This window comes from Pinus tabuliformis, chromosome X, assembly GCF_031772625.1.
Source record: "Pinus tabuliformis cultivar Carrire ecotype Pingquan chromosome X, CPIR1, whole genome shotgun sequence".
NCBI lineage: Eukaryota > Viridiplantae > Streptophyta > Pinopsida > Pinales > Pinaceae > Pinus > Pinus tabuliformis.
The window spans coordinates 829,675,089-829,747,177 of NC_142308.1; positions in this window are offsets into that span (position 1 = coordinate 829,675,089).

The window sequence follows — 72,089 nt, forward strand, 5'->3', positions numbered from 1 at the left end:
ACGATCGTCCTTCGCGCAACCCTAACCTGTTGCTCAGGTTCTTTCGCCCTGCTATGGCAATGTGTCGTGCAGATTCCCCAATTAATCTAAGTGACTTTCCTATCTTATCAAAGAATTATAGTTAACACTGTGTAAATAGATATTCGTAAATGCATTCAGTTATTCAATGTAATTTCATTCCTTCGCACATCATATAAACACAATAAAGGAAATTCATACATAACATATCAAGATTCATCAACAGGAAAAAGACACAGAAATTGCAAAATATCTTTCTTTATTAATATCTTCCAAGTGTTTACAACTTTTGTCCACCTTGTGCACGCAACTGCAGGGGTCTGTGCACTCAACTATGAACTTCTACCTTAGGCCTCTGTGCACTCAGCTGCAGAGCCTCTACCTACGCTACGACCCAAGACTTATACTTGTTTCTTCAGAGCTACGACTCTCTTACATGATTCATCATTGTCTCTCCTTAGAACTACTTAGACCTTAGTTCTTTTTATACAATCCCATGGTCTGCAGACCATGGGTAGATCTCTTATAGCCGCCTTTACTTTACAAAATTAAGGGTGGACTACCCTTTTTGACACATGACACCTTCGTGCTTCGCGACCACAAAATGCAGAGTCTTTACAATCTTATTACAAAATTTGACTCAAACATGGGCTTTTAGCCCCAAAACTACCCTTGGGGGATCCTGCTCCCAACAATATGTTATTGGTGAAAAATTCTATTGGCTTAACTATAATAACCTAAGTCTACTCTCCTTTAGCATTTGACCCAACCAAGTTTGTTTGTATCACTTTTACCTATATCATCTATGATTTTTTTTTCCATCAACATAATAACGTTTTGTATAATAAACAATTAATTACTAGCCTAGTGTAGTAGCATCATTGAGGTTAAGTTCCATTTTTATTTAATGAAATGTATTTATGATAAGCACCTTTGAAAACATTGTTTTCATTTGATTATGGAAATGGATAATGTATCTTATGGCCATAAAATTCCTATACATTCATGTTTCTTAAAATTCTAGTTTATCTAACTCGTAAAGGTTGCCATTCATATCCTCATGGGTGCTCCACCAAAAAAAAAACCTTAATAATTTCTTAGAAATATTGTGCTCAAACTCTGTGAGGTCGTGATGGGAATCATCAATAATATTGTCAACTAGTCATTCTCACAAGCATTGAAGAATGGATATGTTTGCAAAGAGTTGGAATAATGGCCATCATTTTTCCACACGCTTTCATACCTCAATATAGGCCTCCTTTTAACAAAATCCTTTCTTTGAGAGCCACTTTTATATCATTCACATACAATGAATTGGAGCTTAATATAAGTGGTTGTCATCCATCTTCACCATCATTTTTTACGGGGACATTTGGAAACTTACTTTGCTTAAGTTTGGGTCTATGAAATTCAAAGTGAAAGTTTAAATTTTTCGTGGGTTCTCCTTACTGTCATGCCATAATTTCTTATTTTTATGACACTTCCATATGATATTATGTTGTTCTGGAGAAAGGCATGGCATAACAATCATCTTTAATTCATTCACCTTCTTTTTGCCCCAACTATAATTATACAAGCAATATACATGTTGTATGTTTAGTTATAAGGCTATTGATTGTGCAATAAAACCCACCTCCACTTGTATGTATTCCAACAATTTTTTCAATTATAGTTATTGAGAATACCCGTAGTATTCTTCTTCATGTTGCATAAACATGTTTTTTTTTTTTTAATTTTTATTAATAAATAGGCCATGATGAGAACCAAGATTATCTTCTTATAGGTTCTCAATGCAATTTACATCTTACCAATGAAATTTTATCAATTTCTTATTTGCGTAGCATGCATGCTTTGTTACCAAAATGCATTGAAATGTATTTTAAACACGAGTAGTTATAGTCCAAAGTGACTAGAGAATGAAGAAAAACTAAACCACTATAATATACCTCTCACAACACATCCAATTTTTATTTAGATACAATATTTTATATAATATTCTCTTTTTCTAAACTTCAATAATTTACTATTGTTTTTCTTTTCACTATCCACTATTCTTTTAGAGTACAAAATTATAAATCAAATCTGGACTTATAAACACATGGCTCTCCTTCTCTTTCACTTATATTTTTCATTTTCTCTTATTAATTCTTCATTATGCTCTTGTACTAATAACAAACTAAGTTTATCTTTAATATTAGACTCATTGTAGAGTACGTCTAATCCACTTAATCTATATCTTTTCTATGAAAACCTATTTAATTCATTAAGCTTAAAATCCTCTTAATCCTTTAAATACCAATTATATCTATATATTCCAAGAAATGTTTCCACATTAGTTTATTAATACAACATATTTTAATTGTAGCATTTATGGCCATAACATGACATTATGGTTTTTACCCTTATATCCTTTACATTTTTAAACTAAGGTCTACCTTAACATTTGTTGTTACTATCCTATCAGATTTTATGGTTCCTTTTGCATGCTAAATGTATCCATACATATAGTCTATATATTTTTTTATTATCACGTCAAACTCCCAACACCTTAAGGGATTTTATTGACCCCTTACAACTGCCGTGCCCGCGACATAGTTGCATTATTTGCACCTTACGCTTAAATTCTTGGTATGTAAGGTATCAAACTATTGATATAATGTTTTATACGTGGCTATGTGTTTGAGGTGACATATAAATGAATTCATAACATGGCCCCTTCTGTATTTGTGGCACGTTTCTATTAAGCCACGACAATGGTTCCACTTGCCTTGACATGGAGTAATATGGAAGATCTGACGGTGACATGGCGTAATGTGGAAGATCTGACGGTGGGGGATCGAGGGTAAATATTGGTAGCTTTTTTTTTAGTTTCAACGACGATGGATTCATTTATCCTTGTTTCTCTTTTGGGTTTGCTGACAGAGCGCTGCTATTATTCTAACTTCATCCGTCTCTGATATTATTCTAAATTCGTAACCCTACCCTCTCAACACTCCTTTTGAGTGGAAATGCATTACGGCTGAATTGGCGTATGAATCTTATCTTCATTTACAATTCTTAAGATTTTATGTTTATTTCCTTTAACCAATTCTTCTCCTTCCTTTCCTTGTGCAAATACATGAGAAGTATTTCCCTTAGGGCTGTCGAGATTTCTCCACGGTTTTATCGCATGCAAATGAAAACTTTGGAATACCTCTCATACTTGTTTATTCTGGTTATAAAGAATACTTCTTGTGTCTTTTCTCTAGGTGAATTATCATTTAAATACGTGTAAGTGTTTCCTTTTTATTTCTCTCTTCGAGTTTCTTTGTATTTTACTAAGAAATGGTTTTAATCTTTGCCTTTTGTTCGTCGTGTGCATAACTTTGTTTGTGGAGAAATGTTGTAATTTTTGTCCTTTCCTTCACCAAAATGACTCTCCGCAGTGGTGAGCTTCTGGGAAAGCCTTGCACTTCATTTGGTGAGTTGATATTCTCGTAAAAATATACCATTCCTTGTAATTTGTATTATTGTTGGTTGATTATATATTAGGGTTAGATGATTAAAATCCTAAATAGAAAAATTTGGTTTTATTTCACTTGGAATGAAGTTTTAACTTTGTTATTGCTTTATCTGCTCATGCTCAGACCAAGTCGTAGTAGATTTTTAACTTTTACAGGGCTTATTAACCTACAAGATAATAAACCTACTTAATTCCTTTCTGTAATTGGTATTGATTGAGTTTTAGGGTCATTATTAGGTAATAAGAGATCTCTGGTAACAATCTGTAATCTACCGTAAAATTAATGTAACAGTAAAAAAAAAAAAATGTGTTACAACTTTAATCCCGTCTACAAACATTATAGCATGCCACCTATTCGTAATATTCACATTTACGATTATCATGGGAAATATCTCGTCTTATGTAAGCAATAAGCATGTTTCCGGGGTGGCAGACTATTAACTGTTGGATTTATTGCTGACTGCATTGGTTTCATACACTTGGCTCTGGCAATTACTCCCGACGGCTCTGTCACGTGATGGAGGCAGGGTTTTGGTACCCTCTATCTCCACGCCCTCGGGCATTTCCCTGCATTGGCGGTGGGTAGAGGGAATTCTCATTCGAGGTGGAGTTACTTGGGGTGTTCACCTTACTCAACGAAACCATTTCATCGATGGTTCCAGAAATGTCTCCTTCCGGCCCTGTTGCAGTTCCCTCCGCTCTTGGGCACCGAACACCTACTCAAACTTCTCTAGTTGATGTAAGGTCATGGTTTCTCCTGCCTGCTACTGGTTCAATGCGGTTTGAGCTATGCCCTTTTCTAGTGGCTTCCTTACAGTAAAGTTCAGTGAGTCGTCTATCAGATTTATTTTTATTATTTTCTTACACTCTGCGCCTTTTAGTTGTAGAATTAATCAATCTAACGTTCCTAACTTACTCCAGCGTTTTTTTGTTAATGGTGGTAAGGTATGAGGAGCCCTCCCCGCTTCAGGGCCCGGCTTCCTCAAGCTGCGGCGAACAAGTGAGCTCGTCCCACACAAATTCCACATGTATTTTCTCTAATACATGCATTCTATTACAGGGAAATGATGAATTTTATTGCACAGAGTGTAGGGTTTGATTTATTTTACTTTTCTTGTGTTTGATTGCCTTCTCGCCAAACCCCCCTTACGGTATCTCTCTCTTGGTTACTACTCAGGGGCTTCAGCAGAGGTTAAGCCTAACAGATCCACCCAAACTACCACAAGGATTGGAAGTCCTTCGCACAATATGGGTTGAGAACTGATATTCTTTGTTTTTCTTTGGTTAAAATTAATCGAGCCTTCAAGCTCACTGTTGCATGTGTGATGTCATTAAATTTTACAGTTATCAAATTCCACGGGTTATATCTCGGAACTGTTATGTTGCCTTACTACAGCTTCCAAGACAGAACATTTGCTTGTTTATGATTTTGCTTTTCTATTGATGGTCGAGGTCCTTGCGACCCGGTTGGGAAGGTGTGCGCTTCCTTGCGGTGCCTGGTTGTATAGTTGATTATTCCTTTTTGCACCAGCCCTTGCTAGGGTCTAAGAACTATGGAGGAATCATTTCCAATCATGACAGTATATTTTCTTGTAGTTCTGTTGAGATATATATATATATATATATATATATATATATGAGTTGCACACTTCTCAGTTTATCTGTTCATTCGTATTACCTTTATACTGTGTATTTGCCTACCATATAATTCAATACAGTTCTATGCTTCCTATTTCGTGTGTTTGGGCAAAGATTACTCGACTGGTAGATTTTTGCTTATACATGTCACAGAGGTCATATGTGAAATTGTTTCGGTTCTGAACTTCTATAATCTCGTTGTTTACTTGTTTCTCTTGGAAAGCATCGACTTTCGCATGTCTGGCCGGCTATATTATATGCATGTGTTGTGATTACAGTACCGACTTTACAGTTTCTTTGCCCATGCATGATATTAAAATGTTAACCCTAGTCTCGAAGCCGACATACCCTAGCGGTTCTCGGCTTTATGCCTGAGGGTTTTCTTGGGATTGAATATAACTTGATTCTGCACTTGCATACGGGTTTGAGTTACCAGAAATGAAATTTTCCTTGCTTTCCGTGTTTTTCGAGGCTTATATAAGGACTGGACAAATAACAAATAACTATCGTACTCTCTGATAATTTATGCAATATATATACCTGTTTTTCGGTGCAATGGCATGTTATTTCGAGTACCCTGCAATTAAAATATGTCTTTGTATTGACTGCTTTCCTTTTCTGTAATTTCTCAAAAAGGGCTTCCTAACGGCCTTGCTCTTATTGACTCCCTGAACTATATGTATTTTCTTTATAAATAAAAGAACAGGAAAAGAAAGACTTGTATAAATTCTGCCCTCCTGGTTATACTCTAGCGCAATTTCCCTGTAAGAATTTCTTTCACCCTCCTCCATAAGATAACAGGAATAGGAATTAAGAATTAACCTTATAAAGTTACCAATTAATATCAGTTCTAGGGATTGCCTCGTACCTAAAGTTCTTCCAGTTGAAATGTCGTTTTCTGGAAATCTCCTAGAAGAATGGTGTCTGGAATTCCTTAGATAGAATATAGTTTTCAAATCAGTCACCCGAAACTGGGTCTGTCTTCTGTTAAACCGTCTGACCACGAGATTCGTCCTTCAGGACCAAAATCTCCCCCCTTGCTTCTTGCTAGACCTCTGTCTCTGCAAGCTGCTCGTACCGTGAGCACGGCTATCTGATCATCACCAGACGTAGCCACCTCCTTTTCTTTGGAGTCTTTTTCTTTCTTTTTTTTCTTTTCTGCCTGTCCTTACATCACATAATTTTTCTTCCCCCTTCCCTTTTTCTAGAAAATCCTCCAGTTAGGGGAGGTAGTTAGGGTTGCCTCCTCAGCAACCATTTTTCCCACCTTAAGAGGACAACTTCCTCCTTGAGGATTTTTCATTCAAGAAACATTTTTCACATTTTACAATCAACCAAAATTGTCAACCAAAATTATATTTAACTTTTAATCAAATACAAATAACCAGTTCAGTTTGTTTCTACTATAGTAAATCAAATATTTACATTGTTTTTTTCGGGGCATTACATCTTCCCCCCCGAGATTGGACATCATCCCAATGTCTATCAGCCACGAACAATCTTGGATAGGTCCTTCTCATAAGTTCCTCATCTTCCCAAGTGGCCTCTTCAGGCCCAAAGTGCTGCCACTGCACTTTAACTTGGGTAATATCCCGCTTCCGCAGTGTTACCTCTCTCCGATCGAGGATGCTCAGCGGTTCGACCCGGATTTCTCCTTCCGGTTCTACCTGCAACATGCAACATTCTAAGTCAGTTTTTCGTTAAAAAGGGAAACATTGAAATTGATCTATCAGGTGATAACTCTCACCTGAACATCCTGCCAATTAATCACATGTTTAGGATCATAAACATATTTTTTTAGCACAGAAACATGAAAGACATTGTGAACCCGTATGTGACTTGGCAGAGCGAGCTGGTAGGCCACCGGCCCAATTCTTGCCAAGATCTGAAATGGGCCACAGTATTGAGGTGCCAACTTAGCACACCCGCTCCACTGTAATGTGCTCCTTTTTGCTCGGATCCTCACATATACATGGTCACCGACCTGATACTCCTTAAACCTTCTTTTTCTGTCAGCGAAGTTCTTTTGTCTATCCTGAGCTGCCTTCAAATTGGATCGTACCTTTTTCACCAGTTCTTCCATTTCCTTAAGCATCTCAGGCCCCAACATCAATCTATCCTCCAGTCCACTCCAACTCGAGTGGGTGCGGCATTTCCGCCCATACAATACTTCAAAAGGGCTCATCAGCAATGATGTGTGGTAGCCATTATTATAAGCAAATTCGACCAAGTGCAAATAATCTCTCACTTGGTTGGTTGCTGCATCTCTTAACATATCCTCTACCACCTGGTTCACCCGTTCAGTTTGCCCGTCCGTTTGAGGGTGATAAGCTGTGCTAAAATTCAGCCGAGTTCCCAATTATTTAAACAGTGTCCTCCAGAAAACTGATGTAAATTTTACATCTCAATCTGAAATCATTGTCTTTGGTAACCCATACAATTTAAATATATTCTGCATGAACACATGGGCGATTTGTGCAGCCCTATAGGTAGATTGCACCGGTATAAAATGCGTTGACTTGCTCAGCTTGTCCACCACTACCATGATGGAGTCGTTGTTTTTCTTCGACTTAGGCAGCCCCGTTATAAAATCCATAGAAATGGTTTCCCATTTCCATTCTGGTATGGGTAACGGTTGTAGTAGTCCTGCAGGATGCTGGTGTTCTGCTTTGATTTGCTGACACTCTAAACATCGTGCCAAATAACCAGCCACATCTTTCTTCATTCCCGGCCAAAAATATTCTTTTCGGAGTGCAGTAATCATCTTTTGATACCCGGGGTGCCCAGCATAATGACTCTTATGAAACTCGTCCAATATCAGATTTTTAACATTGTTCTGATTGGGCACATACAACCTCTCTTTATAGTACAACATTCCGGCAGCATCCAAGGCATAATCCGGCTGTTTTTCCTTGCTGGCTGGTTGTTGTATTTGTTGTTTTATTTGCTGGTAAATAGCATCCTGTTCAACTGCTTTTGTAATCATTTCCCTGAAGGGGCTTTTCCCTTCACTGTAGGAAATTTCATATAGGCATTGCAACTTTCTGCTTAGAGCGTCCGCCACCCGATTTTCCTTCCCTTTTAAATGCTTGATTTCAAAATCGAAACCGCTTAGGAAATCTGCCCACCGCGCTTGCCTTGCATTCAGAGTGGGTTGACTAAAATAATTGGTCAGGCTGTGGTGATCTGTCAATAACAGAAATTTTCTTCCCATAAGGTAATGTCGCCACATTTTCAGGGCGTGAATCACAGCTGCCAGTTCTAGATCATAAGCAGAATATTTCTGCTCATGTTCTTTCAATTTCCTTGATTCATATGCTATTACCTTACCTTCCTGCATCAACACACCCCCTACCCCTTCTTTGCTTGCATCCGTGCACACCACATAGTTCTTGTTGGGATCAGCTATGCTTAAAACGGGTGCTGAGGTGAGCAGGTATTTGAGTTGCTCGAAGTTTTTTTGACATTTCGGAGTCCACCTAAAGGCCCTTCCCTTTTTCTGTAGGGAAGTAATGGGATGCGCTACCCTCGAGAAGCCTTCCACAAATTGTCTATAATAGCCTGTTAACCCTATAAAGGAGCAGATGTCCACCACATATTTAGGTACCAACCATTCCACTATTGTTCTAATCTTTTCAGGATCAACTACAATTCCTTCCTTAGTGATTATATGCTCCAAATATTGTATTTTTTCTTTGTAAAATTCACATTTGCTAAACTTAGTGTATAGTTGATGTTCTTGGAGAGTTTGCAGTACTAATATGAGGTGCTCTTGGTGCTCCTCCATAGTCCAAGAATAGATCAAGATATCATCAATAAAGATCAACACGAACTTGTCCAAGTACTGGTGAAAGACGTTGTTCATTAGACACATGAAAGTTGCAGGGGCATTGGTCAACCCAAAGGGTAACACCACAAATTCATAATGGCCATATCGTGTTCTAAAAGCAATCTTAGCTATATCCTCTTCTCTAATCCTGACTTGGTGATACCCTGATCGCAAGTCAATCTTCGAGAAAATTGTTGCTCCCTTTACTTGATCAAACAATTCATCGATACGGGGCAGCGGATATTTATTTTTGATTGTTAACTTATCTAGTTGATGATAATCTATGCACATGCGGAGGGTTCCGTCTTTCTTCTTAACAAACAGCACCAGGCCCCCCCAGGGTGACACATTGGGGCGGATATAGTTTTTGTCCAACAAATCTTGTAATTGCATTTTTAGTTCGGTCAATTCTGATATACTCGTTCTATAGGGTGCCCAGGATACGAGGGATGCTCCTAGCACTAACTCAATGGTAAAGTCTATGTCCCTTTTAGGTGGTAGTCCAGGAATTTCCTCTGGAAATACGTCAGCAAACTCCTGTACCACAGGGATATTCTCCATTGTGGCTATTTTATCTTTCGAATTGGCATAGCCCACTTGGACAGCGTAAATCTGACATCCCTTCCTAATGCATTTTGCTAACTGTGAGGCGGTTATGGGCCAAATTTACACTGGCCGCTTGATTCCCTGCATTTCTTGCTTTATTCCCAGCTCATCCTTATAACTGATAGTCTTGGTTTTACAATTAATTATGGACCAGTGTTTCTCTAACCAGTCCATACCAATTAATATATCGTACGAGCCAAGGGGAAGCACATTTAAGTCTGCTGTAACTAGCTGTCCTGCTATTTTTAAAGGGCAGTTTTTGACCTTGGCATTTACCCGTCTTTTTGCCCCTGTTGCCAACTGGACTAACCAAGGGTCCTTAAATTTAACAGGCTACAACCTACACTGCTCCACAATTCTAGGACTAATATAACTTAATGTTGCACCAGGGTCAATTAAAACAGTGACAGCAAGGTCTAGGAGTGTACCTTCGAATTCCACCATGGTCGGTTGGTACTCTGCCTGACGATCTTCCAGAGCAGCATTAATTTTCGGTAGACTCCGTCCTACATCGCCAACCGTAGAAGCTTCGTAGACCTAGGAAACCTGCTCAGTCCCTTTTCATTGGGGATAGTTCTTCACATAATGGGGGCCACCACAGCCCCAACATTGCACTGGAGGCCTTGTTGTCCCTTCATTGTCATTTTTTCCAAATTGGTCATTGGTTTTGGACTCATTGGGGGGCTTTAGTCGCAGCGAATTCTTCTGTGAATTTTTGCTGATTTGCCCCTTGGCCAATCCTCTATTACTACTACCACGGTTACCCTTGGTACTTCCAATCAGTTTGCTGCCTTTTTTATCGACCCATCTCTTTCCTAGGATTTCTCCCTTCTACTTGCTTTGCTGGTAACAAATTCGGGCCTTGCGCATGGCCTCATCCATTGTCTTTGGATTGTCAAATTCGATTCTTTCCCTCATATGCAAGGGTAAAATGCTAACAAACCTCTGTACTTTAGCCTTTTCTTCCCGAATATAAGGCACATAATGGAGTAGTGAAGTAAAATGAGTGATGAACTCGTCCATAGTCTGTTGTCACAGTTGTAGGTCATGGAATTCTCATGCCTTTTCATCATAGAAGCATTCTGTCAAGTATCTTTCTTTAAAGTACCTTTGGAATTTTTCCCAGGTGATAGTCTCTTCACTCACTCGCTTTACCATCTTCACTTCCTCCCACCACAAAGTGGCTTTCCCCTGCAACTGAAAAATGGCCAATCTCGCCTTAAGATTGTGGTCATATTCATACAGCTGGAAATATTTGTTCATATTGATCAACCATGCCTCAGCTGCCTCCTCTTGTTCTCCGTCAAAATGTGGCAGTTTGATCTTGTGGAATTCCCCTTGCAACTCTATCTGTTGCCTCTTTGATGTCTGTTGTTCGGAGGCATTATCAAATCGTTCCTCCTCCCTTCCTTCCGATTCTTCAGGTTCTGTATTTTGATTCTGTTCCCCTAATACCCCTTGTTGCTTAGTACTGGGATGCGGTGGTTGCTGGTTTTGTTTATCAGATAGGCTCTTTAGAATTCTCTCCTGTTCCATTGTTAACCTAGCATTATCCTCTCGCAATCGGCCATTTCATTCTTCAGTTCCTACACTGTCTCCAAAATTGCACGGTTTGTACTGTGAGTCTCCTCTCTAAGCTGTACCCATAACTCAGGATTGTTCCCTGCAGGTCCTTGTCCCGCCACAAATCCCTGGGGTGCACTGTCTGCTCTCCTCATACTATCGAACTTGCTCTTGAACTTAAACATGAAATAACAGGTGTATAGTCAAAAACAATTTGCTGAAAAAAATTGCTCAATAGAGATGGAGGTAAGTTATTTTTCCAGTCTGTATATCCACACCACTTTCCCAGAGGCCACAGTTTTGGAAAACTTGGCTCTGATACCACTTGTAATGTACCCATGGTAAAATTAATGTAACAATAATTTTTATTATTATTATTTGTGTTACAACTTTAATCTCGCCTACAAACATTATAGCATGCCACCTATACGTAATATTCACATTTACGATTATGATGGGAAATATCTCCTCTTAAGTAAGCAATAAGCATGTTTCCGGGGTGCAGAGTATTAACTGTTGGATTTATTGCTGACTGCATTGGTTTCATACACCTGGCTCTGGCAATTACTCCCGACGGCTCTGTCACGTGATGGAGGCAGGGTTTTGGTACCCTCTATCTCCATGCCCTCGGGCGTTTCCCTGCATTGGCGGTGGGTAGAGGGAATGCTCATTCGAGGCGGAGTTACTTGGGGTGTTCACCTTACTCAACGAAACCATTTCATCGATGGTTCCAGAAATGTCTCCTTTCGGCCCTGTTGCAGTTCCCTCCGCTCTTGGGCACCGAACACATACTCAAACTTCTCTGATTGATGTAAGGTCGTGGTTTCTCCTACCTGCTACTGGTTCGGTGCAGTTTGAGCTATGCCTTTTCTAGCGGCTTCCTTACGGTAAAGTTCAGTGAGCTGTCTATCAGATTTTTCTTTTTATTATTTTCTTACGCTCTACGCCTTTCAGTTGTAGAATTAATCAATCTAACGTTCCTAACTTACTCCGACGTGTTTTTGTTAATGGTGGTAAGGTATGAAGAGCCCTCCCCACAACACAGTATGCGCAGGCGCAGATGAGGCTGCCTGGCTTCAGGGTCCGGCTTCCTCAAGCTGCGGTGAACAAGTGAGCTTGTCCCACACGAATTCCACATGTATTTCTTCTAATACAAGCATTCTATTACAAGGAAATGATGAATTTTACTGCACAGAGTGTAGGGTTTGATTTATTTTACTTTTCCTGTGTTTGATTTCCCTCTGGCCAAACTCCCCTTACGGTATCTCTCTCTTGGTTACTACTCAAGGGTTTCGGCAGAGGTTAAGCCTAACAGATCCACCCAAACTACTGCAAGGATTGGAATTCCTTCGCGCGATATGGGTTGAGAACTGATATTCTCTGTTTTTCTTTGGTTAAAATTAATCGAACCTTCAAGCTCACTGTTGCATGTGTGATGTAATTAAATTTTACAGTTATCAAATTCCACAGGTTATATCCCAGAACTGTTATATTGCCTTACTACAACTTCCAAGATTGTCTGAGAACATTTGCTTGTTTATGATTTTGATTTTCTATGGATGGTCGAGGTCCTTGCGACCCGAGTTCGACTGGTTGGGAAGGTGTGCGCTTCCTTGCGGTGCCTGGTTGTATAGTTGATTATTCCTTTTTGCACCAACCCTTGCTAGGGTCTAAGAACTGTGGAGGAATCATTTCCAATCATGACAATATATTTTCTTGTAGTTCTGTTGAGATATATATATATATATATAGTTGCACACTTCTTAGTTTATCTGTTCATTCGTATTACCTTTATACTGTGTATTTGCCTACCATATAATTCAATAAAGTTCTATGCTTCCTATTTCGTTTGTTTAGGCAAAGATTACTCGATTGGTTTCTTGCTACAGATTTTTGCCTATACATGTCACAGAGGTCCTATGTGAACTTGTTCTTGTTTCGCACTTCTATAATCTCGTTGTTTACTTGTTTCTCTTGGAAAGCATCGACTTTCGCATGTCTGGCCGACTATATTATATCCATGCGTTGTGATTACAGTACCAACTTTATAGTTTCTTTGCCCATGCATGATATTAAAATTTTAACCCTAGTCCCGAAGCCGACATACCCTCGCGGTTCTCGGCTTTATGCCTGAGGGTTTTCTTGGGATTGAATATAGCTTGATTCTGCACTTGCATACGGGTTTGAGTTACCAGAAATGAATTTTTCCTTGCTTTACGTGTTTTTCGAGACTTATATAAGGACTGGACTGATAAAAAATAACTATCGTACTCTCTGATAATTTATGCAATATATATACCTGTTTTTCGGTGCAATGGCATGTTATTTCGAGTACCCTGCAATTAAAATGTGTCTCTGTATTGACCGCTTTCCTTTTCTATAATTTCTCAAAAAGGGCTTCCTAACGGACTTGCTCATATTGACTCCCTAAACTATATGTATTTTCTTTATAAATAAAAGAACAGGAAAAGAAAGACTTGTATAAATTCTGCCCTCCTGGTTATACTCTAGCACAGTTTCCCTGTAAGAATTTCTTTCACCCTCCTCCATAAGATAACAGGAACAAGAATTAAGAATTAACCTTATAAAGTTACCAATTAATATCAGTTCTAGGGATTGCCTCGTACCTGATGTTCTTCCAGTTGAAATGTCGTTTTCTGGCAATCTCTTGGAAGAAATGCTGTCTGGAATTCCTTAGATCGAATATAGTTTTCAAATCAGTCACCCGAAACTGGGTCTATCTTCTGTCAAACCGCTCGACCACGAGATTCGTCCTTCAGGACCAGAATCTCCCCCCTTGCTTCTTGCCAGACCTCTGTCTCTACAAGCTGCTTGTACCACGAGCACAACTATCTGATCATCACCAGACGTAGCCACCTCCTTTTCTTTGGAGTCTTTTTCTTTTTCTTTTTTGCTTGTCCTTACAGCACAGAATTTTTCTTCCCCCTTCCCTTTTTCTGGAAAATCCTCCAATTAGGGGAGGTAGTTAGGGTTGCCTCCTCAGCAACCGTTTTTCCCACCTCAAGAGGACAACTTCCTCCTTGAGGATTTTTCATTCAAGAAACATTTTTCACATTTTAAAATCAGCCAAAATTGTCAACCAAAATTATATTTAACTTTTAATCAAATACAAATAACAAGTTCAGTTTGTTTCTATCACGGTAAATCAAATATTTACATTGTTTTTTTTCGGGGAATTACACAATCCTTTCTCATGTAAGATATCCTTCCAGGGTTATTTATTTATTTTTCTATAAAAAATATTTTCTTTTATGAAGCTCCCTCTTATGGTTTTTTCTCTTTAATATTTCCCTGGTACGCTCTAACTCAATGTTTATCTTTCAAATTCTCTTTTATAATTTCGAGTAAGGAACTAGAAGTCCTCAATTTATTCACGAGGTTGGCCTCCTTCCTATACAAGTCACCGAAATTAGGTCTCTCGTCTCCCATGTTGAGACATGGAAGCTACTCTATAGCATTTACCCTGAGGGGAATTTAATGTCAAAAGGTAAAATGTTCGTTATTTATTTGGTGACATGGAAGCCACTTTATAGCATTTACCCTAAGGGGAATTTAATGTCAAAAGGTAAAATGTTCCTTATTTATTTTGTTACATGACTAAGGCCGAAAGCCTTCAGTCCACATGTAGTTCCATTTGTAATATATTTTGGGTCTTTTAGAGGACATTAATTAACTTCTTCTTCCCAAAATTGATATTTTACTTTGGACAATGGATATTAATTTCCAAAAAATTAAAAACTACTTTTTTTTGTTTGTTATTTGGATGACCTCATTAATTTTCTTCATAACTTTTGTGGTTACTTCATGTATCATGAAAATATAATTGGTATAATTGGTATACTTTCCATGTATGTAGTCTTTTATAATAATGTATCACATAGAAGTTATAAAGGATTTAAACCCATGGTTGGGTTTTTCTTCCTTTTTAATTTGAACCATAAAAAATTTGGTTTTTGCTTATTCACATGCTCTCTTTTGGTTGTTTCCTTATTCATATGCTCTTTTTTATATGATAATTATTTTCCTATCATTCTCTAAAAATTCCATTATGTTCTTTGAAGTTTAATTTTTGGCCTGAAAATACAACTCTGCTTCTCCTTACTATTATTCTTTTAAAAAATGTATTCTATCCTTTAAGGATTAAATTATGGTCTAAGATTACTAGTGAAATTTTCCTTAGTTTACTATTAAAATAGACTTCCTTTGGTCATTACTTACGATTTTTCCAATATGTTGAGGTTATAATGTTGTATAACTTTTCATAAATTTAATAATTTAATCCTCATATTAGATGCCTAGGTCTTATTCCATCAATGGTAATGAAATTCAATCAACCCATAGTTTTTGTTCAGCCAATTGTAGCTTCAAAATTTTTTTCCATATATTTCTAACAACTTAACAAAACAAATTTACATCAAATATTTATGAGTGACATAATACTGAAGAACTAGTTTTCAAATAAGTCTTAAAGTCATAACATCAAACAAACTTGACATACAATATTCACAAATAAACTCTAAGTGAAGGGATATCATAAACACCATAAATGAACTACATGCTAATCTAATGGAGTATTATAGCATTCTGGGCCCCAGTCAGGAAACAATACTCACAACCATGACCATAATTTCTTTTCTTTTTCTAAAGCTCATAATTATCAATATCATTTATGAGGGTCTCACTCACTATTGGAATGTGTGAATCCCTACTAACCCATTACTAGCCAAATTAGGTTTCTAGATTGGTATAATTATGCCAAGTGACCCTTTGAGATCAATAACTATACAATTTTCCTCCTCTAACTAATTAATCCAACAATACCACATCTTGTACCAATACAACAATACCACATCCTTACCAATACTGGAGAATTTTACCCTTTGATTATTTTTCCGTGTAATGAAATTTGCATAGTTAGATGCATAATTGATGCAAAATTTAGCCACAAACCACAAATATTCACACAATAAATAAAGTTTATACACATTGGAAACAATTAAAAACAAAAACCCTGAACAAGGGTTTACAAAATGTGGCACATAAATAAAACAAATACACATGAACACATATCTAGAAAGGCCAACTAGTAGTGGGCCTTTCACGTTCCACTTAGCCATACATAGGCCAACTAGTTGTGGGCCTTTCATGTTCCACTTAGTCATACATTCCATGGTTAACAAATCTCAACCATGGGTGACCCCTGACTTAGGGTCTTGGCTCCATGGGAAACAATTAAACCAAGTCACACACATACACAACCACACACTGGGCCAAGGTACCAACCCCAACAACCCTAGTCTCCAACCTATAGACTCACATCCCCATCAGCCTACACCCACATGGGCTTCATTGGGGAAGCAATATCATACCACGTGCATTTATATTGGGGAATATATATTTAGGAAAAAATGACATAATATATTGTGCATATAATAGGGGTTAAAGGGTTTGTATATTGGCACGTATAAAAAATGGAGTTGAATGTTAATGAAAAAATGTAAACGCGTATTAAAAATGTTAATGGAAAAATGGATACCTACAATATCTAGCGAAAGTAGGGGTTTTTGAATTGGGAAGGTGTATTGGGTTCGTATTGGTAGTGGGTTAAATAATGTGATTTTTAGAGATATTTTCCAATATTTAGTCAAATTAGGGGTATTGTTTAGTATGTCATAAACGCATGTGCTATGCCAAAGGTTCATTGAGTGAATCTCCCATTCCTACACCCAAGTGGTGAAACCCTTCTCTGCACCTAGCAGATCCTCAGTTGTGCAACCACCTCCAAGGCATCTTAGTTTTGGCCAAGGATGGTCTCAACTCTATGGATCCAATATCTATTATTTCTCTTTGGGGCTCTAAGTATTCTCCATACCCAAACTGAAACAACTCCTTGTCAATTACAGAGCCCAAGCATAAGGATCATTGACTAGTCACCCAAACCAAGCAACTCTAATTAGTTCCATAGTCCATGCGTAGGACTCACCGATTGGTCCGTAACCAAATAATCCACAACATCCAATAACTTCCTTTCTAGGAAACATTTACCACTTTATATATGCATGGATTTATTTTACCATGTGACACCCTTCAAAGCCAATTAGGCCTTAGTGCCTTTTTCATCACCTCATCACATTAAAGTTGTTGCCCCTTCTTCCTAGAGTTGAGTGGCCCCCATAATCGTTTCTATGGAGTTGGTATATAGCTAGCCTATCTTATTAATATATGTACAATATTTGCATTATGCTTACAATTCCAAGCTCTCCGACCTCACAAATTCTAAAGGAATATATATACATGAGCACACTGGCCCCAAAAATATATAAACATGTATACATGGACATTAGGTTCCCCAAAATAACCTTGACTTACTAACCTATTAGTCACATGTACATATATTTACATTACACGGGTTGGGAAGGGGTATTACAAGTATAGTCCCATCTTACAATAGACAAAGGAATGGGAGGTATATTTTAAGAAAGAGAGCAACAAAGTTAGTTGAATAAGAAGAAGTACAATCACAATTGACCCTAAACAATGAATAAAATTAAGGCACATGAATATTAGATCTATAGGAACAATTTAACCAACTTTAGATCAAGAAATATACCTTAATATGCACGATTGCAATAGTTTCACAAATCCTTTTATTTACACAACATTAATCATAGTGACATAGAATGCTGATATAGCTTTGATTAGATTCCTATGTATCCACTTTCTATCACTAGTTGTGACAATGTTTTCCTATACAAATAAGTCTACAAGCCTTTGATCTCTTGGTTATGTCTATGTAATTATTCACTACCATAATGCTAGTCTACATCATTCAACATTTAACCCAACTAAGGTTGTTTATGACCCAAGTATCAATAGCAAGTTAGTTGTTGATGCATTGAAAAATATTATCTTTTATTGGTTCATATTTGTATTAGCTTAATTACCATAGCCCAATTCTACTCTCCTTTAGCATTTGACCCAACTAAACTTGTTTCTAATACAAGCATAAATGACAAGCTTGCTTGTTACATTGAATAAGATTACACTATCAAAATATTGGAAAAAGGTTATTTTCAACTACATATGTTTAATATGAATAAATTTTATAGGTTTCTCCTAAAATCCATGATACATTTTTGAAATTTTGGCTATGAAAACATTGTTTTCATTTGCTTTTGGAAGTTGCAATTTACATCTTATGGTCATAGAATTCCTAGTTAATCATGTTATTTAAAATCTTGTGCACAAATTGAACTTTTCAAAACCCTAGTGAAATTTATGTAAAACCCTAATGTTGTGGCAATTTTCTTTCTAAAATTACTCTTCCTATGTCACATGCCATTTGAGGGAGCGATAATCCATCCTACAACCAGATTATCATAGATGGTCATGCATCTGACCAACATAAGGCTCCTAATTTGAATTCCTTTGGACTAACTCTGAATCTTGATCAATGGGATTTGCAACAACAAACCAACCATGTTAAAGGACAAATACGAAGTAGTTTCCTGCCAAAAACATTCGTCAACCCTAAAGATGAACTCTAGTCTAATCAGATCCAACAATATACCCAATACATGCATGACCATGCACTCACAAGGAAATTTTTAGGGACATGGCCTATAGAGAAAGCCCTAACCCGGTGGATCCAACTCAAATGGAAGTCAAAGGGTCAAATTAAGCTAAATCTTGGTGTGAGGGGTTTTTTCACCATCATATTTGATAGTTTGGAATATCATGACAAAGTGTTTGAGAATGGTCCATTTTTTTAAATTTCCCTAGTTTTACCTCCATTAGTGGACTAAGCGTTTTAACCCAGATAAGGAATATTTCATGGTGGCCCTAGTGTTGATCTAGATGCACTCACTACCAAGGGATTTTTGGGATGAGTATACCTTGGCTGGAATAGGAAATACTCTTCCATTATACCAAAACATCATAGGAAACCAAGTAGGACCACTATATCAGATATACCCGCATATGCGGTTATATAAGTATATCCAAGCCCCTACCAAAATCTATTGATATGTACTTTTAGAACAAGCTATGGAAGAAAATGCTCAACTATGAGCACATTCCCTTTAGGTGAAAAATGTGTCAAGGATATGGGAATTTATAACGAGACTTCCAATTGGTTAAGTAGAATGAAACCTTAGAATCAACACTGGCTCAACCCAATAATGGGTTTATAGTAGTAGTAGAGGAAGTCATAACCCTAAGCAACCTCCCCCGCATCAGAACACAATAGAGAAGAAGGAAGGTTATGTAAATTAATTCAATCCACTGGAATTGTTGAGTATTATTGATGCCCTTTCCCTAAATCAATCGACATATGAAGAAATGAGAAAGTCTACGAGAACCTCCTTAGCTTCAGTTTACCAAAATCATGTAACAAATTTATTTGTGCCAAATCATGTAGTGACTACTCCATCGTAGCCACTCGTAAACCCAACACCTTCTAATGCACCACGTCCTTGTTCCTCTTCCCTATCACTTTTTCACCCCAATTGTACTTCATGTAATGCCTAAACTGGCTAACACGCTACTAGATTAGGTGGAAGACATGGAATTAGACCTATATGCATTGAATCTATTAGAAATAGCGAAATCTTAGAAATGTAAGGACGCATTCACTCTCTCTGAGCAACAAATTTGTTTGTTAGGAAGAACATATCTGAAGTATAAACATATAGATTCCAAGTTGGGTTTGGCCCATTGGGGGTCCAAGTACAATCCCTGAAGGAATTACAAAAACCACATAAAGAGGAGAAAATGCAAGGTTGGAAGAGAAATGTATAAATTTTGGATGAATTAGGTGGAAATTTAGTCAACTTTGGATGTGTTAGGCTTATAATGGAGGCATTTCATTACACCAATAAACCTCAATTGTGAAGATTACATCATGGAATATGAGAGGCCTTAACAGCTGCAACAAAGAAAGGCTCCTAAAAGACAAATGGTCAAAATAAAAACCCGCTATTATGATGATCCAGGAAACTAAAATATCGGGGGAGGCTCTATCCATCCTCACTAACAACTAGAGAAGGAAATTCCAAACAATTGCAATAGACACTCAAGGACACTCAAGAGGGTTGTGATATTGTGGTACAATTAAGAAATCATAGTGACCAACATTTTTTCTACATTATGTATCTTGATAGTGTAATTCTAAGTTGTCAGATCAAGATAACAATGTCACTTATCCAATGTGTATGACTTGAATATCGCTTATGATAAAGAATTTTTTATTAAGTCAATCAATGAAATTGACAATATTATCTCCCCCTATAAGTGGATTATTGGGGGTGACTTCAATTTAATTAAGTAATTATGCGAGAAGAAGCGGGGAATTTGAATATTGGAGGAAGAAGAATTTTTTTTCCTAGGATACTACTGATTCCCTTAGCCTCATAAAGATAGACATAATCAATGGGGTGTTCAGTTGGAATAATTAGGGACAGGGTTAGCAACAAATTGCATCAATATTGGACCACTTTCTTATTTCAAAGAATATTATGGCATGGGATGTGTTTATTGAAGCACCCATCATCCCTATCCATGGATCATATCATTGGGTGATATGCCTTAATCTCGATCTAAAGGTGCACCCTTGAAATTGTCCATTTAGATTTGAGAAGTTTTGACTCCGACACTCAAAGTTTCTTTCAAAAATTTTAGAAATGTAGGAAACATTGAAGGCTTAGAAATGTCTTTGTTATATAAAAATTTAAAAACATCAAATGGAAACTAAAGGGATGAATAAGGGGTGGTTTAGAGACATTTTAGAAGAAAAACGGAAGCTAGAGGTTAAAATGGTGGAGATACAATAGGAATCAATTATGTATGGACGCTCAAAGATCCTAATTAAGATAGATGTGGAAACTTTTCAGGCACTAGAAGAGCAGAGGAAGCTGGAAGAAATTATGTGGAGGAAAAGATCCTGAATTCAATGGCTGAAGGAAGGGAAAAACGCACAGTTTGTTTCCACAAATCTATGTTACAATGCAAACACCATACTAGAATCTCTTCCCTTAGAGACTTCGATGACCAAAAGTTGGAAACCCAATAAGAGATATCTCAAGAGATGATCTAGTTCTTTCAAAATATTCTTTATGAAGTTGTTGTGCATATACAATGTGAAATCATGTAGATTACCAAATATATTCCTCAATTATAATTGAAGAGAAAAACACAATACTTATGTGGGAAATTTCCTTTGATGAAGTTTAGTCTACAATTAAGGTGATGGCCCATAATAAGGCCCCTAGGAAAAATAGGTTCACCATTGAATTATTTCAATCTTGCTAGTCAATAATTTTGGAGGAGGTTTGGAGGATAATAGAGGAGTCTCAAAGATCAAAGTCTATTATTAGAGCGTTGGATGCCATATTCATAACGATGGTCCCAAAAAGGGAGAAGGAGGAAGACCCTAGTGAGTATAGGATGATTGCATTATGTATTGTGATATTCAAATTTATTACAAATATCATAGCAAACAAGCTCAAATTGCTTCTTCCCAAGCTCATCTCATTAGAATAGACAAGATTTTTTGAAGGGAGACAAATTCTATGAGGCCATCCACCCTAAAAATTATTAAGAAGTTAGTTATGATCCTTAAGTTGGATTTTGTTAAAGCTTATGATAAATTGAAGTAGGGTTTTTTATGTCATACTTTAAGTGAATTTGGATTTGCAAATGAATGGATCACCTGGATCTTTAACCTAGTCTCCTCTACTTCCTTTTCTATTATGGTCAATGGATCACCATATATCCCATTTCAGGCAGCTCAAGGGATTATTCAAGGGGGACCAATTTTTGCATTCCTCTTTATTATGGTTGTGGAAGGTTTGGATTTCCTTTTCAAGGCAGCAGCTATTGAGCACAGGCTCAAAGGACTCTGTCTTTATATAAATGACTTTCCCCTCACCCATCAACAATTTGTTAATGACATGATGGGTCTTGACACACTAACAGTTCAAGAAGCATGGGATTTCAGTAAAATCCTAGACCTGTTATTTATGGCCTCAAGCATGGAAATTAATAAAACCATATCCTAGTTCTCTTTCTTCAACACTCCTATGATTGTACAATAACATGTAGCAACATATTGGAGATCTAGACTAATATTCTACCATCAAAATATCTAGGTGCCCCCCTTATGGACAATTCTCTTAAATGAATTGTCTTGGAGGAAATTCTTACAAAACTGAAAAAAAGACTCTCAAGATAGAATTTTAAGTCTCTAAACATGGAAGGACAATTAGTTCTCCCTAAAGTTGTGCTACAATAAATGCATGTATATATTTGTTCTGCAATGATGGCTAGTTTGACCATTATTCAAGAATTACGATGAATCCAATGCTCTTTCCTATGAAAATTCTCAATATTGGAGAAGAAATGGTCCCTAGTAGCTTAGGACAAGATGTGCAAGCCAAATTTGATAGGAGGAACTGGCTTACAGGACCGTTCTATAATGGCCATGGTGTTGGGTGCTAAAATTTGGTGGTAGTGCCTCCAAGGAGGGTTAGATCTCTAGAAAAACAATTAGACTCACAAATATTCTCCTACAACCCCTGTCAAAAACTGATACAGTTGAATTCCACTAGCCCTGGATCATTGGTTTGGGCCCTGGCAAAGAAGGGAAAGGTATTGATTTAGAAGCACTACTTTTTGGAAGCTAAGAATGGGAGCACAACCTTGTTTCAAGTATACTCTTGAAAACGACTCCCAAAGCTGGAGGACAAGGTGGAGATAGCATAACTTATATTGAAAATGATTATCCGAGGCAAGGTCACAATATAATATTAATAGGCAGAGGAGGCCAATTATCAATGATGGCGAAAATGGATTCCCCTGGAGAACTAGCACTCTAAACCTCTTAGAGAGATATGTAAAAACTTTTGGAATAACTTGCAACTCCAAAGGATCTCAATCTCACCTCAAGAGGACAAGCTTGGGTGGGGTTATATCTCCAAGGGAATCTTCTTTGTCAAGGAAGCATATCACTTGGAAGCAAGATATTATGATCAACCTATTGAAGGGGTTTGGCTCAAAATATGGAATTAATACTTATGACCCAAAGTCTTAATCTTCTTTCAGTTTCTTTTACATAATAACCCTTTAACATAGGAAAATATTTAGAAGAGAAACTTTCAGGGGCATTCTGATGCACTTTATGTTTATTGAATGTTGAGACTCTGGATCATCTGTCCATGCTATGCACATTCACTAGGGAAATATGGAACAAGCTCAAGGATTGCTTCTTTAAATAAGTCTGGATTTCTGATAGCATATATAACACTATCAGCTGTTGGAAGATAAGAGAATTTGAAAATCCTATCCTTAATTGCATTTGGAATATTTCTCATAGTTATCTCCTTTGGAGTATATGGAAAGAGAGAAACATGAGGATACTTAAAGGCAGAGGAATGTTAATGGAAGCCACATGGAACACCTTTGTTAAAAATGTGAAAGAAATGGTCCCTGCATTAAATTGGTCAACCCAGGATTAACATACATTAGGTATCGAATCGCAAGTTTTGAAGGGATGGTTCCCTTTCTTGCCTATGAGTATTCTCATAGTTAACACCCCCCACACCCACCCACTATTATTTCCGCTAGTCCATCTAGTTTGAAACCCCCTCAGACCCTTTTTATGAAGTTAAATATTGATGAGGATGCTCAGGAAAATCTAGGACCCTGAAGGGAATGAAGGCATCACCAAATATCACACAGGGATGACAGTCGATATTCATATATATAGGGGCAATAGGGATCAACACTAATAATGAAGCATAGTTAACATGCTTGAGGAAGGGGTTAGAGTACCCTTAGAATCAAGGTTACAATAATATCTTTATGGAATGGGACTTCCAACTCATCATTAACATGGCCCGAAAACTACAAGCAAGATCCAATATCCACAAGGTATCCAAAAGTTGGAGATTGGAATCACTGCTATAATAAGTAGTGCTTCTGATATAAAATACCTCAACTCTACTTCAAATCCAAGTACGGCGAATAAGGAACAAATTTGTTGATCTATTGGCTAACTATGGATGCCTGGATTCCACCTAGCCTATGGCATTGACATGGAGTTTCCTACCTACCTCTCCTATGAAGACGACTTGTTGGCAGATGGTTCAGGAAGATTTCCCAACCCCGGATGGGGTGACTAAAATGAGGGGCGAGGGAAGGTTACCAGTGCCTCACCAAACCAATAGGATGGGGGATGTAGCACTAAGCCCACATCAAGTGTAATACAACTGTGAAGGGAAATTACTCTTCCTCTGTGATGCAATTGAGAAATTGATGAGATTATGTTTGTGGATGCATCAAAAATATGAAGAGGAAGGTGTTAATTATGGTTAACATGCTTCTATTCATTCAATTGCATGGTTTAAAGCTTAAGCACAACAATGTGCTATAAGGGCTTGCAGGGTGGCGTGAGAATCAAAGCTATAGGGAGGTGATTTGCTGATAATCCATGATTCAAGTGAAGGATCTCTCCACTTTGTTATCAGTGGAACGAGGGGAGGAATGATGCAGTTTTAAGTTCTAGATTACAATTTAGAGAATTGCTAATTCAGGGTGGTGGAGAAAAAGTGGTAATGACAACTATCATTGGTTGAAGAGGAAATTGTTGAGCTGTCAAGAAACATAGGTGCAATTATTTCTAATTTATATTGTCCAACATCGGTTCCTTAGGTGGCACACACCAATTTATTTTCAAGTAATTGATCTCCTTTTTATTAGTGATATTAGCTACTACTTACTTTGTCTGGAAGTTGTATTGTGTGTATTTTATTGTTTCAATTGGATCATGGGGGTGGATGGCCTTTGCATTCCTGTTTCTCAGACTTAGATGGCTGAAAAGTGTAAAATTTGAAGAGATCTAAGGGATCCCCAAACCTATGTGTGCTTCGCATACCATGTTATGTTAGAGAAAATTTCTTGGTATATTAGGTATGAATTTTATCTAGACTCTATCTCTTTTTTCCACTAGTTCTCCTTAGTCTATCTTGACTATTTTATTATTTGTTAGAGGCACTAGGCGAGGCCTTTGTGGGTCTTTGTTTGCTGGTGGTGGTTACACTCTCAGGAACTTCTAGGCTTTAGTTGGTTCATTGGCCACCACATATTAACACATGTTGGGTGGTGGAAATATTATGCTTTTAGGCTATTGGATTGGCTCTAGCTCAACTTGAGAGGTGGTGGTGCGAGTTTGCGGGTGGTTGTGGATACAAAGTTGATGGGGGTTGGAATTTTATAGTGTTGTTGGGGGGTAGCACCTTGCTGGAAAAGGTGACCAACTGACGAAGCATAAAACTTCTTATATCAAATCTTTTCACAGAGTGAGGTGGCTTTGGGGGGGAGAAGAAATATATGTTTAGTACCGTGTGTTGTTTGTTGTCCACAATCCATGCGGTGCCCCCAAAATTCCTAGAATGAGAGCTAGAGTCAAAGTAGGAGATGCCTATGATGAAAAGTGTTCTTATAGAGTCAATACCCATTTTCATCAACATATATTAAATGGTTTTGTATCCAAATACAAGGAGAAAATCCTATCTCATGTGCAGGTGGAAGTGGCCAGGTCTAAGGGTGAAGCATCGATCCCACAAAACTTCCCTCTTAAACTCTCAAATTATGGAAGAATTGACATATTGGATCCCCGAAAAGGGACATACTCGAGGAAATATCAACCAATATATACTAACAATAGACTTATATTGGAAAATGAAATTCTTGTTGGGATACACTCTGCTTGATTAGCATGAGTCTCGGATGGACCCGCTTTATTCATTGGACTACATGCATGGGCACCTAAATGGCTATGATGGAAAATTGGGTATAATTCGATGTGGAATAGCAAGGATCAAACATCATCTTGACATCCCACTGGAGATAGAAAGACCTTTGGTAGATTCAGTAGACCTTATCCCAATAACAGGCTCTGATTCAAACCCCTTTACTTGACTATGTGTATGACTTTGGTTTATGGCTCTACTCTTGTAGTTTTGTTTAATCGAAGCTATCTAAGCCAATATCTAACTTAGGTATTCCTTTTGTAAGATGTGTTAGTTTCCATATGTCTCTCTCATCTCTTTGGCGAGTACATTTTTGGTCATGGTCCAGTATTCCTTGTGACATATCGGTTGATGTTTTTTACCCCATGATATAATCTCTTTTTTGAAGTTAATAGAATTAGGTCCACAAGGAAAAAAAGCTTTAGCAAAAATTGTTATGATGTCATATCATTGTTGATTCATATTTCTATTCGCTTCACTACCATAGCCCAAGTCTCCAACCTTATCCCCATTAACTCCATATCCTTAGTGTCATTCTTGTTACACAAGAAAAATCACATTTTATATTTCAAATTCTAAACATATTTACATTGTTTGATTTTGATAACTTTATAAGAACTTTATACACATTTTCTATAGTTACTTTCATGGAGATATGACTTCATTTCCTTGTTTGTTAATTTTTTCTATAAATACACTATTAGAAAATAATATGTCTTTTCTTGATCATGAAATGCTAAAAATAACTATGAAGTAAGGATAGAATGATTATCAGTCTAGCCCTCATGTCAGTGAATTATTGTAAGCAAAAAAAATGGAAAACTTTGTTTATTATGTTTGTCTATTTATAAAGATTTGAAATTTTATACTATGCTTTTAAAATGTTACTAGTCAACCACAATTTTGAAATTTTATAAGATATTTTTTTGGAACTTCTAAGTTAGAAAACATTTCCTGGAATTGACTTACATATAGACTTAAAATATATGGCATCGAAATTTTATTTGTTTCATGAATATGATAAATCATGTATTGTTCTTCATGGTCTCTTTTTCAAACAATATTTGTACATTAAATGTTCTTTTCAACATTATTTGATATTTATGGCATGTTTTTGTTATAGAAAAATAATTGATAATTAGATTTTTTATTTCCCTGTATTATCTAATCATGCATAATATAGTTAGCTTAAAGAGTCAATTTTTTTTTTTTTTTTTGTGTTACTTAATAATAGATGCCATTACTTTTTTTTCTAACTATTTGTATTATAAAAAAAAAAAATGTTGATCCTATTACTTTCAATTTTTCTGGTTATTTGTATTGTCAACAAAATATTATGTCCATGTTGAAACTTCTTACAAATGAAATACAATTAAAGGAATCAAATGAAAATTATGTTGCAAAGAATAACTAATACAAACTCCCCCAAAAAATGTGTAAGAAAATAGTTAAAAGAGTTATTTTACTTATATGCAAGGTATTTAAGTAGCGTATTTCCTACCCATTATTGTTCACTCCAAAGCTAGTTTGCTAGATTTAGTTTCTTTATGTGCTAGATGCTTCAAGGTCTTCATGTTCAACAATGGCATATTTAGCGATTCAGGTATCGTAGGTGTTAGGCATGCTCTCTTTTAGGCGAGTTTTGAAAGTTTTCCTAGTTTGTCCTATGTAGGACATTCCATAGGAGTAAGGGATCTCGTGGAGACTAGAGCCAAGCATATGGTCATTCTTGTTCTTAATTGTTCTAAAGAGTTGGCTAACGGTTGCCTAAGATTTGAACATGGTTTTGATGTTCCTTTTGGAAAGGATTTTGGAAATATGATCAATAACTCCTTGAATCTAGGGACATGAGACTTTGGCTAAGGGCAGATTGTTGGAAAGGTTTATGGGCTTGGGGTGAAGAGTGGAATGGAAATCCTTTTTCATTAGGGCAAAGGAATACCCATAGGCTTTGAGGGATTTGATGAGATGGGCTTTTTCATTGAGAAAAGATTGAGAGGAAGAGATTCAAATGGCTTGGTTAACAAGGGTTTTAAACACAACAAAATTTTGAGAAGGATGATGGTGAGAGTAGGCATGGAGGTATCTATTGGTATGATTCTTCTTTCGATAGACTTGGTGGGTAAGAGAGCCATCATGGAGGCAAGAGACAATGGCATATACAAATGGGAGGGCTTGTTTTCTTCTTGCTCCATAGTGAATTGGATGTGAGGAGAAATGTGATTGAGATTGGAAAGAAAGGCTTGGAGTCCAATCATGCCATGAGACCAAATAACAAACGTATCATTGACAAAACACTACTAGAATTTAGGCTTTAAGTGGAAGCTCTCAATAGCTAAGGTTTCAAAATGCTCCATAAAAATGTTGACAACAAAAGGGGAAAGGGGGAAGCCCATGATGGTGCCTCGTTTTGCTAAATTGTAGCTTATTTATTATTATTAATAATATAAGTTAAACATATATACATTTGAAAAAACATTGAATGAAATTCTTATCCATGGAGATTTACCATTACTTCATCATGTCGATTCTTAATTTATAAATAGGCTTTGTTACAATACCATGGCTTATCAATACCACATGCCCACAAAACCATAACTCATTTCATATGACACTTGTTTAGGTAACATTCTTTTTAATTAATCAATTTAATTAAAAGAACAAAAGGGGCAGAACTACTTTAGAGATAAATCTCAACCTTTGGTTTGTGTATACTACTAAGAATATTATGGAATATACCATAGGGTTTAAATCCCTACCATCCATATAATAATTATTGAAAATTAATTAAAATTATGGAAGCTCTATTCCAAAATAGACATGCCTATCGGCATGATTATGAGTAATTATTAGGTGGATGGTAGAGATTTAACCTCAATAGAATATGTCAGAATATTCATAATAGTATTCACAAATTAAGGGTTAAGAATGATCTCCAAGTTAATTATGCTCTTTTAATTAATTTATCTCAAATTAATTAATTAAATAAAATGTCATATCAACACATGTTATATTGTGCATGTGGTATTGATAAGCCATAATGTTTGGCCATAGTATTGGAACAAAAGTTATATGCAAGTTAAGAATAGCGTCATGGTAATGTGAGGGTGAAGCCCATGGTTAAGAATATTGTTATATGCTTTTTTATATATATATATATATATATATATATATATATATATATATATATATATATATATATATATATATATATATATATATATATATATATATATATATATATATATATATATATATAACTTATATGTTAATTCTTTTTATAATTAATAATAATAATAATAATTTTGAAAGAAAATTATAATTTAGTTAATTTTTATTATTTCTTTAAAATTTGGCAATGTGAGATGTATTATGAGATAAGTGCTTTGATACTTATCATGGATTGATGCCTCCCGTGTTTTTCCACCATTTAATTCATATGATTGCACCAATTATAACTATTAGACTAGTTATAGCTATTACACAACCAACAAACTAAAAAGAAAACATAATAATTTTACATAAAACTCAATAAAAAAAATATAAAATTAAATATCTAATTATCACTAATATATCTGATGTAGGAGCATCTAGCTGACGGGTCAAGATGAAAGGAAAGGTTGTTTGGTCTCTGAAGAGGACATAAGAGAAATTTGTTGATGAACAATGTATTTGTTTTTTTTTCCTTTTTGTTTATGTTGTTTAATTTAATAAAGAATAGTACGTAGGAAGGTAGAGGATTAATTAGGTAAATTGTTGCAAGTAATTAGTTTCATTTTCATGTTAATAACATAGGACAATTGTTGGCCCTCAATTTTGGTCTATTTTTTCTGAAGGAAACTTACTTAATCCATCCATTTTCCATCACATCCATCTCATTTTGATGTATTTTATGCATATTCAGGTGTTTAATTTTAATTTTGCAATTTCTAGAAGTTTTTATGAAAATTGAATTTTAAGTGCAATTTTGGACTGAATCATAAATTCCCATAATAGCTATGTGGATGACATATTACAGGACACTTAGGCTCGAGCTGGATGCATGAATGGAAATCTTGGGAACTAGGACTGAGATAACTCCACTTGGTTCGGTCAGAGCAAGCTTTATTAGGCCCATTCAAGGCTGGTCAAACATGACTAGTCACCAGAAAATCCCTAGGAAATAGGGCAGTTTTGAGATTTTATGGGATTGAACACATTTCTTGGGATGAATTGGATGAGTTCGACCTAGATAGGTGGATATGAGTATATATAAGTGTTAGAGATAATATAGATCAGTTTGTTTCACAAAACCTCTATTTAAAAGCCAAGACTTTGATGGCTTATATATGTAACTTTTGTATAATTTTATGTTGAGACACTTTGGAGTTGGAAGCTAATTTGAAGAAGCTATTTCATTTCAATTTGTTGTTCATGCTTGGTTGATTTATTGAAGTTGTTGTAGTTGAGATTTCTTCAAGTGTGCAAGGCAAGGGTGGAAGGCTCCCACACCAAGCTAAGTGCACTTCTTGGTTCAATTTTCATAGTTTTCATAGATCAGTTCTTGTTTCAAATGTATTTAGACGTGTCATGATTGCTGAATGAATATTGGTTTAGTTCTAATCTACATATGAAGGGACACACAGGAATTTAAGTTAAATTCCCCTTCTATTTGATCTTTAACTAAAACTAAATTTCATTCTCCATTTCTTATTTGAAGTTATTTCTACATTTCTGGTTTGAAGCAATGGTGATTGTGATATATTAGGATTGTGAAGAAGGACAATCTAGACCTCCTTAGTTAGAAGCCTCTTCTTTTACATCTTCTGCATCATAAACCATTGTTAATTAGTGCTCTTAGATTTATCTTCATGAAAGTAGTATTGTAGGGAAGGACAACCTGGTTCTCCTAAGTTAGGAGCCTCTTCCCTCATATATTACATAAATGAATTAGAAATTGTTAAAATAGGTTTATATTTGTAATATGTACTTCTTTAAATCTTCAAATTTTATCTTCTAAACTTGATTATATCTGATGTCCATATACTGTGGATTTGCCTCCAAGTTTTACAAACCCGGATTGATAATTAAATACTTGTGTTAATTTATGTTAATAAATTAGCCCAACAACAATAACAATTCCTAGAACTAAAAATCTGTAACCAACAGCAGTTGGAAGAAAACAGTTCATACAGTCATTAAAAAAAGGAACAGAACACAATTGAAACTTTTTGGAGAGTAAGTGAAAAAACCAATGAAATATATCTTTGAGCACAAAGACATTTCTTTCCAGCATCTTGTGACTGTTTAACTATCTACATGTCATTCTGTTGATTTCCAGTAACAGTGAAAGTCTAGTCATTGTTTTATTCTACAAGCATATACACATACATGCGTTTCGAATTGCATTGATTCAAGTAGGTCTACAAAACCAAATGAATTTGTAGACATAACTCAAGAATGTGTTGCAAAAACAGGGACATACAAAGCCTGAACCTAACAAGTATACAAATGCATAGGAGTCTAGGACGAGTTGTATAATTCGAGCATTAATGTACAGATAAGGCACAAGAATTACCGAACAACAAACCAAGCAAAATATCTAGGTATGCCTGAAGAGTAAACCCATTGTTTCATTTATAAAATAAGCACGAGAAATCTCTGTTCAACCATACACAGTTTCAAAACCTTGTTCAAAAGATTATACAGTCCATACAATAACATCTTACAAATTCAAGGGTAACATAGCGTGCGGGCCTAGAGACCCTAAGGCCAGTCCTACAGCAATTAACCAACAGAACAACTGTGCAAGCCAATGGCTTGTGACTTCATACAGTCGACGGCTCAAGAAATCTTTGAAACAAGAATTACATAACCCTAGGCTACGACAATGAATACAAGTGACAAGAAAAATAGGGAATGACCCTACCGGGTCTAGCCGGAGTCTCAAAGAGCCGAATTCTGAAACCCTCCAAGTCATTATACCTGCAATGACAAACATTAATCAAAGCTCATGAGTATTGAGTGGCAGAGTAAGTCAAGAACAGAAGGAAGAACAAAACTTGGGTTCAAAATTACCTGACAGAGACAAGCTGCGGTCATGGCAGTCCATTAGGGTTACCCTGCTCGCAGAGGAGCAAAAACATCAGTCAACTGAGGGAAAAGAGGAGATAACTGACAGCATAGAACCGAAGAACTTACCTTTGCATCACTGAAGAAGTCGAAGCCGAGAACTGCAACCGCATCCTGTACAAAACCGAGGGAAGACGACCAGGGACTCAACAACTGTCGCCTAGAAAGATTCAAGACCAGAAAGAGTCGCATTATCCAGCAAACAACTGACATTAGCATCACACATAGAGAAAACTCAGAGTTTAACCAATAAACTACAGTTTCACAACTACCTATGAGAACAAGTGCAGATAAAGCAACATGACGAAATTAGCAGGTTCAAGAAAGGTTCATACTAGATGGAAGATGACATTTTTAGGTCAAAAGCTGAACCAGAGCACAATAACAGTAGAAAAAACACACAAAAACAACCACAGCATATCAAAACGCAGAGATCTCAAACTCAATAAACGCACATGCAAATGACCAGCGTTAGTGTTTGATCTCCCATACCAAGGCGGGGTTGACAATCCCAAGAGGTGGACACTTGTCCATCGACTGTAGTGCAAAGTACCAATCATAAGTGCAAACCCAAAAACTAATTTAAAATCATTACAATCAACCATCGAATGAATCAACATTGCATGTAATCCAATTGCCATCATTTAATTCCATTTATTTGAGCATTATTAACTTTGGGTAGTGTGACAAGGTGGGCTGGACCCATCAAGTGGTATCAGAGTAGGAAGTTGAAAGAGTCAGGATACGGAAGTTGGAAGACGAGGACGTGGAAGATGTGTGTGCAGAGCAGCAGACGAAGGACTGAGGGAAGAATTAAGGATCCTTATTGTTTGGAGGCAGTGGAGGTAGGAAGGAGAAGGGATCCAGAAATAGGAGATGATAGCGAGGAAGAAGCCACAGTTACAACAGACAGATTGGATGAGGAAGGGCCAGAGATGAGGCTGTTGAGGTCTATTCCGTTGACCAGTAGCAATCCCAAACCAAAAATTCCTAAATACGATGGCAGCCTATCCACAAAAGTTCTATTGGGCTGGATAAGCGAGTTGGACAAGTATTTTGAAAGTGAAGAGATCAGCGAGAACCAAAGAGTCAGGTTCACTGCAACCAAATTGAAGGGACATGCAACCCTATGGTGGGATAGTGTCCAAGCAGAGAGAAGGAGAATGAACAAGCTATCGATAAAGAAGTGGTCAAGGATGGTGGCCAAGCTGAAAGGCAGATTTCTGCCTAAGGATTACCAGGTTGCACTTTATCAACAAGTGCACAACTTAAGACAAAAATGGATGACAGTAAGGGAGTATACAAAAGAATTCTACAGGGTGAACTTGAGAGTTGGTTATGCCAATGACACTCTGGAGAAGATAGCAAGATATGTAAATGGTTTGAGACTGCAAATGCTAGATGAAATCAATATTCTTTCCGCGAGAAACATAAAAGAAGCCTATTAGAGTGTTGTAAAGGCTGAAGAAAAGATTACTAGAAAACAAAATGCTAGGAGAGGATGGGGAACCAACAAAGGACGAGGACAGTCCTATGGCAGAGGACGAACTGCCAGTAATAGCGAAGAGGGCAACAACTCCAAGGCTTCAGGAACAATAGAAAAAGGAGACAACACAAGAGGTGGCAGGCCATATCAGCTAGGAAGGGGGAATGGTCGAGGTAGAGGAGCTAATTACCAGTGCTACAGGTGCCATAAATGGGGGCACAAATCTTTTGAATGCCCTAAAGCAAAGCAAGCTGGTCAGAGGGGAACATTTGTTTCACAACCTGAGGAAGCTGAGGCACTGCCCCAAGAAGTAGAAAATGTGGCTGAAACAGGGGAGGCCTTGGTTCTAAACAAAGTATTGCTGAAGCCAACCAAGGAAACAGCTGAACAGAGCCAACGGAAAGCACTATTTCAGACAGTTTGCAAATCACATGGAAAGTGCTGCAACTTGGTCATTGATCGTGGGAGTACAGATAATTTGGTTGCCACCGAGATGGTGGAGAAGTTGGGATTGAAGCGGCTTAAGCACCCCACCCTTTACAAGGTGTCTTGGCTAGAGAAAGGCCACCAGCAGTTGGTTGATGAACAATGTGAGGTTGAATTTCACATTGGTAGATACAAAGACAAAGTTATCTGTGATATTATGCCAATGGACGTGTGTCACATACTGCTAGGAAGACCATGGAAGTATGATCGAAAGGTGGTACAAGATGGGAAAACGAAATGCTACAAGTTTGTTAAGGATGGAATCAAGCATACGCTTGTACCCATAAAGGAAGAGGAGATAGCAGAAGCAAGCAGGAAAAAAGCATTGTTAGTAAGTGGAAAACAGTTTGTGAAAGAGATCGAGGAAAATGAAGTGAATTATGTTGTTGTGAGGAGCGCAAAGACAGTGCTGTTGCACATAGAAATGTCTAAATTGCGTGCAGAAATTCAAGAGATGTTGTAGGAATTCAGAGACATTGTAGTTGATGATTTTCCGGACAAGTTGTCTCCCAAAAGAAGCATTAGTCATCATATCGACTTCATACCCAGAGAAAGCTTACCAAATAAGGTAGCATATCGGATGAGCCCCAAAGATAATGAAGAGATCAAGAAACATGTGCAGGAGTTGCTAGATAAAGGGTTGATAAGGGAAAGCTTGAGCCCTTGTGTAGTACCAACAGTTCTCGTTCCCAAGAAAGGAGGAGAATGGCGGATGTGCACGGATTCACAGGCCATCAACAAAATCACCATTAGGTACAGGTTTCCCCTACCAAGGATGGACAATATGATGGACTGCCTAAGTGGGGCAGCATACTTCACGAAGATTGATCTGAAGAGTGGCTATCGTTAGATCCGGATCAGAGAAGGAGATGAGTGGAAGACAGCCTTCAAGACTAATGAAGGGCTGTACGAGTGGTTGGTCATGTCGTTCGGTTTAAGTAACACCCCTAGTACTTTTATGATGTTGAAGAACGAAATGCTAAAAGAGTTCATCGGCAAGTTTGTGATAGTGTACCTTGATGACATATTGATTTTCAGCAGGACTAAAGAAGAGCACCTTCAACATGTTCAAAGAGTGCTGGAGAAATTGCAGCAGAATAAATTGTTGATAAATTTGAAGAAATGTACTTTCCTACAAAGAGAACTAGTTTATTTGGGCTTTGTAATTGCAGAAAATGAATTGAAGATGGATCCAAAAAAGATTGCAGCAATCATTAACTGGCCATCTCCAAGAAGCTTATTCGAGGTACATAGTTTTCATGGGCTGGCGAGTTTTTATCACAAATTTATAAGAAAATTTAGTGAAATCTATGCACCTATGTTGGGCACCATAAAAAAGGCCAGTCAGCCTTTTTGTTGGACCAAGGCAACAGAGGACAACTTTCAACTCCTAAAGCAGAAAGTTACAGAAAGGTCGATTCTAAGGTTGCCATATTTTAATAAGCTTTTCCAGGTTCGACGTGATGCAAGTGGTATAGCTATTGGCGCTGTACTCAGCCAAGAAGACAAACCTGTTGCACTTTTCAGTGACAAATTGAACGAAAGTAGGCAGAAATATTCCTCATATGACAAGGAATTTTATGATGTGGTCCAAGCTTTAAAACATTAGAGACACTACCTGTTGGGGAATGAATTTGAGTTATTTTCTGATAATTTTGCATTGCAATATGTAATGCAACAACACAAATTGAACCACAAGCATGCCAAATGGGTGGAGTATTTGCAGAGTTTCACTTTTGTGTTGAAACACATTAGCAGGTAGGCCAATAAGGTGGCGGATGCATTGAGCGAAGAACCTTGCTCTTACATGAAAGTACAATACAGGTGTTGGGTTTCAAGCATTTGAAAGATTTGTGCTAGACTGACACAGATTTCAAAGAGGCCTATGAAGCCTATCAAAATCCCGTGCTGAGGAACAAAAGTCCATGGTTGGACTACTACTTGCAGGAGGAACTACTATTTAGAGGGGGACAATTATGTATTCCTGATTGTTCAATGAGGGAAAATATTATACGGCAGAAACATAGCGGGGTTCTAGCCAGACATTTTGGCATAGAAAAAGCTTTGGAGCAGCTCGGACACTTCTATTACTAGCCAAGAATGTGAAAGGATGTACAACAGTATGTGAATAGATGTAAAGTCTACCAACTAGCGAAGGGACATAGTCAAAACACTGGACTTTACACACCACTACCTGTTCCAAGTAGACCATGGGACTCAGTCAGCATTGACTTTGTCTTAGGACTGCCTAGAACACAGCGAGGTTATGACTCAGTGATGGTGGTGGTAGACAGGTTTTCGAAAATGGCGCATTTCATCCCTTGTTGAAAAACTAGTGATGCCACTCACGTAGCTCACCTATTTTTCACGGAGATTGTTAGATTACATGGCCTACCCAGATCTATTGTTTCTGACAGGGACATAAAATTCACGAGACACTTTTGGCACACCCTGTGGAAGAAGTTGGACACACAGTTGAACTTCAGTTCTGCATATCATCCGTAGACTGACGGGCAGATGGAAGTGGTGAATAGGAGTTTGGGGAAATTGTTACAGAGCTTGACTGGGGGAAATTCACGGTTATGGGATCATGCACTTGCTCAAGCAGAATTCGCTTATAATGATTCACCGAATCACAGCACCAGACACAGTCCATTTCAGATCCTGTACGGTATGCATCCTCGTGGAGTACATGAATTGCAGGATCTGGGAAAGTTGGAGAAGAGAAGTGCTGATGGGGAAGATTTTGTTGAAGCTATGAGTGAACTACACGAACAGGTGAAATCAAAGTTGCAGGACAACATTTAGAAATACAAACAATAGGCAGATCTAAAGTGGCGAGAAGTCCAATTCAATGTAGGTGATGAAGTCCTTGCACACTTATGCAAAGAACGGTTTCCTAAGGGCACGTATAACAAGCTAAAATTCAAGAAGATTGGTCCCTGCAAGATTTTGCGTAAATTCTCAGCCAACACTTATGAGATACAACTGCCACCAGATATAGGCATATCACCTATTTTCAATGTGGCAGACCTGTTCCCATATACTGCCAACCCAGAGGAAGACAGTGTGGTATAGCCAGAACGGGACACCCAAGTTGGAGATAGTTCTTGGATGAGGCACATGCCTTCAGCTCAACCCCATGAGATCGAGAAGATTCTCGACACACAGGTAGCCAAGAGGACTTGTAGGAAGGAGTATCTGCGATACCTTGTCAAGTGGAGGAACTTTCCAATCGAGGACATTTCGTGGCTTGATGCAGCACAGATACAGAAGGTGGGTTATTCTGTGGAGGAGCTCATGGAACGGAGCCATGACTTTTTCTTACCCCGGGAGCCTAATGCAAGAGCATCTAGCTGACGGGTCAAGATGAAAGGAAAGGTTGTTAGGTCTCTGAAGAGGATAGAAGAGAAATTTTCTGATTGAACAATGTATTTGTTTTTTTTTTCTTTTTGTTTATGTTGTTTAATTTAATAAATAACAGTATGTAGGAAGGTAGAGGATTAATTAGGTAAATTGTTGCAAGTAATCAGTTTCATTTTCATGTTAATAACATCAGAAAATAACAATTCCTGGAACTAAAAAAGTGTAACCAATAGCAGTTGGAAGAAAACAGTTCCATACAATCATTTAAAAAAGGAAAATAACACAATTGTAAGTTTCGACTTTTGGGAGAGTAAGTGAAAAAGCCAATGAAATATATCTCTGAGCACACAGACATTTCTTTCCAGCATCATATGACTGTTTAACTATCTACATGTCATTCTGTTGATTTCCAGTAACAGTAAAAGTCTAGTCATTGTTTTATTCTACAAGCATATACACATACATGTGTTTCGAATTGCATTGATTCAAGTAGGCCTACGAAACCAAATGAATTTGTAGACATAACTCAAGAACGTGTTGCAGAAACAAGGACATACAAACCCTGAACCTAACAAGTATACAAACGCAAGGGAGTCCAGGATGAGTTGTATAATTTGAGAATTAATGTACAGATAAGGCACAAGCATTATTGAACAACAAACCAAGAAAAATATCCAAGTATGCCTGAAGGGTAAACCCATTGTTTCATTTATAAAATAAGCACGAGAAATCTCTGTTCAATCATACACAGTTTCAAAACCTCGTTCAAATAATTATACAGTCCATACAATAACATCTTACAAGTTCGAGGGTAACATAGCATGCGGGCCTAGAGACCCTAAGGCTAGTCCTACAGCAATTAACCAACAAAACAACCGTGCAAGCCAACGGCTTGTGAGTTCATACAGTCGACGGCTCAAGAAATCTTTGAAACAAGAATTACATAACCCTAGCCTACGACAGTGAACACAAGTGACAAGAAAAATAGGGAACGACCCTACCAGGTCTAGCCGGGGTCTCAAAGAGCCGAAGTCTGAAACCCTCCAGGTCATTATACCTGCAACGACAAACATTAATCAAAGCTCGTGAGTATTAAGTGGCAAATTAAGTCAAGAATAGAAGGAAGAGCAAAATCTGGGTTTGAAATTACCTGATAGAGACAAGCTGCGGTCATGGCAGTCCATTAGGGTTACCTTGCTTGCAGAGGAGAAAAAACATCAGTCAACTGAGGGAAAAGAGGAGATAACTGACAACATAGAACCAGAGAACTTACCTTTGCATCACTGAAGAAGTTGACGCCAAGAACTACAACCGCATCCTGTACAAAACCAAGGGAAGACGACCAGGGACTCAACAAACGTCGCCTAGAAATATTCAAGACCGGAAAGAGTCGGATTATACAACAAAGAACCAACATTAGCATCACACACAGAGAAAACTCAGAGTTTAACCAGCAAACTACAGTTTCACAACTGCCCACAAGAACAAGTGCAGATAAAGCAACGTGAACGAAATTAACAGGTTCAACAGAGGTTCATACCAGACAGAAGATGACATTTTCAGGTCAAGAGCCGAACCAGAGCATAGTAACAGTAGAAAAAACACATAGAAACAACTACAACATATCAAAACGCAGAGCTCTCAAACTCAACAAATGCACATGCAAATGACCAGCGTTAGGGTTTGATCTCCCATACCAAGGCGGGGTTGACAATCCCAAGAGGTGGACACTTGTCCATCCACTGTAGTGCAAAGTACCAATCATAAGTGCAGACCCCAAAACTAATTTAAAATCATTACAATCAACCGTGGGATGAATCAACATTGCATGTAATCCAATTGCCAATATTTAATTCCATTTATTTGAGCATTATTAGCTTTGTGTAGTGTGACAAGGTGGGCTGGACCCATGAATATCATGTTATTATTATTACTGAATATTATACCACAACACTTATAAAAAAGTTATAAAGGGTCATATAGTGATAGTTATAAGTGATTAATCACTAGCTTCAAATATCACTAAAATGTCATGTTATTATTATTACTTAATATTATACCACAACACTTATAACAAAGTTATAAAGGGTCATATAGTGATAGCTATAAGTGATTAATCACTAACATCAAATAATGCATCCCTATGTGTGGTAAAAGAGTTGTATTGATGGAGAACCATCTATATAATATAAAAGAATCCGACCTCTAATTGGTATGCGAGATTGTGCATCTCCATATGCAGTTTTTCCTTTAACTTTTTGTTCCAAACATCCATGTCATGTTATCTTACTCTAAGCATTTTGACATTGATGTATCTTATCATTTGTTTCTAAAATTGTCAAATAATGTGTGTGTATGTATATATATATATATATATATACACATCATCACATTATTTTTGTAACAAACAAGTGTTATATAGTAGCTAGTCCCTCCCATTTAGTTTAAATATAACTAAATTAAAATATATGTTATTTTTATTATTAATTTGTACTCCATTGGCTATGAAATCGATTCAAACACTCATCAACTTTAGAATAAGTGTGAACTAAAAAATTGAAAATTTATATTTATCTAAAATTATGATGATGAGATATGATAATATATTTGATAATTTTTAAATGAAAAGTTAACCAAGGCAAGAATGTAAGACATATAGGTTATATATTATGAAATTGGTTAAATAGTAATCATAAATTTGAAATATAAAATTTTAGGAAATGTGATTATTTATTGGAAATTTGTAATTATGAAATTGAAAGTATTGAAAATTTAGATAAGTTATCTTGTTTTGGAGTGAGAGATGTAACTAAAAAAAGAAAAGAAAAAGAAAAAGACACCATTTCTTATTTGAGTGTGGAGGATAATCTATTTTTCTTTCTTTAAAATTAGGAAAAAAAAAATATCTTTATATTAGTATTTATATTTACACAAAATTATAAATTGATACAATTTAGTAATACATTTTTAATGATAAAAGATGGAATTGTTCCACATTAAATTAATGCTGATATCTTCAATTCATTTTAACATTAATGCCATGTGTTAAGTGTGAAATATTTTTTTCAGAAAGGTGTTAAGTGTGAAATATACTAGACATAAATTTAGTTTTAAATTAATTTCTAAAATAATATAATAGAAAATAATGAAATATAAAGCATTGATTTGCTAGCATGTTCCTTGCATGAGGTTGATTTTGTTTTTAATGAAATTATGTGAAAAGACTATTTAATTCATGCATATGGAGCCCAAATTTTCAAAAAAAACTATAAAGTCAAAAAATTTAATTGACAAAAGGGCATTAAGTCTAAGTTTTTGTTTATCTTAATCTAATTTTGATTCATGTCGGGGATCTTCATGTTAGCTCGAAAATTGCATGTGGCTTTTTTGACTAGGGAAAATATTATTAAATGTGATTTGTGAGGTTTGTGTCAATAAGTAATATGTTTTACAATCTACTTTTACTCTTCTACTTATTATGACTATTGCTAGTAGATATTACGCATTGGGTTTGAAGGTTGACTACCCAATAATTTGGTCAAACAATTAAATAATTTACATTTCTATAAAGTAGAACTATACAAATTAATTTTGTATTTTTTGTAATTTTTTTAATTAGTTTTTATCTCTAATACTATTAGCTGTAGAATTGAACATGATATTGGGCCATGTCTTCTAATTGGTGATACGATTTTTAATGTTGCAATAAATTCATAGTTTTTCAATAATGCATTGGACTACATGATTTGTGATTTGCATATACAACGCTGAGATTTGACTTGCACTTATGTCATTCTTATTCGAGGATTTTATTTGAATGTAAATAATTTTAAAGCATGAACCCTATAGATATGTTGTCTCTTGGACAACTATAATTAATTTTCTTGTGGATATTTCTTATAGCTGAATAGTTTCACACCCTCCCTGCTAGTCTTAATGACCATCATTCATTTTTAGAATATTTCGGGATCCCACCAAAAAGGTAAATAAGCTCACGACGGCTTAATAGTCACAATGGCTTAATATGGAATTCTGTGTAGTTAATATTTTTTTAAACTCTGGCATTGTTTATTGATTGAGGTTGTAGGCATTTCAATTTATTGTTCATATTGTTCACAAGATAAATATTATTTAGTTGTTTTTAGTGTGATTTTTGGAAGTTTTTCCGGTGGGTTTTTGCTGGTCAAATTTCTCTAAAATCCAGCAAGAATTTATTGAAATCACAAGTTTTTGTCGATGCTTAATCCATATATATAACCAAAAAAACAGTTTAAATAACACAAATCAAGATTTCACCTCAAAATTTTTCGTCGAATTTTGGCACTAGAAAATCCAAAAAGTCGCACTAAAAACAACTCCAAAAACTATATGATCAGCATTGTTGATAGCTTGGCCATTCTAAAGATGCCAATTGTTTGAATAGAAATATTTATATATATGCGCCCCTTTGACATAAATAACTTTGAAAAAAAATGCATTGTTTTCTTTGCAGCTGTCTTTAGTGCAACTTTGTGGACTAGTGGAAACATTTGAGGTGAAATCTTGATTTATGTTATTTAAACTCATTTTTTTGTTAGAATTAATGGAGAATAGGTTATTTTTGTTACGTAGTTGTGCATTTTAGTTTTCTTAGTTATTTAGTTCCTATTATTCAGGGATATGATTTGTTGTCCCTAACAAATTGTATCTATTTATTATTGGAGATTAATGTGAAGCCTGTGTGGCATTTTGCTTGTAGGAGCTCCTGGTGATCCACACCTATGAGCTCCTCTTGTGTTGGTTTGTCATTTCATGTCTTCCCTGTGCAACTCTTGACATGGTATCAGAGCTGCAGGACTGTTAATCCTGTAAGCTGAGTGAGGGTGCAAATGTCGTAGAGTCGTCGCGAGATTTGGGTGGAAAAGTGTGACGAGCGTACTCTAACACTTCATGCACTCTCGTTTTGGAAACTCAGCACGAGCTTTGGGTGGAGTGTCGCAACTCCGACATGTACTACGGTGATTTCCCTGTGGATAAAAGCGCCGACTATGCGAAAGGATGCGTGGAGGCATTCGAAGGCTGAGTGCTGGGAGCTGCATGTTTTTTTTTCTTCTCAACAAAAACACCGCGTTTGAGTTGGTTGGTGCTCTGTCATTTGCACAGAGGAAGTGTGTTGACTAAGAGGAGTTCGGCAGCTGTGGCAGTGTCAAAACTTGGAGCGAGTGATTCAGGCTGCGAATTGGTGGAAAGAAACCAAAGAGTTGGTGTTGTAGTGTGAAAGCTGAATGTAGCGAGGAGGCTGGAGTGGACTGCCCCGTAAGAGTGAGATCTGCGGCTGACTTTTAGAAGGTAAGATCGCTCAAGGCCATGGAGGAAGTTGTGAGCTACTTCTGAAGCAAAGCCGTAAGGAGGAGGTCATTTTTGTTGTGCATGGTGGTTGCGCGATCCTGTAAGTTCATTCTCTCATAGTCGTAGATCTATCCAAAGGAGATCTAGAAGGTAGCGAAATTCTACAACCCTCACACGCCTATTTTTAATAGCAGTGATTCCGGCAGGCAGCAGAGTGTGGAGAGGTGGCAAGGCACAACTCATTGCAATTTGAAGCAAAAAGACTATATTATCTGATCTTACAATCTGTGGATACGATGATATTGAATATGGCTTGTTCATGTGCCATTATTTGTTGAGGTGGTCCCTTGCATAATTAAAGTTTTTTTTTAAATCTTTAATAAAAAATTCCGGGGTTTCTTTAAATTGAATAATTCTGCATTATTTGGAGGAATTAATTATTTGTGTAAAGGCGGGAAATTTTTTAAGGAGATATGAGGTTTGTTTAATTTATTGAAGATTTTATTCATTCAAAATGAATAATCAAATTGTTGAAGCTTATCTCAATGAGAGTAATAAGCTTGATGGTTCCAATTACACAAATTGGAAGTTTAAGCTCCAAACCCTACTTGAGGGACAGAATGCCTATGGCATTGCCACCAGTGATGAGGTCAAGCCGACTACTGCAATTGGTGGATCAAATACAACAATTCAAGACTGGGAGAAAAGGGAGATGAAGGCAAAGGTTCTTCTCAAGTTATTAGTCAAAGATTGCATCATCCCTCACATTTGGGATTGCAAGACAACGAATGACATATGGACGATTCTCAAAGAGATGTACGAGATCAAGAACACCAGTCGAACTTTGTACCTCAGGAAGAAGATTCTCTCCATCAAGATGGAGGAGAATGAGTTTGTTTCTTCATTCATATCCCGGATAAAGGAGGTTAAAGATAAACTAATTGACATCGGTCAGATCATGGCGAATGATGATCTGATGACGATTACTATGAATGGAATGACGAATGATTATCAAATGTTTATAACAGTATTGAATGCAAGAGAAAAGCCTCCAAGCTTTGAAGAGCTCACTGGGATCTTGCTACAAGAAGAGGAAAGGAGGTTGTCTCTCAAACCTCAAAATCCAAATCTTGCATTGATGACAAAGTTCAAGCCGAAGGGGAAAGCACTGGCTAATCACAGGAAGGGCAGCGTATCACGAAAAAGGACACCATAAGGTATGACCTTGCATAAACATGACTCTGCTTCTAAATGCTTTTATTGTGGTAAGATAGGCCATATTGCTAAATTTTTCCATAAGAAAAAGGCAGCTGGGGAGAGGTATAAGCAGAGAAGACATGCAGGTCATCTGGATGATGTAGATTAGAATCAGGATGTCAGATTATTTATGGCTGAGACTGCACTAGACACTGAGGAGGATGAATGAGATATTTGGTTCATAGATTCTGGAGCCTCCTCACATAGGATAGGTAAAAAGCAATGGTTCAGAAATTTTAGAGAATCCAACACTAGAGTAAAAGTATACCTTGGAGATAATATAGGGTATGAGATCAAGGGACATGGAGATGTCCTTGTCACTCTGCTTGATGGAAAGATCAGGAATATATCTAATGTGTGGTATGTTCCTGTTATTAAGAAGAACCTAGTTTCTGTATCAAATATTACGGATCAAGATCTCAAGGTAGAATTCTTTAAATCTCATTGTATTATTAAAGAATTGTTGGACCATATGAAGCCTATTGCTACAGGTATTCGTATAGGAGGAATATACAAACTGGATGTAAAGAGTACACCACAACAGGCATTGATGTCATCAGATAAGTTTGCTAAAAATTTGTGGCATCAGTGACTTGGGCACATCAATTTCAGTGACCTTCTTTTGTTGCAGAACAAAGGTATGGTAGATGGTCTTCCTATTTCGAAAAATTTGCATATTGATTGTGAAGCATGTGCATTCAACAAACATCATAGAGATGAATTTCTTGTTGTTAAAGATATGAAACAGAGGGATACACTCGAACTTGTACACACTGATTTATGTTGCCCTATGTAGACAAGATTGTTAGGTGGGGCCTACTATTTTCTAATCTTTGTTGATGATTGTACAAGATTCACATGGGTGTATTTTCTTAGACAAAAGAGTCATGCCTTTGAGTATTTCAAGCAGTTCAGGAACATGATTGAGAAGCAGACAGGAAAGTTCATCAAGATTCTTCGATCAGATCAAGGCGGAGAATTCAAGAAAGGGGATTTCAACAAATACTCTAAGGAGCATGGGATACATCAGTAGTTTACACACCTTACACTCATTATCAGAATGGAGTAGCTGAGAGGAAAAACAAAACACTTGTGGTGTGTTCTCGCAGTATGTTGAAAGGTAAGAATCTAACTAATGGTTTTTGGGTAGAAGCTGTTAATACTACAATGTATTTGAAGAATAGGAGTCCCACTAAAATTCTTGATTATAAAACTCCTTTGAAGTGTTGTTTGGCTTCAAGCCTGCAGTAAGTCACCTTAGAGTATTTGGTTGTAAAGCTTTTGTGCATGTTCCCAAAGAAAACAGGAAGAAGTTAGATTCAAAAGCCATTAAGTGTACCTTCATTGGATACTACAATGAGTATAAGGCTTATAAATTGTTTTATCCTTCTACTCACAAGGTGTTTGTTAGTAGAGACATAGTATTCCATGAACAGGTTGATGATGAAAATCCTGTTCAAGGTAATGAAGAATGGAATGTACCATTACTTTCAGATGAGGATGTTGAAATAGGGATCAATCAACAACAACAGCAATAGCAAAAGAAACAACAGCAGTAGCAACAACAGCAGCAGGATAAAGAGGAGGAAATTGAGTTTAGTCCACAAAGAGAAGAACATAGCATAATAGTTGACACCCCACCACTCAGGAGATCTCGTAGGCCGAAAAAGTTACCAACTCGGTATAAGGATTGTGCACTCATGACTAGTATGTTAAACATTGCAGAACCTTCTAATTTTATGAAGCTAGTAAGAGTTCCGAATGGAAGGAAGCAATGAAGGAGGAATATGAATCTATTATTAAGAACAATACTTGGGATCTAGTAAAGCTTCCTCATGATAAACAACCCATAGGTTGCAGATGGCTATTTAAGTTGAAATTTAAATCAGATGGGTCTATTGAGAAGTATAATGCAAGGTTGGTTGCAAAGGGGTATTCCCAAAAACAAAGTATTGACTTTGAGGAAACATTTGCCCCTGTTACAAAATTAAATACCATTAGATTGATTATTGCTTTAGCCACTAAGCATCATTGGAAAATACATCAACTGGATGTTAAATATTCTTTCTTAAATGGTGAGTTAAAAGAAGAAGTATACTTAGTGCAGCCTAAGGGTTTGTTAAGATGGGAGAAAAGCAATTTGTATGTAGATTAAAGAAAGCTTTATATGGTTTAAAACAGGCTCCTAGATCTTGGTACGACAAAATTGATTCATTTTTCCTCATGAATGATTATAAACGGAGAAAAAATGATCCTAATTTGTATACTGTGTTTAATGATGAGGGGTAGATAGTGTTGATTTATTTATATGTAGATGATCTGATCACGACAGGGAGTACAAAAAATCTCATTGAAGAAATCAAGCAATTGTTATCACATAAATTTGAGATGAAGGACCTTGGAGAAATGCGTTACTGTTTGGGTCTAGAAGTTTGGAGAGATTCAAGACAAACTTTCTTGTCCCAGTGTAAGTATGCTAAGAGTTTGTTGACTAAATTCAATATGGATGAGTGTAAGGCTGCATTTGTGCCTTTACAACAAAACAACAAACTTCAGGTGAATGATGGTTCGAAATATGCAGATGCAACATTGTACATATAGTTAGTTGGTAGTCTTATCTATTTGACTACAATGAGACTAGATCTAGCTTATGCAGTGAGTGTTTTGAGTCAGTTCATGACTCAACCTGAACCATTGGCTTGCAGCGAAAGGAGTACTGAGGTATCTGCAAGGAACTTCAGAATTTGGTATTTTGTATTCTGACTCATTTGATGTTAGCTTGATAGGTTATACAGACTCTGATTGGGTGAGAAATTTAGATGATAGAAGATCAATTATAGGTTATGCCTTTAGCATTAGGTCCGGAGTCATCTCCTGGTGCAACAAGAAGCAACATATTGTAGCGTTATCCTCAGAAGAAGCAGAATATCAAGCTATGTGTGTAGCAGCATGTGAGGCATTTTGGTTGCACAGACTTCTCCAAGATGCAGGAGAAGAATAGACAAAAGCTACAATTATCAATTGCGATAATCAAGTTCCATCAAACTGGGTTACAATCTTGTGTTTCATAAAAACACGAAGCACATAGACACTCAATTTCATTTTGTTAGGGAAAAGGTGCAGTCCAAAGAGATTTGTGTTGAATATTGTAATTCTTGTGATAATATCGCTGATATATTTACTAAGTCTCCAGGAAGACTAAAGTTTGAGTTGTTTAGGGACACATTAGGTGTGTTTAAGAACCCTTTCTCCATTTTGTTATATATATATATATATATATATATATATATATATATATATATATATATATATATATATATATAACTTTAATGAAATATTAAATTAAATATAAAGGTTAAATTTAACTTAAACTAAAATCATATGAACATAAGGTTGAGTCCTTTAGTGATGTATATCTCTCACATATATCACACTATTATTTTTTCTTCGTTATAATTTATTGTACAAGTATCTTCTCACGAGTTTTCATATTTTTTTAGTTTTTATTTTATTTTATTAATTAATAAGAAAATAATTTAGGTAATATTAATCATTGCCAATTTCAATGGTCTAATGATTTTTTATATTTTTTTTCATTTCATAAAATATATATATATATATATATATATATATATATATATATATATTAGAAAATTAATTTTATGATAGAGTTTGAATTTAACATAAATAAAGTGAATATAATGGAAATACTAAATTGTGAAAGTGAAATCTAATTTATACTAAGTCATATTAAAAATATTAAATAGTTAACATTTTAGACACATTTTCATATTTTTAGGGAGTTGTGTCTTTTAATGACCAATATGTTTTTAACAAATATAAATTATTATTATTTTAAATAATTTATAGTTTTAAGGTAATATCATTATTTTTTGTCAAAGGTAAATAGTTGAAATGGTAATTTGTTGGTTTATTTCCCTTCTAATTAGGTTCTATTTTCGGGAAACATGTTAGTTTGGGTGGAAAAAAATTGAACAAACTGAAAACCATGACAAATAATTCTCATAAGCTTGAAGGGATTTGAATATTTTGATATTGAGGTGAATAGTGGGAGTTTGGGTGTTGTCCATCAATAGTGGTAGTCTAGGTATCCCCCATTTTTTTTGAATATTTTGATATTGAGGTGAATAGTGGCATGAAAAAATTAAATATCTTGATACTTAGACGAATAGTAGTAGTTTCGGTTTTGACAGGATTGTCCTTCGAAGTTTGGTTCTTGCCCAAAAAAATTTGAATATCTTAATATTGAGGTGATTACTAATAGTCCGTCTTACCCAAAACAATCCGAAATCAAGAAGGAAAAATTGAATATCATGATATTGAGATGAATAGTAACACTTTAACTCTTCCCCAAAATAAACCTATAAGGTTATCAATTCACTAATTACCATGAAAAAGAAAAAAATAAATATTATTATTTTTTTATTATTATTTATTGTTATACCATTAAAGTATTTTGATATTTAGGAATTTGATATGTAATAAAACCATTTCTTAAATTATATTAAAAATATTTATACCATAAGTAAGTGTACACACATTAGTTTTGAATTCTTTGAGTGATATATATATATATATATATATATATATATATATATATATATATATATATATATCATTTTTTTTAATTATTTAAAAGTAATTTTAATAAATTTATTGTGTTTTCACGTTTTCTCATTTTAAGGATAATTTAATGTAAATGATATAGTTTATGTAAGATGGAGCACTTTATTATAATTTATTAGTATAAGAAAAAGTATTATGTTTTACAATCTATTTTTATTCTTTTATTTATTATTCTATTAGTATAGGAATTCAAATTTATGATAAGATTTTTGTATTTTTGGTTTAGCTTATTGATTGATAAGACCTTTATACTTTTGGTTCATTAACTTATGCATTGAGCAATAACATGTTGAATATGATGACCAATAAAATTGCAGAAAATCAAATTAAAATATTGTTAAAAAATATTAAATTTGAATATGCAAAATAAAACTATAAAAAATTTACAAATATTTTTAATCAACTTTAAATTAATATAAATTTGATCACAAACTTAAAGCAATATCCTATTAAAGTAATATAGATTTGATCACAAACTTAATGCAATATCTCATGCCTACCACAAAAATAATAATAACCTTTAAAAACTTTATAAATACTAATTAAAAATTTATAAACTTTCTAACTACTGAATTAAAAATGAAAAATATAATATCATAGCAGACAAGGGTTTAAATTAAAAATTCATATGGCTCAAGTTTACTCGAGCATTGTGTCTTTTCTACTATTTAGAAACACGGAAACATTACCATTTTTGCAAATAACAATATCACATGCTTGGTTTATTTAACCTAAGCAATGCAATATAAATTTATTTTCATGGAAATATACCATCAAATCCTCTCATAATAACAGATTTTTTAATTCCGTCCATCATGTATGTTTTCTCACAGACTGTATGGAACCAAACTTAGCTAAGGTTTATTTGAAAACCCATCATAAATGAAATTAAGGTCTTTTTGAAAAGTCATAAATAGATTAAATTAGAGATGTCATGCTAGAATAAATAATTATTTAGTGGATAACTACTAATAAAATAAATAATTAATGAGGGTTAAGTATTAAAAAAAGGTGTAGTCTTATTTATAAATGAAATAGTTTTTTTCATTTAAATTCATTAAAATCTAGTAATATAATTTTATTTTATTTTTATTTAAAATATATTTTTAATGTATAAATGGATTCAACACCTTAAAAAATTTATGGGGCACTTGCAAACAATTTAAATTCAATTTAAAAAAAAACAATATTGTATTTTGATTAAAATTAAGGAGAAAAATGATCGTGAAAACAACCATTTCCTCTATAAGTTAGACTAAATCTTAAAAAAATAATGATGTTCTATTTTATTTATCTATAAAAAATATTTTCATGTGTTGCTATAAAGTTTAAAATATAAGTGTTCTTTATGATAAAGTAGTTTATTTAGATAAGGTTGAGATATCCCATTTTTTTAAATGATAAGTTATTAGTAAATTTAATTTAATTCTTATTTGATATACTTTTGATATTATAATGGTAGAAGAAAAGTCTGGTCCTAAACTTTGTTCAAAATACTCTAACAAATTACAAATTCATCTTAATTAAAAAATAAAAAATAAAAAAATATTTTTTATATAAATATATTATTTAAAATTAAAAAACACATCATGATGAATTATACATTTGTCTTATATTTAATAATATATTTAATTTAAAAAATATATAATTTAAGTTTATTAGCTAAAAATATATATTAAAATATCCCATATAGATATAATCTAAATTTAAAATTTAATAAAAGTAAAAATTATATTAAACCATTATTGTTGAGTGATTGCTAGAATAAGATGAAGTTTCAGATCGTAGCATAAAATTAAATAGAGAGACCTTTAATAGGTTATGATGTAATTGTTAGTTTTAAAAAACAAAATTAAAATGTTAAAAAAGACTTGAATTAAATATTAAAATTTAAATGAGGTCAAAATTTAGATAAAATAAAAATAAAATTGATTTATTAATTTAAATTAAATTGAATTGAATTTCAACTAGCAGATGCATTCAGTCAAATCGATGGAGTGAGAGAGAATTGATGATGTAAGAATGGCTTTGACCCAGCCAAGGGGATATTGCCCACATTAATATGGAATTTGACCCAATCAATGAAATCGACGACCAGTCTACAATCAAATCTACGGGGAAAGTTAGAAATTCATCCCAGCCAGTGAAATTATAGTCCAAGGAGACCGTATGCTCTATGGGAAGGGAGTACGACCTTTGGGGAGCAAGTATTTATCTGATATCAGAGAGCAGTGAAATTACAGTCCAGGGAGAACGTACGGCCCTTGGGAACCACGTACGTCCTTTGGGGAGCTAGAAATTAAGAATCGGCATTGACATTATTGTCTAGGGAGAGTGTATTAGAGCTTTTAGGGAATTAAATTGCAACTTCTAGAGAACATAAATTAACCAACAGCTGGATATAAACTAAAATAGCAATTCTGTAAATTGTTGCAATGGCTCTAGAACGCATGAGAATAAAGTGCTGATTATGAAGATTATAACTATGAAGGAAATTCTCACAAGCATGGCTCATGAAGTTGGAGAATCCTTAATAGAGTATAAGCTTTACGAAATCCTCCTAACCATGGTTGATAGATAACCCTTAGTAATAAACAACAGAAAGAGCCATTAAAATACAAAATCGATTCATTTCAAACCCATACACAACATTTGGTCGGCTTTGGAAAGTCTTTTTAGTATGGAGTAATGGGCAAATTATAGTTTCTATGTCACATCTGTATGCTCCTCATGGATGCAAGCATGGACAACATTTTTCTACATTATCTCCACCTCTCTTATCTTATGGTCAATTGGTATATAGGAGGATGGCTTGGGCGGGGAATACTCCGAAGGACAAGTTCCCCAATCCTTCGGCTCTTTTGTTTTTTGTTTTTTTTTGCTTTTTTGTTACTTTTGCAATTTTGTAAATTAACAAGTATTATGTTGTTTTTTTTTTTTTTTTTTAATATATTAAATTTATAATAAAATATTTTTTATTTTTATTTTTATGTTCATATTTTTTGTTCTGGTTTAATTGAATGCGAGAGTGGCCCCAAACCCAAAACCTATTCATGATAAATAAAGGAACTTGTTTACGATCTATTTCTTCTTAAACCATTTTTTTCATTGAAGTTTGTCCTTTAAGATCAATTTACCATATCTCTTCACTTTCTTCGTAATTCATCCATTCCTTATAATGTAGAATTATCTCATTCAACTCTTCTAAAGCATGCAATTCAAAGTCTTCAATAGTAAGGAGAACGTAATGGTCCTTTACTTCATCTAGCATGGATATCTCAATGGCTACTCAAAGAGCCTTCATTGCATCATGAATTCATGATTATGATATTGAAGACTATACACTTGTAATAAAAATAAAGAGGTTGAATCAATAAGAAAAACCCATTTTCTTTGTCAACAATTTCCAATGCAATTAGCATGTGCATGAATGATACATAAATTGTAGTTCCTTATAAAGGATCATCCAACATTTGACCCACTAGGTATTAAATTGCATGGACTTATGTACATTATGCTCTCTCATGTTGTAAACATTCAATCAAAGATCTAATTAACACATTAACATAAAATTTTCATTTTGTCAAAAAATATTGTTGAGATATAAACACTTCAAACAAATGCATATTTGGAACTTAAATATGGTTTAAAATGAATACCACTAGAAAGAAAATTTCCATATGCCCCCTAAATGCAAGAAGCATACCATTGCATATTTACAATATGGTCAATGACTATGATCTAATGCAAGCGAATGCCTTATGTTGGCAAGAAAAAGAAAAAAATCAGTTTCAAAACAAAGTATGCTTGCAAACAAATATAAATTCCTATTAAAATTTCTCATTCATGGCATTTGTTAAAATGCATGCCTTCACATTAATGCCAACAATATATTAGCAAAACATTCACACAACTTCACAAATTTGTCATACCAGGAATCTTTTAAATGATTAGCCAGTGATGTTTTCAAACTATGTAGAAATTAATAGTCTTTTGTCTTTTGTACTTATTTCTATAGAATTAAGATATACATAAAAAAAAACATTTCCATTGTATCCATATGTTTGTACAAATAAATTGTGTTGTGTACTAGTGCCTTTGCTTTTTCCTTGTTTTATGTCTTACGTATTTTCAATACTCTTTCAAATTTAGAAAATTGTTTTTAGCACAAACTTTGGCTTTGTTTTTCATTTTTGTCAAATTGTGACAAGGTATTTCAATTTAATCAAATTTTGTAAATGGACCAACAAAGCTTCAATTATCTTTGATTCATAATGACCCTAAAGCACTAATACAATAAATTGAACACTTATAGCATTTCTTTGAAGTTATGCACCAATATACACAGACAAAGTCTAGATGCTTCTTCATATCTTAACCAAATGTATAGATGGAAATTTGAGACTTTAGAGTCAACTAACTCCAAAAGAACAACAAAAAATTGATGTTTATTACTATGATGCATTAAGAAAAGGCAAAGTTTCAGTGCTCAATTAGGCTTTCAACCAATACAATTTTTAGTGGCAAGACTTACGAATGTCTTTGAAAGAGATACTAAAGAATGTTTTTCATAGCAATAAATGGTGTATGCTAGCTTCTAGAAATTTAAACATGAACAAGATATACATTCAATATATTTCTTAAAATACAAAGTCTTTAAACTATTTTTTGTTTTCCTTTATGGTTTTGGGGCACTTCATAAATGTCTTGTATTTCATTACTTAGAAGTCATGTTTCATGGTAAAAAACAATTATAGATGTATAACAATAAATTATGATGAACATTAAGCATTATTGGTTTCTTTTATGTCAATATTGATAATTACAACAAAATGTCAACAAAACTAAGTCTTCCATTATTTTCTTTGTATTAATATTCAAATATGCAACAACTTGAAATTCCATCTTTGATATTTGAATTAACCATCAATAAAACAAGTTAACTGGAACGATTCTCAATATGTGATGAAAAGTGACAATAATCCATATAAATTCCCAATAGTATAGTATGCAAAAGAATTCCAGATTTAACATTATTTTCGCTGACTGTCCAAATCTAGATTTAATAAATTTTCTTCACATGCCAAATATGATTAAAAATGTTTATCGTACTTTGACCATAGGAAAATCATAAAAATTGCATTTACTGGCCAAATGACACTAAAGATTCCTGTGGGTCCAAAAAGTGGGAGAGAGGGCATTGTTTAGGTGTTTTTTGCCCTTTAGGTGACCCAGATCTCCTCCAAATCATGAAACTTTCTGGGTTTCATTGTTCATCCATGAGGAATCCAAAAATGCAAGCCATTTTACAAAATATTGAGCTAACTCAATGCACAGCGTCGGTGGCGCTGCATCAGCTGAAAATTCATGTGTTTTTAATTACAAAATTGTGAAATGACACAAATTTCCCAAAATTTCTCCAAATTTGGCAAGAGGCAAGCTTACTAACTACTTTGCTGAGCTAATGAAGCTTCAACGAAAATTTTAAGTTTATCTTGTTCCTTTTTGGCCCTCAAGGCTCTCTTTAACTTAGCTTTTAGGTTGTTTATCCTTGTCTTCAAATGTTGTTTTTTTTTCTTAATTGTGTACTAATATTTACAGTTATTAGTTTGATAGATAACCCATTTGATAAAACAAATAAGTAAATAGCTAGACCAAATTTACATTTGCACCACTTTTCATGAAATTAGCAAACAAAACTAGAGAGTACAAAAGGGTATTTGTTGTTTTATTAGTTTTTAGAAGTTTTATCGTCTATTTCATAGTCTTATCAAAGGTTCATGTGTTGCGTTGTAAAAAGAATGTGAATATGTTGTAATGTTTGGAATAACAAAACAATGAGATGACATAGTTTGATGACACAGATTGTAGAAGTAGGAATAGAGAATTACTGTTGGGGATGACACAATTTATTCAACAAAGAAGAAACCTGAACTTGATGATAAGGTTTAAATGCTTAGTGTTGTATGAAACAAAGGGGATGGTTCATGAAATTAAATGGAATCAATAAAATATCCAGGTCCATCCTTTATTGAAATAATACGAGAAAAAAGGGAAAAAAATTATGGACTAATTGCAAGAACAAGGATGCAATAATAAGGGAGGGACAAAAAACTTGCTTCAAAATAAAAAGTGGCACTTGGAAGAGATGATGTGAATAGAGTGTTAGTTTCAGTTTTACTTTAGACAAAAAAAATAAATGTTGTATCATTACAATTTTTTATTAATGGGTTATGTTGCATTATCATTGTAATAGATATGGATAAATAACAAGGGAAATATGTGTTGTTTTGAATATATTTGTTATGCAACTATGAACTAATATTTTCCTAGTGTGCACATTGATTATGGTTATGACTATGCATAAGCACATGTGTCCCATGAAAAAGTAAATAAATTAATATAGTAAACCAAAGAGTCTGAAGTTCAGACTAAAGAAGCGTCTCATAATAGTTTTCCCTAAATGCTTAGTGATATCATAAAAAATTCAATAAAGGATGTTAAAGATCTAAACAATTTATTCAAAATTGCAAAATAAGATCAGTTAGAACAATCAGGTTCTAAGAGAATTTGTATTAATGTATAAATCTATACCAAAGAAACTCTATTTGATAGAGACTGTCAATGTCTACATTAAGATATTTGTTTACAAAATCCTTTTCTGACATGAAAATAGTATGCAAAGCATCAAACAAATGTACTAGGGATGATTATATCTTGTTGTAGTGCTTTTATAGGCTTTAGCCTTTATTGTGCATGAGCTTCCATTCCTGCTATAGGGAGTAGTGTCAGCGAGTTGCTAAGAGAGTTCATGAGCATTCTAGAATATTTAGTATGCGTCAGGTGAGGTGGAAGCCTGATGTAAGGTTACTCCAAACTTCTATCAGATAAGAATTGTAGGAGCTCTTGTGTCACCATGCGAGGAATTCTCTATCTGAAGGTAAATAAACACCACAAGATAGCAATTATTTAATGTAACTATCAACCAAGCTCGAAAGGGGTAACATCGTGGAACTTATTATTATGAATTCAACAAAGTGGCAAGGTCCTCATTTAGATCTAAAGGCGAAATGAATTCTCGAGAGCAGCCTGTAATTGAGAGGATCAGTTGGAGGTCATTGATGCATCAGTATAGCTGGTCTATGAGGACGATACATAAATTTTGACTAAAGAGTATGTGTGGTGCAGAGCCAAAGGTCCATGGCACAACCATTCTTGAAAAATAAGGAAGAATTATCAATGTCGAACAAAGGGGAAAAATTCTAAATTTACAGAGAGAATTGGATAAGGCTTATCCTGTTGAAGTTGGGATTGTGGGTGGGAAAAATGGTGATTGGAACAACACGATTATACTGTTTTATGATTGGACATCGTACATCGATTATCCTTAGGGTTCAAGCGACATGTGGGGTAACAAAGACTTGGTAGGATGGATAATAGTTTCATATTGGCATAAGAGAAGTAGTGCCAAAATAAATTTACTTCAAGCTTGGGAGGTCCAACTGTTTTCGTTTTTAGTCACTTTGAGTTGGTAGTCACGTGGTCGGGAGGTCGGGTAGTCTGGATGATACATTTTTTTGTCAAACTTTTTGTGGATTCTGTTGTACCTTAAGAAACCAATTTCTTCACTATGTAGAAATTGTGCTTAAGACATTAATGTTTATAATTATTGTCACTTGCTTGTCACTTAATTGTATATTGTATTCTCAAATGAAGGACCTGAAAGACTTTGTTTTAAACCCACAATACTTAGGTGACATGAAAATCTCAAAATTCCATTTGATTGCTAGATATAAATGATGAATGAAGAAAGTTTGAAGAAGTCATAGACAATATGATGTTTTACACATAATCTACTATCTGTGACACTTTGAGAAGTTAAAGATAATATGATGTCTTACACAGAAACTAGTATTTGTAACTTAGAAGAATTGCAAAGGTAGGAACTTCAAGTACAGGAGTCATAGACAATATGTTGTTTTACACAGAATCTACTATCTGTGATACTTGGAGAAGTTGAAGATAATATGTTGTCTTACATAAAAACTACTCTTTGTAACTTAGGAGAATTGTAGAGGTGGGAACTTCAAGTATAGGAGTGCTCTTTTAAGGTATTTTAACTTCATTTAAATTAGCAAATAAAGACCTGTAGCTTCATTACCATACTTAAAGGAAGAAAACATTTGATGACACATAGCAGAGAAGTCACAAAATCATACCCAACAATGTATGGAAAACTTTTGATTCTTTCATTAATCAATAGTTGTATCAGGAATACAATGGCCTAGTCTCCAGGTTCTCCAAAATTCAAACCCTTTTATTTCTATAATATTGCCTCTTTATACATCATAGGATAGTTAATAACCACCACAAATTGTCAAACTACCTAACTATCCTCTAACTTCTTTGAAGTACAGATCATTACAAAATATTAAATTTGAGGGTAAATACACCTCATTCATTTAAAGAAAACAAGATAATAATAATTAATAGAAATCAAAGAATGATGGCAGATTGCTGCTCACTGTTAGAATCTATAGCTTGAGCCTGTGGTTCTATTGATGTATCTTTGTGTTTCTCTATCATCCATTAATGGGGTATGGTGAGTGACGTGGGAAATTAACAGATGAAAGCGGTGGAAGATGTGGAATGAGTGACGTGGGGAAGAAAGATTTGTGAGCTCACCGTGGGGGTAAAGAATGTACGGGAGCTTTCAGCGAGGTCGAACCCCCACAGTAATTTTAGGCCACACATTGTGGTTAACCATGCTAACGTCATGGTCAACTACATGGGTTGAGCTTTAATTAATCTTTGTGCTCATTGCTTCCCTGCAACATACCTCAACGTACTTATCAAGCTATAGCTTGATCACGCCTCTTGAACCTACATGACCTTTAGACAATGGAAAATCGACAGAACTCAAGAGAATTAACACTCTGGTTCGTAAACCTTTCGCGTCCGCCTGAGTTGTACGCGATCACCTTTTGATCACCCCTTCAATGGATAGTCTGATCTTTCGGAAATCAACAAAACTTTAACCCTGTTGAACTAAACCTTATCGAGTCCACTTTTTCAATGCCCCTTTGACTCCCATACAGATCCAATAGGAAATAAAAACTACCAGTTAATGATTTATCGAGTCTGATTTTAAAGATAAAACCTGATTACTTTCTGACCTGATATCCATCTGATCCCATCTCTTTCAATGAATGGCTGAGATTGGCTCTGACTTCAATGAATTAAACTGTATTTGATACACCATTGCATCCGATTTTAGAAATAAACTTCGTTCTAGTTAGCCACGTGATTGTCGTCAGATCTGTGGCTTGTTGATTGGACGACCCAGATCTTCTCGCGGGTTTATCACTTTCAAAAGCCATTAATAATATAAAATCAATCATTTCTTTCAAATCTTCGCATTTATTTTTATTTCATTTATAACATAATATTTGGTTTTTCTTTCATATTTTTTATTTTTCTTTCATTTTGCAATAAAACTAAAAATAAAACTTAAATAACAATGGATGCTACAACATCTGGCTCCACCTGGCGATAGTGCTTTTGCTGCAGAAGCACTAAGAATTGCAGATCAGTGCCTTCACCTCGGGCATGGAGTCATATATTGCTTAACCAATTCAAATTCTATGGCATTTGTACACTGAATTCACTCTGGTATCTACAATGATAGGATGCTTATGCTTCATAACTAGAAGTAATGCTTGAGGTATTGCCTATTGACAGGTAGCTATAGAGTTTCACCATCAAGATTCTCTGCAGTAGTTTTCTTAAGGATTCTCATCAATGTTTTGTTAGTGGATTCAGCCAATCCATTTCCCTGTGGATGATAAGCAGTTAAATGAGATAAAATGGCATTATACTTTTGACAAAAGGTAACAAACTTACTTGAACTGAAAACTTGAGCATTGTCCGTTATGACTTTGATAGGGCATCCAAGTCTGTTGAACATGCTTTCCTCATATGTCTTGAGATCCTCATAGGACCAGGCCAAATCATTAGTGTATTGCCTGAAAAGCTTAATATATCTCTCCTTGTAATTAAGTGAAACTTCCTTGAACAATTTGACCAGCATGGGCTCCTTCTAGGTTCCAATATTGTGATCTTGAATTTGTTCATCCCGTGAAAGGAAACCATCACCTGTTCCTTCTTTAGAATAGGCTCCATCAAATAAGAACTTCCACACCCCTTCTATTTGCAGCTCTGTATTTACACAGGCTAAAGTAAGCTGCTTCTGGTTATCTTTAGCCAATTCTGCATTGTCATGCAGCATGAAGCAAGAAAAGTCATCTTTTTCCTGGATATATACAAGTGAATTACTTGCTTCATTATTTGTGATTGTTCTAATAAATATTGTTTCTCTGTACAACCTCCTTTCTTCCCCACAAAAAATTGGTATGACAACATAAGAAAAATCTAGTTTCAAAACACCACCCAATTTAGCCCCCCATGACCTAGATAGTAACATTCCAAACCTAGCAGGGATATCTACTACCACTACACCCATTACCAAACTTTTGGCTAGAATCTGGGCTACTGACACCACCATATCTTTAATGCCCCCTAGATACTTGAATTTATGTCAATCAAAAGAATACAAGTCTCTGTAAGGTTTAGTAACATGTAGCTTTAGCTGTTTCATCACTGATAATGGCATAAGGATATGTGAGGCTCCTGAATCAAACATACAATTGCGCAAGAGTAAATCATGAACCAATAAAGAAATGTAGAAAGGAGGTGTTGAAGAATCTACCTCCTCCACGTGTGAACCAAAAACCTCTATTGGTTTATCTTCTTGTAAATTCACAATGTCATTTATATTCACATTCTAAGATGGATTGATAAAATTTGTAATTTCTCTTTGATAAGATGGTGTTTTGACTAACTCTGTGAGGGGCACTTAAATTTTGATTTTTCCTAATCCTTTAGTTAAACTAAACACATGACCCTGTTTAGTGTTCTTTTCATCTTTATCTTCACTTCTCTTCATGACTGAAATATATTATGGAATGGAAACAAGTTTTTTTGAAGGAATTTTTTCACTTTTGTCTTGAGAGGACTCACCTTGAAGTATTTAAGTCTTGCTACTTGTATTTTGTTGTTGCTTTTATTTATTTAATTATTTTGTAGGCTGTGTTTCTTTTTCTCGGTGATTCGCCTTTTGTAAGGGAGCTGGAACTTGCTGCTCACCTTCATCTTCTTGACTTCTAGATCTTTTCCTTGATCTCAAGTCATATTTCTTATGTAGTTCTGCCTGCATAAAATTAGAAAATTGCTTCCAACATTCATCAATTTCATTATCATCATAGATGGCATCTATTTCAATATATTCTCCTCCCTAAACACCTAGTTCATCTTCATCTATTGCATACAATGTGAAAATATGGTCATCATGACCCTTGGAATGCTCTGGTACTCCATAAGGATCTGCCTCTATATACAGTGGTGCTTGAATCTGATCTTGATCTTTTCTCCACCTCTGTAAAATTTGTAGAGGTTGTCTTCTATATTGAGGACTAAAATTTCTATTTTTGTTGTACTTGTCTCTGAGAATTATTACTCTCTAATTCCAATTTAATCAATTTATTAGACAAATTTCTAAATACATTATTCATATCCTCTAATGTTTGACTTTTATAGGATTCTATCTTTGCCTTTCCCTTCTATTGAATAGGCTATGCCTCTGGTGCTTTGCCTGCAGCCACCAGATTTGCTTCTATCTCTAATGCATCTATTTGGATCTGATCAAGGGTTGGGGATCTCTTCTCCCTCAATGTGAATCCAAAATTTAATTCAAAAGCCCCTGCAAAAGTTATTTTTCCACCAGCACGAGGGGGCTTAATCTCCATTGGAAGACAATTGTAGAATTTATTGAACCTTCTGATGAACTCAACTATAGTTTCATGAGATTTCATCTTTATAGATTTAAACTCTGTGAGTGAATACCCATGGTCTTTTTTTTCTCCTCATATCTGGGTGAACAGGTGCTCCATCTCATCCCATGTTGTAATAGAGTTATTAGGAAGCCATTTAAACCATTTTCTTGCTTCTCCATCCAACGATTGGACAAAAAGTCTCACAACAACATCTAGGTGTTCAATATTTAGGTTTTATGAGAAATTACAAAATACTGATATATGATTCTTTGTTGTTTGTTCATCCTCCCCTATGAAACAAGAAAGAATCTTGAAGTATTCTTGTGGCATTTGATTCAACTGTTGTGGAAATTGAATAGGTTCATACCTATTCATAAAAAATGTGGGTGCTGCCATATTGCTCCTGAATTTACTGAAACTTGATTACCAGCAAATGTGGAACATGACTGAGGAGTAAATGGCATGTGAAAAGGTGGTAATGTAGTTATAGGTTCAGGCTGAATAACTATAGTAGATACTGAAAAAGAAACATACTCTAAAGGTTTTTCCTGACAGTTGGGTTCTTGGAATGAATTGGATGTAGAAGGTGACTCTTGGTAAATAAAATATGAATGTGAAAGATGTGATGAATTGCTGCCTAGTGCAGACAGTGTAGGACTTGGTGTAAGTGGAGTTTCAGGCCTTCCAACCCTCTTGTAAACTATCCTCTCAGGATCTGAAAGGGCTTGAAATTTCTGATGTGAGGTATCTGACCTTGTATGGGGTCTCTTTGGAGCTAGAGTTATTGCTTTTGTTCAAACCAGCCAAATATTTCCTCCTCACTGAAAAACCAGAGGAAAATATTGAAAACCCAGGGAAAAGTGTTCTTGTCTTCTCTCCCTGGCAACGACGCCAATTAATGTTGTACCTTAAGAAACCAATTTCCTGACTGTGTAGAAATTGTGCTTAAGACATTAATGTTTATAATTATTGTCACTTGCTTGTCACTTAATTGTATGTTGTATTCTTAAATGAAGGACCTAAAAGAATTGGTTTTAAATGCTCAATATTAGGTGACATGAAAATCTCATAATTCCATTTGATTGTTAGATATAAATGATGAATGAAGAAATCTTGAAGAAGTCATAAACAATATGTTGTTTTACATAGAATCTACTTTTTGTGACACTTTGAGAAGTTAAAGATAATATGATGTCTTACACAGAAACTACTATCTGTAACTTAGAAGAATTGCAGAGGTAGGAACTTCAAGTATAGGAGTCACAGACAATACACTATTTTACACAGAATCTACTATCTGTGATACTTGGAGAAGTTGAAGATAATATGTTGTCTTACACAGAAACTACTATCTGTAACTTAGGAGAATTGCAGAGGTAGGAACTTCAAGTATAGGAGCGCTCTTTTAAGGGATTTTAACTTCATTTGCATAAGCAAATAAACACCTGCAGCTTCATTACCATACTTAAAGAAGGAAAACATTTGATGACACATAACAGAGAAGCCACAAAATCATACCCAACAATGTATGGAAAACTTCTAATTCTTTCATTAATCGACAGTTGTATTAGGAATAGAGTGGCCTAGTCTCTAGGTTCTCCAAAATTCAAACCCTTTTCTTTCTATAATCTTGCCTCTTTATACATCATAGGATAGTTAATAACCACCCAAAACTGTCAAACTACCTAACTATCCTCTAACTACTTTGAAGTAAATATCATTACAAAATATTACATTTGAGGGTAAAGACACCTCATTCATTTCAAGAAAACAAGATAATAAGAATTAATAGAAATCAAAGAATGATGGAAGATTGCTGCTCACTGTTAGAATCTATAGCTTCAACCTATGGTTTTGCTGATGTATCTTTGTGTTGCTATATCATCGATTAATGGGGTATGGTGAGTGACGTGGTCGATTAAAAGATGAAAGAGATGGAAGATGTGGAATGAGCGACGTGGGGTGGAAAGCTTTGGGAGCTCACCGTGGGGGTAAAGAATGTACGGGAGTTTTCAATGAGGTTGAACCCCCGCAGTAATTTCAGGCTACACATTCTGGTCAACCATGCTAACGTCACAGCCAACTGCGAGGGTTTAGCTTTAATTAATATTCATGCTCATTGCTTCCTTGCAGCACACCTCAATGTACTTATCAAGATATCACTTGATTGCGCCTCTTGAACTTGCATGACCTTTAGATAATGGCAAACTGATGGGACTCAAGAGAATTAACACTCTCGTTCATAAAGCTATCGCATCCACCTGAGCTGTACGCGATCACTATCCGATCACCCCTTCAATGGATGGTCTGATCCTTCAGAATTCAACAAAACTTTAACCCTGTTGAACTAAACCTTATCGAGTTCGCTTTTTCAACTCACCTTTGACTCGCATACGAACCTGATAGGAAATAAAAACTGCCAGTTAATGATTTATCGGGTCCGAATTTAAAGATAAAACCCGATTACTTTCCAACCCCATATCCGTTGGATCCCGTCTCTTTTGATGAACGGTTGAGATTGGCCCAGACTTTAGCGAATTAAACTATATTTGATACACCATCACGTCTGATTTTAGAAATAACTTCATTCTAGTTACCCACACAATTGTCGTCGGATCTGTGGCCTAGATCTTCTCGCGAGTTTATCACTTTCAAAAGCCAATAATAATATAAAATCAACCATTTCTCTCAAATCTTCGCATTTAATTTTATTTCCGTTATAACATAGTATTTGGTTTTTCTTTCATATTTTTTTTTTTTCTTTCATTTTGTGGTAAAACTGAAAATAAAACTTAAATAAAAATGGATGCTACAACAAATTCGATGTCCGGCATAATATTGGGTCAATTACACAGTCGGGAAGTGGGACAATAGGGTGATTTTTGTTTTATTGCAATTATTCTATCATTAGTTGATTATATCATAGTTGGGTAGTTTCATTAGGTCAAAAAATGCTAAGGTCAAAAAGTGAGACAGTCTAATATTCGGGAATACTGCGTTCTAGAGGTAAAATAGTTTCGTTGTCGGACAAAAATGAGTTCGGGAGTTTGTTTGGATTATTTATAAAAATCATATTCACTCAGTGTTCTAAGTCAAGTGGATGGCAGGTTGAGTCATTTGATAACCAAGTGTTTTCATTAGTTCAGTAGTTGTCAAGAATTGCTAGAGTCGAGAGGTCAGTAGTTTGACAGTTGGCAATGTTGAAGTCAGAGATCAGGTTGATTATTTATTTAAAAAAATCGTAGCTGTTATGTGTTGGTAGTTGGGTGGTCGGAAGTTTGGGTAGTCAGAGGGTTGTAATTATTTTTTACAAGATGTTTCTAGATCTGACTTGTGACTTAAATTAAAAAAAAAATGGTATAAATATCTTATTTTTTATGCATTTTGTGATGAATAATAGGAAAAATTTCAAAATAGACAAATAAGGAGGACTAGAGTTTTAGTAACTAACTTTGAAAGAACGAAATATATAAGATCATTGTTATCATTGCCATGTTTTTGTTTTTGTTTTTTTTAGTCGAAAGTACAGTCGGAAAGCCACACAGTCAAGCATTTTTTTTGTTTTATGATTCGTTTATTCTACCGACTTGGAGTAGACCATAGTCGAGTGAACACATTAGGTCTAGTAGTTTTATAGTCTGGTAATGCACAGGTCAGTAGGTCGGCTAGAAGTCCGACAATGTAGAGGTTGGCATATTGCCCGATTATTTATAAAAAAAATTATGGTTAGTACGAGTTCCTGGTCATGTGGTCGGAAGGTCAGGTACTTGGGAGGTTGTATATTTTTTTACAAAATTTTCCTGAATTCCACATGAAACTTAAGTTTATAAAAAAAAACATTATTTAAGGCTTTTTCTTTTATTGATTTTGTGACACACAAAGGGGAAAAATGCTTGTTGTAAACATGACAACAAGAATGAAAATTATTCGGTGAATATTTATATTATAAGTTTCATACAAAATAATCACATAATAAAGAAATATAGAAAACTTGATTTTCCTCTGTCCAACAGACTGCGAAAAGAGTTTATTGTGTGCACAACAGAAATTCTTTTCTTATCTCTTAGCTGGGTTATTGATATCATAAGTCTATTTGGTATATGACCGAATAAAGTCTTTTTAGAGTTTCAGTAACCGGTTCTTAAAGGCTATATTCCTTGTTGGTTTGTGTTTACGATTAAAAAATTACATCTAGTTACAATTGTATTCAGAGAAAAACACCTCCGACAATTGAATACAAGAACACAGTATAGAAAGGAAACACAAATGCCCAATCTATTTTAGACCTGTATCATGCAGTAACACATTCTAGGTCTTATATGACAAAAACAGAATGCTCCATTACAATTTCATTTAAACAAATTCAACAAAAAATCTTATGTCTTATTGAGCCAATAAAGTTAAAGCATTCACAAACTTGGAAATATATGGCTAAATATACAACAAATGTCGAGTGGAAAAGAAATGCACATCGTTTTTTGTTTGTCTTTGTATTCAACGACTAGAAGAACAAATTTCATGAACACTAATTGATCTAAAGAAATAACATATGTTCTCAAAATACCTACTTTTTTAGAACAACAAGCTAATAACTATGCCTTCTATAGTTGCAGTTGCATTCATAGATAAATACTTCACACAAATGAATACAATAACATAGTAATTGATTTATTTATTTTTTGACAAAATGTGCAAGTATTTTCTGAATTCCTTTTGTTAGCTTTGTGTATAATAAATCTTTTGTTGTGACTCGGCATACTTAGTGTGCAACCGAAATTCAACATGGAATGACTTTCATGATGTGATTCATCTTGTAGGCATATTTCATGGACATATTGGCACAGATACATAATAAGAAACAACAATGCAATGAGAACTAGTGGAATGTATCTTGTTGAGGAAACCTGTATAACAATGCTCAAAAGAATGGTAAGTGTAATGTGCCATATACAGTGATAAATATTTTAACGAGCAATATATGAGTCTTCTTATAATAATTGTGAATGTAAAAAGGGATCAAGACACAATTATGACTGGAACAACTAATATGCTTGCATTCAATCTATAAAAGAAATTGTTCACAAGTGGCAAAAATCCTCTTGGAACAAGTTAGTATGTGCTCAATCAAAGTTATTTTTTTCTTTTTCTTTTCGTATGGTTTCATAACACTTGTAACAAGGTCCCACTATTTATCTAAAACTAAAATTTAACTAATATCTATAGTTCAATCCAGTCATTAATGACCATGAATATAATACTTTGCAAGATAGTCAAAATTTTGTATGTGGAAAAATTACACCACTTCTATTACATAGCATAGTAGATATCTTAGCTTCAATAACTAAAGCAACTAGGCCATGTAAATTTACATACCATTTCTCACTTGTACATTTTGACATATTGTTAGTTGAGCAAATCTTACTTAAACAAGGTATGTAGATCTATGGACTAAATATCAATCACTGTGATGACTATATTTTTTAGGATATTTGCACGCCTGCACTACGTTTCGATATGTCTAATATGAAAAAAAACAACTGCATAAGTTTTTTATAATTGTTTCATTTGCAGTAAAAATATTGTTACCAATTTCTTAAAACAACACCTCGATACTAGAAACGTTGAACAAGAGCAATGTATCAATGATTCATAGGCTTATACTATAAACTATACTACAATATGCATATCGACATATAGAGGAAAAATGTTTTGCAGTACAAAGAATTTGTGAACTATTTGATGTTAACATATATATCTACAATACATAAACAAAATATATTTTCTTGAAATTTTTTTCATCAAACACTTACTCCAAAGTACTGTACATTATGTATGTACCAATATCAACTACAATGATCATTTAACAAATGATTTAAAAAATGTAAATACCAACAATAGAAGGGTTTAAATGAGCATAACAATACTCATAATATCATGAAACATAAATTCCTAATCGGAATTGAATTCACAAGATTGAACAAATAATTTTTCGCTGAACATTTAAATAAAAGCTCCAAAAATATTTTCGGATTTTGATACTATCAACCCAATTTTTTTTTAGTATTTTCTGGAATATCTGTAGATGCATAGTTTAAAATAGATTAATAAAAATTTCTATGTCATAGAGGAGTGAAAATTTTCCTATATTTGAGTATTGTACTCCAATGATAAACTAAGAATAATTCAATGTACAATTTTCTAATTTATGATTATAAAAAGATATAAATTGCAATTTTTTCATAATGAATTTTAAACAAAGTCACCAAACACTCACTGGGAATCAAACAACACAAGTCATAAAATCAAAAACATTTATTAAGTAATTAAAACCATGCACTGGCATAAATGCAACTATTCATTACACATGAGCATTGAAAATGGTATTGAAAAAAGATGCATTTAAAAATTGATTAAAAACATTCAAGTCTGCAGTATTCACTGATTCTAGACCCTTTGCACCAACACATGAAGGCTTATAAATACTAAAATACAATAAAATAAAATAGGTATTGGAATATGAAATTCAACAGTTTTTCTAAAATTAAAGACTAAATTCTAAAATGTTGTGTGATTAATTGAAATATTGTAGACAATCAATGATTTTCTCCTCATCTTCAAAGTCTTCGTAATTGATACTAAGTAGAAGGTCAGGTGCATGTACTTCGAGATTAGATTCCCATTGTGAATATACGTCGTACATTATAGAGAAATAAATGGGAGGAAACTGATTGATGTTGATCTAACAGTTGGAAATTAATCTTTGTTCCTCTTTCTTCTTCCTCTAATATTTGACCTCAAACTTGGAAATAAGTCTAATTTGCTCAAAAGGTAGTTAGAATTTTTTTGGAAGATTTGTTTTTTCGAATCTATAATGTTTTTTATTTCTACCTGGTCCTTGGAAACAAGATCTTCTGTAGGCAGTTTCAATTGTCCTGGAACTACTTCCTTTAAGCACTTGCTACCTGATAGGTCAAATTCTTCTATAAAGTATGTTACCTTTTCCCAAATTGATAAAAAATTCTCACATGCCATTTGTATACATGCTCTTATTTGTTTTTGCCCTCTCCCCTTGCAACTTAGCGAAACAAGCATCAATCTTTTGTCTCTCGTAGAAACTCTTGGAATTTCAGTAGATTAAAATTTCTTTTCCTAGTCAAGTATATAGAGAAACTTTCTTTTAATTGATTTATCTTATTCTACCAATGAATCAATTACTTCACTTAAATATTTAATTTCTTGATAAACCATTGAGATTTTATCCATTTTTTATAGAACTTTACTTGATTTGTCTTTAAAAATAGGTAAATTTGTAAAGCTTGATCTTTGAAAATATTGAGACTCTGTTTTGCTCGTTAATTCTCATTCACTTGATATCTAAGAGATTCAATTTCCTGTTGAAAATCTCTGACAATAATTGCATAATTTTTTCATTCTTCTTCTTTCTAGATGTGTATTTGATCTTCATGTAATTTTCTCAATTATTGAATCTCTTGTTCATGTTTCGCGTTTTCTTGTTCCAATTGTTTCTATAAATCATTCTGCAACTTTTCTCTCTGTATAATAAATCCTTGAATTAAATCAACAAAATTCCACTGCTAATTTTCTTCATTGAACAATTAAGTTTTCTTCAATTTTTCCTCCAAAACTTTAATTTTCTGTAAGCTATCATCATATGAAGCTGCAAGCTCATTCAAATGATATTGATTGTAATAGAAAAATCTCCTGAAGCTTGGGAATATTCTTGCGCTTTTTCTTGTATGTCTCCCTAATCCTGCCAACTGAATTCAAATATAATTTCGAGAGTATCATGTTTTCTTTTCTTTGTTCTTCGGACAAATGATTTTGTCTGACTATTAAAATAATAATCTATAAAAGATGGAATAGTATCTACAATTGTCTCTAATTTAGAAACTGGTTTAAACAAGAATGATTCCCAAGGAATCTTAGTAGAAATAGGTGTTACTGATGCTATATGATTCCATTTTTTTCTCATTTTCCTTGGCACTGGTTTGTGTAGATACCTATTTCTCCTTGTCCTTAGGTACTTCCATTTACTTGAATTCTGCACGTTTTGGTTTCTCTTGCTTTGTTTCCTTAGGACAATTAATGACAATAATCTCCTGTTCAACTGTTTCTTTTTTTCTAGAGTCTTTTCTCTTCCTGTAGTTTCCTATTCCTGTTTCAGATTTTGTATTGATGTCGATTCAAGTTCTTCAACTATGACAACACAACCTTCTAATTTTTCATTTTCTATATATTTTCCCTTCTAATAAATAATAGAAACCTATGAAGTGAGTTAATTGAAATTAAGTTGAAAAAATTTTGTAGACTTTAACTCTTCGAATGAAATGTTGAGGTGTAGAGCCTTTTCCTTTAGAAAATTTGTATACAGTTCCTCTCTAAATTCTTGCAATTGTCATCTTTAATCACTATTTAGGAGTTTTCCTGTTTGGACAACTTGCTGAAAATCATCAATGCGTATAAACATCACATTGAAAGGTGGTTCTTAATGAATAAATTTTTTAATATTACTAACTCATATATAATCATAGCCATAATGGGGCAAAGTAAATAACCAAATTTCCTCAGGATCTTCGACTTCTTTGATTTCGTGAACTTTGTCTTGGATATTAATGTCACCAACATTTATTCGGAAATTAGGCCAAAGTTTCTTTTTCAACTTACTCAACTTTTTGGCTTTCCCATACAAACAACTTGATTAGCCACTTCTCTCAAAGCCAGTATTTCCAGAATATATTAGGGCAAAATATGGGGACCAACTTGATTGCCAAAAAATATGATGTAGGAAAATAATTCTTCAACAAACCAATGACATATTGATTCTAGGCCTTCTTTCAGATTATCACTTATTCTAGGAGGTATTGTTCGAAATAGGACTTGATGCAAAGGAATTAAAACATAGTGGAAAATATCATAAAAATGGTATTTAAAATTATAATCCCATAGAATAGGAGAATAATTTTGAATAGGTAGTTCCTAGTCAGATGGGTAATTTCGTTTCATGAGGGGAAATGAGACCGAGGCAATAACACCCTCTAACAAATAGGCATACATACAAAAAATATGATTGAACCCATGGGTAGATGACACTGAAAACTTCACTGAATCTGAGATATTTCGTGACAACAAGTCAACCTAATTTAATCATTTCCCCTCATTCAAAATGCTATGGATTATTGCAATCCATTTAAGTTTACAATGCTCACAATCTTGTTCATCATATAATATTCTTAGCCTTTTAATAAGAAATATAATAGGGTTGTTAAAAATAGCTATTGGATTGTCCTTTTTTTCCTTTGATCTTGCAACCTTATGATTCTTCTCTCAACCATTCTTCAATTACTATATCATAATTCTCATGAGATTTCTTGAAAACAATACCTCAAAATTTATGAAAAAGCTCCCAATTAAGTGAGATTTGTGGAGCACTAAGATTATATATGGCCGATAACACTTCATATTTCTAGGAGGCTATCACTAGTTCTTGATGGTCAGATATTGTTCGGGTTTTAATATCAGCACGAGAGATAATCCACGAAATCATGTCATAATAGGGAAAGATTCTGGCCCTAGTTGCTACTTTATGTAACTGTATCACTCTGAAACAAATTGTTCTTTATTTCAGGAGCTCTTGGAATTTTTAACCATTCCCTTTGCTCAAAGTATTCAAATATCTCATGCCAGGTCATTGTACCTAATTTTTTCATCTTGTAGGTTGTATCTAACATGAGTAATGAGCCAAAGTTCATTTGTTTTGCTGGTCCAACATCCATGCTCCTAATATTTTCTTTAATCTACTCTATTTGTTGTTTTTTTGCTGAAGTTTTTCCCTTATTTCACATTGTATAAACTGTAAACAACAACAGAGGATATATAACTTTTTCTTACCTAAAATTTTAAATTGAATTCAAGAATTTCTAAAAGAAATATCCTTATGCTTACACAATTTCTTTTGAAACTAATGTTGTGTTTCCTTAATTAAGTGGTTATTGTAATATGATTTAAGAAACAAGCATGCAACCAGAACATCCTAAAATCTTAAGTTTGTAATTCAAGATTTTGCATCTTTCTACATTTTAAGAGCTGTAAACATTAAGAAATCATATATAATTTTTTCCAACTCAAAATTTGGAATTGAATTCAATAATTTAAAAAAAATAAAAACATTATGCTTACACATAATTTTTTGAAATTGGTATTGCGTTGCCTCAATTCAATGCTTCTTTGAAAAAGAGTTAAAAGAACATGTAGACAAAAGGCTTTAAAGTCTTAAATTTCACACTAAAGATTTTCCTTTTTCTTCTATTTTATAACCTGTAAATGTGAATACATTATACATAAGTTTTGCCAATTTAAAATTTGATATTGCACTCAACAATCTCTAAAAGAAATGAAATTATGCTTATAGAGAGGCTTTTGATACTGGTACTTAATGTACTTAGTTCAATTATCTTTAAACGATACTCTTAAAAATAGCATCCAGGAACAATAGCCTAAAATCTTAAAATGTTGTTTAGAAAAACGTGGAAATTGCGAATGAATGTGTACATTAATTCCTTGTAAACGGGCCAACTATTTTTTGTTTTTGGGAATTGCAAAAGATTTTTTTTTTATTGATCTAACAAATAATGAATTGAACATGAAATGAGAAATTTTGAAAATCTTTATTAAAAAGCGCACAACACACAAATCAACAAAAAAAGTATTTTATTTGCATGATCATACAGATTGGAAGTTTGGCAGTCCACCAGTCAAGTGTTTCTAATTTTATGATTAACTTGTTATATCCCGATTTCGACTATACCATAGTAAGCTATTCTCTTTAATGCGCGAATTGTACATTCGCGAGGTCACACAATCAATAGTTTTATTTGTTTTGTAATTCACTTGTTGTATCTCGACCTCGACTATACCATAGTCAATCCGTTTAATTAGGTCATTTAGTTCAAAGGTCAGGCAATGTTGGGGTCCGAAGGTCGCTCAGATTATTTATAATGAAATTTATAATCATCATGACTTTCTAGTCACATGGTCAGAAGGTCGCGTAGTCTAGACGTTAATTTGTTTAATGCTTTTTGTTTTTTTTGTGACACACAAAAGAAAAAAGGCTCCTTGTAAACTTGATAACAAGAATGGAATTATTGGTTGGATTTTTAAATTATATCTTATGTATCAAAAAATTACAGAACATGCATCATGTAACAAGTGATTATTGTTTTTATTTTTTTATTTTTTATTTTTATTTTTATTTTGAATCAGAAAGAACATTAGGAGTAACACATAGTTTTTTTATTCGTCTTGCGCACAATTAATTTATGCTCATATTTTAACTACAATTGATAATGCAAAATTGCTGACATATGCAATTCTACCTTTAGCTCTTGTGCGTTATTTACTTAATAGTAGCAATAAAGACTCTATTAGTAAATGTCTAAATATTTTTTTAGATCTAGTTACTTGAAACTAGCAATTGAGGCTAGATTCGGTAATTTCTAAATAATTGTTTACATGT